The sequence below is a fragment of the Macaca thibetana genome, chromosome Y, assembly GCF_024542745.1.
Source record: "Macaca thibetana thibetana isolate TM-01 chromosome Y, ASM2454274v1, whole genome shotgun sequence".
NCBI classification, from domain to species: domain Eukaryota; kingdom Metazoa; phylum Chordata; class Mammalia; order Primates; family Cercopithecidae; genus Macaca; species Macaca thibetana.
The window spans coordinates 5,657,505-5,729,593 of record NC_065599.1 but is presented as its reverse complement, the minus strand read 5'-3'; the positions used below and the strand labels follow the sequence as shown (position 1 = coordinate 5,729,593).

At 38.3% G+C, this 72,089-nt stretch overlaps 1 protein-coding gene across 3 annotated transcripts; it reads right to left on the bottom strand.

Annotated features, from left to right (window-relative positions):
• Positions 1–22,968: 22,968 nt before the first annotated feature.
• On the bottom strand, positions 22,969–63,374 carry KDM5D (lysine demethylase 5D). Of its 3 annotated transcripts, none has more exons than XM_050777806.1 (27): positions 62,483–63,374; positions 62,197–62,365; positions 60,981–61,058; positions 59,574–59,696; positions 59,155–59,325; positions 57,391–57,525; positions 53,440–53,569; positions 53,171–53,316; positions 50,406–50,564; positions 49,873–49,992; positions 49,592–49,750; positions 38,935–39,116; positions 38,677–38,839; positions 34,665–34,784; positions 34,347–34,541; positions 33,890–34,071; positions 33,682–33,806; positions 33,417–33,564; positions 27,897–27,993; positions 26,974–27,332; positions 26,403–26,541; positions 25,788–25,967; positions 25,485–25,622; positions 24,701–25,300; positions 24,346–24,415; positions 23,993–24,192; positions 22,969–23,897 (listed from the first exon to the last, which is right to left on the bottom strand). In XM_050777806.1, the coding sequence occupies exons 2-27, from the start codon at positions 62,344–62,346 to the stop codon at positions 23,547–23,549; spliced, it is 4,620 nt and encodes a 1,539-aa protein (XP_050633763.1). In that variant the 5' UTR covers positions 62,347–62,365; positions 62,483–63,374; the 3' UTR covers positions 22,969–23,546. The 3 variants fall into 3 exon arrangements, with proteins under 3 accessions (XP_050633763.1, XP_050633764.1, XP_050633765.1); XM_050777807.1 differs by having other exon boundaries at positions 57,391–57,522; XM_050777808.1 differs by lacking the exon at positions 22,969–23,897 and having other exon boundaries at positions 24,008–24,160.
• Between the last annotated feature and the right edge of the window lie 8,715 nt (positions 63,375–72,089).

Genomic DNA, 72,089 nt, shown 5'->3' with positions numbered 1-72,089 from the left:
AGGCCAGAAGATACAAGAGAACCAATATATTCAGGGTGTGAAGGCCGTAGACATCCATAACCCCATTCCACATGCAAGAGTCTATGATTTGTGACCCTGCAATCCTCAGGACAGCGGACCTAGGCTAAGGAATTGTTATCTATAGGACTTCACTCCAGGCTGGCCTAAAAAAAAAACAGGTCAAAACACCATACCAAACAGCTGGCATGTCACATGCATCCTTCTGCCTCACTCTCAGTGTGTACCCATGGAGAAGCTGGCTGGAAGGTATCCTAGACAGACTCTTGTATATGAAACCAAAAGCATTTGACATCAGAGACTCCTGACTGTTTCCTACATGGGCAATTATAAAATGCATTTTTGCTTGACTTCCAAAATCCCACATTTTAGAAATGTTCAGAGTTTGGGGCCCACACTCCTTGAAGCCTTTTGGAACCCTGGAAATATCCCAGGTCAGCACTTCCCATCACTCTTCTAGTCATCATATTGATTTTCTCTCTATCAGCTGCCAGTGTCCTAGAGGGGCCTCTATGCTGTTCTCTTGCTCTTCCTCAGAAACCCCCAGGACTCCTACCTCACCAAACACTGCTCTACAGCACTTCTCATGGAAAGTTCTGATGGAAAAGAAAAGCTCAACATATGGTTATGTTTGGGCTGGGCCTTGTAAGGATGATAATTCTGCTTCTACTTGTGCTTAAGAGGGAAGACATCCACTTCCTGGGGGGCATTGGTAAGCAACAGTAAAGGGTGGAGGGGCAGAAGCCTGAAGCAAAACATGGTTCACTGGGGTAGCTTCTTTATGGACATGGCCAAAAAACTGCTCCTTCTGACTTGATCCAAATGCTCTCCCCTCTCACTACCCCTACCTTCTTCCTTGTTCTCCTCCCTCTTGGGCAAAGGCCAGACCCAGAAGCACCATGTGAATTCCAGGAAGAAGAGTGCTCTAGCTGACTGTGGTCACCATTATGTCTAATCCAGAGACTCACTAAGTCAACCATGGATTGTCTTCTGAGGTCCTGAGGCAGACGCCATGCTTATGTGTATGTGGCAGGGGGTTCCAAACACCAGCGGCCAACACCATAGCCCCGTTAAGCACCTGGATGTCGTTTCTGTCTGACCCCAACTTGACCCACCCACCCAGAAAGGAGAGTCCTCCTACAGTCTTTGTTCTGCTAACCCCTCCCTGTTTTACTTGCTCAATTTTCCCTATGATAACATCAAGGGATATGACTTTGCTGTGGGCATCTCTGCTGGAAGAAGACACAGCTTCTGAGGGAGAAACTAGTGAAGAGGGCAACTCTCATACCAAAGTGGTCAGCTTTGGTCTCACTACTCCTTTCATTTGTATCTTCTCTCTGCCTCCTCTCTCAGAAGAGGAACCATCATCCTGAAAGGGAAGAGGGCAAGGGAACACCCATGGAAAGGAGTATCCAAGAAGAGAAATATATCTAGGTGATGCCACTTAGCAACATATTATCAACAGCTAGCAGATGCTGGGTAAAGCTTGTGGGGTATCAAAAGCAGAAGTATAATGCTTAAGAGCTGCTGTTAACACATTTAAAGAATACCATGTGTAAATATCTGACTTTGGCAATGTATCTGTGTCAGGTAAAAAAGTGTGGTTTTGGGGGATTAAGGATCTGGAAGCTGGTCAGAGAAAAAGATATTTTGGGAGGCAGTAACAGTCTCTATTATGCAGTGTAGTATGAAAGGAGACATTCACAGTATGAAACTGTACACGAGATTAAGGTGCAGGGATTACTATTCATATGCTGAAAAGTAAAAGGTGATTTCTGGGGGATAGAAGGTTCTAACAGGAAGAATGTATACATGAATTGCTCAACAGGACTACCAGGAATTCAGTTTCAAAAACTCGTGTTCAGTGCTGGTTTGGGGTCTTAAAAACAACTAGATTTTGTTCATCCGTGATATCTTAAATATATAACTTGTATTAAAATTGGACTCTTGTGCTAGTGGGGTTTGACCAACCAGCTCACAATTTGTATTAAAAAATAAAAAACTTGGAGCCAGTACACAAAGACCATCTTTAATTCATTTACATATCAATTATTTATGAATAAAATTTTAGCAATAACAGAGGAACCACAGGATTCTTTTCAGGACTGGGAGAAAAAAACAAAGGCAACACTAGACAGGGCTGACACCCAGAAATAAACAAAACAAAACAGTAGTCATGGCTTGGATGGTGATAAGATGCAATTTTAGCACATGTATGTAATTCAGATGTAGAAAAAGCATATATTTACCAGATGTGGAAAGTTTTAGACAAGAGGTAAAATTATTTGGGGGAACCACTGAAAGGCAAGGAAAACTTGTATTTGCCTTGCAGGTAATCATCACCACCAAAGAAAACTACAAGAGAAACAATGCCCACAGTTTCTAAGGGGAAAGGGAAACAGAAATTTCCAAAGCAAATACAAACTTTGTTAGGTCTTCTTAAGAAATCTGCTCTCCTTCTGCACAGCAAAAGAAACTACCATCAGAGTGAACAGGCAACCTACAGAATGGGAGAAAATTTTTGCAATCTACTCATCTGACAAAGGGCTAATATCCAGAACCTACAAAGAACTCAAACAAATTTACAAGAAAAAAACAAACCACCCCATCAAAAAGTGGGCAAAGGATATGAATAGACATTTCTCAAAAGAAGACATTCATACAGCCAACAGACACATGAAAAAATGCTCATCATCACTGGCCATCAGAGAAATGCAAATCAAAACCACGATGAGATACCATCTCACACCAGTTAGAATGGCAATCATTAAAAAGTTAGGAAACAACAGGTGCTGGAGAGGATGTGGAGAAATAGGAACACTTTCACACTGTTGGTGGGATTTTAAACTAGTTCAACCATTATGGAAAACAGTATGGCGATTCCTCAAGGATCTAGAACTAGATGTACCATGTGACTCAGCCATCCCATTACTGGGTATATACCCAAAGGATTATAAATTATGCTGCTATAAAGACACATGCACACGTATGTTTATTGCAGCACTATTCACAATAGCAAAGACTTGGAATCAACCCAAATGTCCATCAGTGACAGATTGGATTAAGAAAATGTGGCACATATACACCATGGAATACTATGCAGCCATAAAAAAGGATGAGTTTGAGTCCTTTGTAAGGACTTGGATGCAGCTGGAATCCATCATTCTTAGCAAACTATCACAAGAACAAAAAACCAAACACCGCATGTTCTCACTCATAGGTGGGAACTGAACAATGAGATCACTCGGACTCAGGAAGGGGAACATCACACACCGGGGCCTATCATGGGGAGGGAGGAGGGGGGAGGGATTGCATTGGGAGTTATACCTGATGTAAATGACGAGTTGATGGGTGCAGCACAGCAACATGGCACAAGTATACATATGTAACAAACCTGCACGTTATGCACATGTACCCTACAACTGAAAGTATAATAATAATAAATAAATTAAAATAAATAAATAAATAAAGTCATTAGACAACAGAAAAAAAAAAAAGAAATCTGCTCTCATGACGAAGACGGTTTGCAATATTTAGTTATATTATTTGACTGATCTTAGACAAGGAACCACAAAATGTTGAACTGCAGTCACTTCTCCCACCAGCTATTTTTAATTCCCAAGAAATAAAGAATATTTTGGAGTTTAAAATGGTTTGGGGGCGAAAAAGAAAAGAAAAAATTCATTTCCAACACATAAACATTTTCATTAAATTCAAATTACATGGTCATAAATAAAGTTATATTGGCATTATATTGGATTATATATCTCCAATTACATATGGGGAGTTGAGTAGTCCCCACACTGTTATAACTCAATAATGTTTCAAAAGTCATATGTATTCAAAGGCATAGGTATCACATATGGCTGCATTTAATCTCTTCCTCCTAAATACTGTATACCAATCACACACGCACACACACACACACACACACACACACACACACACACGGTGAAAAATTTCAAATGTGCTGCAGAGGGAGTCATTTTGTTAGATGGCAAATCTGTATGTTTATTGTGTAATTCCATGATACAATACTATTTGTATTCCTTTTTATTCTCTCTCTTTTTTTGAGATGGATTCTCACTCTGTTGTCAGGCTGAAGGGCAATGGCAGCAATCTGGGCTTATTGCAACTTCTGCCTCCCTTATTGGTGTATAAGAATGCTTGTATTTTTGCACATTGATTTTGTATCCTGAGGCTTTGGAAGCTGCTTATCAGCTTAAGGAGATTTTGGGCTGAGATGATGGGGTCTTCTAAATATACACTCATGTCATTGCAATCAGAGACAATTTGCCTTTTTTTCTTTCTATTTGAATATGCTTTATTTCTTTCTCTTGTCTGATTGCCCTGATTTCAAGCAATTCTCCTCCCTCAGCCTCACAAGTAGCTGGGATGACTAGCACCCAAGGCAAATTTTTTTATTTTTATGTTTTATACTTTAATTTCCGGGGTACATGTGCAGAATGTGCAGTTTTGTTACATAGGTATACACGTGCCATGGTTGTTTTCTGCACCCATCATTTCGTCATCTACATTAGGTTTTTCTCCTAATGCTATCCTTCCCCCAGCCACCCATGTCCCGACAGGCCCCAGTGTGTGATGTTCCCCTCCTTGTGTCCACATGTTCTCATTGTTCAAATTCCAATTATGCCTGAGAACATGCAGTGTTTGGTTATCTGTTCTTGTGTAAGTTTGCTGAGAATGATGGTTTCCAGCTTCATCCATGTCCCTGCTAAGGTCATGAACTCATCCTTTCTTAAGACAGCATAGTATTCCATGGTGTATATGTACCACATTTTCTTTATGCAATCTATCATTGACTGGCATTTGGGTTGGTTCCAAGTCTTTGCTATTGTAAACAGTGCCACAATAAACATAAGTGTGCATGTGTCTTTTTATAGTAGAATGATTTATACTGCTTTGGGTATATACCCAGTAATAGGATTGCTGGGTCAAATGATATTTCTGGTTCTGTACCCTTGATGAATCACCACAGTCATCCACAATGGTTGAACTAATTTACACTCCCACCAACAGTGTAAAAGTGTTCCTATTTCTCCACATCCTCTCCAGCATCTGTTGTTTCCTGGCTTTTTAATGACTGTGATTCTAACTGGCATGAGATGATATCTCATTGTGGTATTGGTTTGCATTTCTCTACTCACCAGCGATAAGCTTTTTTGCATGTTTGTTGGCTGCATAAATGTCTTCTTTTGAGAAGTGTCTGTTTATATTCTTTACCAACTTGTTGATAGAGTTTTTTTGTTTTTGTCAATTTGGTTAAGTTCTTTGTAGATTGTGGATATTAGCTCATGTCAGATGGGTAGATTGCAAAAATTTTCTCCCATTGTGTAGGCTGCCTTTTCACTCTGATGATAGTTTATTTTTGCTATGCGGAAGATCATTAGTTTAATTAGGTCCTATCTGTCAATTTTGACTTTTGTTGCCATTGCTTTTAGTGTTTTAGTCATGAAGTCTTTGCCTATGCCAATGTCCTGAATGGTACTGCCTAGATTTTCCTCTAGAGTTTTTATAGTTTCAGGTCATATGTAAGTCTTTAATCCATCTTAAGTTAATTTTTGTATAAGGTGTAAGAAAGGGGTCCAGTTTCAGTTTTCTGCATATAGCTAACCAGTTTTCCCAACACCATTTATTAAATATGAAATTCTTTCCCCATTGCTTGTTTCTGTCAAGTTTTTGAAAGATCAGATGGTTATAGATGTGTGGCATTATTTCTGAGACCTCTGTTCTGTTACATGTTCTATATATCTGTTTTGGTACCAGTATCATGCTGTTTTTGATACTGTAGCCTTGTAGTATAGTTTGAGGTCAGGTAGCATCATGCCTCCAGCTTTGTTCTTTTTGCTTAGGATTGTCTTGGCCATGTGGACTCTTTTTTTTGGTTCCATATGAACTTTAAAGTAGCTTTTTCTAATTCTATGAAAAAAAGTCAATGGTAGCTTGATGGGAATAGTATTGAATCTATAAATTACTTTGGGAAGTATGGCCATTTTCACAATATTGGTTCTTCCAATCCATGAGCATGGAATGTTTTTCCATTTGTTTGTGTCCTCTCTTATTTCATTGAGCAGTGATGTGTAGTCCTCCTTGAATAGGTCATTCACATCACTCATAAGTTATATTCCTGGGTATTTTATTCTTTTTGTAGCAATTGTAAATGGGAATTCACTCATGATTTGACTGTTTATTATTGGTTTATAAGAATGCTTGTGATTTTTGCACATTGATTTCATATCCTGAGACTTCGATAAAGTTGCTTATCAGCTTAAAGAGATTTTGGGCTGAGATGATGAGGTTTTCTAAACATACAATCATGTCATCTGCAAAAAGAGACAATTTGACTTCCTCTCTTACTATTTTAATACCCTTTATTTCTTTCTCTTGCCTGACTGCTCTGGCCAGAACTTCCAATACTCTCTTTTCTTATGCTTTGTCTTATGCTGGTTTTCAAAGGGAATGCTTCCAGCTATTGTCCATTCTGTATAATATTGGCTGTAAGTCTGCCATAAATGGCCCTGATTATTTTGAGATGCATTCCATCAATATTCAGTTTATTGAGAATTTTTAGCATGAAGTGACATTGAATTTTTCAAAGGACTGTTCTGCATCTATTGAGATAAACACACGGCTTTTGTCATTGATTCTGTTTATGTGATGGATTATGTTTATTGATTTGAGTATGCTTGAACCAGCCTTGCATCCCAGGTATGAAGCTGACTCGATCATGGTGGTTAGCTTTTTGATGTTCTGTTGGATTAGGTTTGCCAGTATTTTATTGAGAATTTTTGAATTGATATTCATCAGGGATATTGGCCTAAACTTTTCTTGTTGTGTCTCTGCCAAGTTTTTGTATTATGATGATGCTGACCTCATAAAATAAGTTAGGGAGGAGTCCCTCTTTTTCTATTGTTTGGAACAATTTCAGAAGGAATGATACCAGCTCCTCTTTGTACCTCTGGGAGAATTCAACTGTGAATCTATCCGGTCCTAGAGTTTTTTTGGTTGGGAGGCTATTAATTACTGTTCAATTTCAGAACTCATTACTGGACTATTCAGGGATTTGACTTCTTCTTGGTTTAGACTTGGAGGCTGTATGTGTCGCAGAATTTGTCAATTTCTTCTAGATTTTTTAGTTTATTTGCATAGAGGTGTTTATGGTATTCTCTCATGGTAGTTTATATTTCTGTGGGATCAGTGATGATATCTCCTATATCATTTTTTATTGCATCTATTTGATTGTTCTCTCTTTTCTTCTTTATTAGTCTGGCCAGAGGTGTATCTATTTTGTTGATCTTTTCAAAAAACAAGCTCTTGGATTCCCAGACATCCTCGTACACTGTGTCCTTGCTGTCATTGGTTTCAAAGAACATCTTTATTTCTGCCTTCATTTCATTATTTACACAGTAATCCTTAGGATCAGGTTGTTCAGTTTCCATGTAGTTGTGCAGTTTTGAACGAGTTTCTTAATACTGCATTCTAATTTGATTGCACTAATTTGATTGCACTGCACTGAGAGACTGTTGTTACGAATTCAGTTCTTTTGCATTTGCTGAGGAGTGTTTTACTTCCAATTACGTGGTCAATTTTAGCATAAGTGTGATGTGGTGCTGAGAATAATGTATACTCTGTTGATTTGGGGTGGAGAGTTCTGTAGATGATCATTAGTCCAGAGCTGAGTTCAAGACCTTAATAATCTTGTTAATTTTCTGTCTCACTGATGTGTCTAATATTGACAGTGGGGTGTTAATATCTCCCACTATTATTGTGTGGGAGTCTAAATCTCTCTGTAGGTCTCTAAGAACTTGCTTTATGAATCTGGGTGCTCCTGTATTGGGTGCATATATATTTAGGATAGTTAGTTATTCCTCATGAATTGATCCCTTTCCCATTATGGAATGCCCTTCTTCATCTCTTTTGATCTTTGTTGGTTTAATGTCTGTTTTGTCAGACTAGGATTTTTTTTTTTTGTCTTTCTATTTCTCGATAAATATTCCTCCATCTCTTTATTTTCAGCCTATGTGTGTCTCTGCATGTGAGACCGGTCTACTGGATACAGCACAATGATGCATGTGTCTTGACTTCTTATCCAATTTGCCTGTCTGTGTCTATTAATTGGGAAATTCAGTCCATTTACATTTAAGGTTAATACTGTTATGTGTGAATTTGGTTCTGTCATTATGATGTTAGCTGGCTATTTTGCCCATTAGTTGATGCAGTTTCTTGATAGTGTCGACGGGCTTTACAATTTGGTCTGTGTTTGCAGTGGCTGGTACCAGTTGTTCCTTTCCATGTTTAGTGCTTCCTTCAGGAGACCTTGTAGCGCAGGCCTGGTGGTGACAAAATCTCTCAGCAATTACTTGTCTGTAAGGGATTTTATTTCTCCTTCACTTATGAAGCTTAGTTTGGCTAGATATGAAACTCTGGGTTGAAAATTCTTTTCTTTACAAATGTTGGATATTGGCCCCCATTCTCTTCTTGCTTGGAGGGTTTCTGCAGAAGATTCACTGTTAGTCTGTTGTGCTTTCCTTTGTTGAGTATCTTTGTTGTGTTCTCCATATTTTCTGAATTTGAATGTTGGCCTGTCTTGCTAGGTTGGGGAGGTTCTCCTGGATAATACATTGAAGATTGTTTTCCAATTTTGTTCCGTTTTCCTTGTCACTTTCAAGTACACTAACCAAACACAGTTTGGGTCTTTTCAGATAGTCCCATATTTCTTGGAGGCTTTGTTCATTCCTTGTTCTTCTTTTTCCTCTAATATTTTCTTCACACTTTATTTCACTAAGTTGATCTCCAATCTCTGATATCCTTTCTTCCGCTTGATCTATTCAGTTACTTATACTTGTATATGCTTCATGAAGTTCTCCTGCTGCTTTTCAGCTCCATCAGGTCATTTATGTTCTTCTCTAAACTGGGTATTCTAGTTAGCAATTCCTCTAATCTTTTTTCAAGGTTCTTAGCTTCTTAGCTTGCTTGCATTGGGTTAGAACATGCTCCTTTAGCTTGGAGGAGTTTGTTGTCACCCACATTCTGAAACCAACTTCTGTCAATTCATCAAACTCATTCTCTATCAAGTTTTGTCCCCTTGTTGGTGAAGAGTTGTGATTCTTTGGAGAAGAGGCATTCTGGTTTTTGGAATTTTCAGCCTTTTTGCACTGGTTTCTCCTCATCTTCATGGACTTATCTGCCTTTGGTCTTTGATGTTGGTGGCCTTCAAATGGGGCTTCTGAGTGAATGTCCTTTTTGTTGATATTGATTCTATTCCTTTCTGTTAGTTTTCCTTCTAACAGGCCACTCTGCTGCAGGTCTGCTGGAGTTTGCTAGAGGTCTACTGCAGATCCTGTGTGCAAGGGTATCACTAGTGAAGGCTGTAGAACAACATAGATTGCTTCCTGTTCCTTCCTCTGGAAGCTTCTTCCCAGAGGGACACCCACCAGATGTCAGCCAGAGGGGTCTGTCGACCTTTGCTGGGAGGTGTCTCCCAGTCAGGATACATGGGATTCATGGACTCTCTTGAGGAGGCAGTCTTACCCTTGGCAGAGCTTAAATGCTGTGCTGGGAGATCTGCTGCTCTCTTCAGAGATGGCAGGTAGGGATGTTTAAGTCTGCTGAAGCTGTGCCCACAGTTGCCCCTTCCCCCAGGTGCTCTGTCCTATGGAGATGGGGGCTTTATCTATAAGACTCTGACTGGGGCTGCCGCCTTTTTTTTTTTTCCCCCAGAGATGCTCTGCCTACAGAGGAGGAATGTGTAGAGGCAGTCTGGCTACAACAGCTTTGCTGAGCTGCAGAGGGCTCCACTTAGTGGAAACCTCCCCATGGTTTTGTTGACACCGTGAGGGGAAAACCACCTACTCAAGCCTCAGTAATGGCAAATACTCCTCCCCTTCTAAGCTTGAGCATCCCAGGTCCAATTCAGACTGCCATGCTGGCAACAAGATTTTGAAGCCAGTAGATCTTAGATTTTTAGGCTCAGTGGGGATGGGATCCACTGAGCTAGACAACTTGGCTCCCTGTCTTCAGACCCCTTTCTAGGGGAGAGAAAAGTTCTGATGTGCTGGCATTCCAGGAACCACTGGGGTATGACAAAAAACTCCTGCAGCTAGCTCAGTGTCCACCCAAATAGCTGCCCAATTTTGTGCTGAAATCCCAGTGGCCTCGTGGTGTAGGCACCAAAGGGAATCTCCTGGTCTGTGGGTAAGGAAGACCATGGGAAAAGCATAGTATCTGGGTTGGAGTGCACTGTTCCTCACTGCACAGTCCCTCACGTTTTCCCTTGGCTGGTGGAGGGAGTTCCCTGACCCCTTTTGCTTTCCAGGTGAGGCAATGCTCCACCCTGCTGGGGCTCACCCTCCATGGGCTGCACCCACTGTCTAACAAGTCCCAATGGCGAAGTCGCATCTCTACTAAAAAGAAACAAACAAAACCCCCCGCAAAATTAGACAGAAGTGGTGGCCCACATCTGTAGACCCACCTGCTCAGGAGGCTGAGGCAGGAGAATCACTTGAACCTAGGAGGTGGAGGTTGCAGTGATGTAGTGAGCTGAGGTTGCACCACTGCACTACAGCATGGATGACAGAGACTCATCTCAAAAGAGAAAAAAAAAATTATTAAGAATGTATAAGTACAATTTAAAAATTAAGAAAGAGGTTTTTTAAAAAAGAACTAATTAGGACCCCTACACCTATATAAATGCAATGAAATAAGTTTAATATTTACAATTTAATATTGGATTTAAAATTTCAGTAGTTATAATAGCATAGCTGATCATGCAGAAGAAAGAACTAACAAGCTCCAACAGCGGTCAGATGAAATTAGCCAATTAGAGGAACAACAACAACAGACAACAAAAGAAAGATTGGGGGAAAAAAAAAAAAGAAAAAAGTTAAAAGTTTTCTGTGGCACCACATCCATGCATAAATATAACAATTATGAGTGTACCCAAAAGAGGAGAGACAGAAGAGCAGGAAGCTTAAATATGTACTGTATAAACATTTCCCAAATTCTGGGAGGGATACGAACTCAAGAAATTCAAAATGTCACAATTAGGATTAATTTTAAAAGGAATACTCCAAGATGCATTAATTAAATTGTAAAAATCAAAGATGAAAAGAATCTTGAAAGGAGCAAGAGGATAAACTCAAAGGGGTCTTCTCAGTAAGACTATCAGGAAACTTCTTAACAAAGTACTTGCAAGTGAGGAGAAAGTGGGATGAAATTCTGAAAGGGCTAAAATGAAATTTAAAAAAGGCTATTAAAAATACTCTAAACTGCAAAGCTGCATTTCAGCAATAAAGAGGTAAGTATATTTTAACACAAACAAAATCTGAGAAAGTTTGTCACCATGAGACAAGACTTACAAGAAATGTCTAAAGGGTTCTTCCATGTGAAACCAAAGCATGATAAATAACAATAACAAAACATATGGCTCTCCAGTAAAGGTAAATGAACAGTCAATACAGTATACTCTCCTACTCTAAAAGTAATGTTTAAATTACTATTAAAATTAGTATTCAAATATAAAAAGCAAATGTATTAATAACAACTATATGATACACAACTCCTTAGTGGATACCCAGTACAAATAGTTGCATAGTATAACATTAGTAGCATAAAAGGTGGGAAATGAAAAGGTAGAGTCTTCATATAGTAATAAAACTAATGTACTATCAGCTTAAATTAGAACAATACAAGATGTTTTACACAAAAACCATGCTAGGTAATTGAAAACATATCTCTAGTAGTTACACAAGAGACAAAAATGTAACATTGATATAACACAACTAATCAAAAACAAAGACTGCAAGTGTAGAAGAGAACAAAACAGTCAGTCAAAAATTAACAAAATGCTCGTAGTAAGTTCTCAACTATATGGATTCTTCAATCAAAAGACACAGAAAGGCAAGTTAGATTTAAAAAAAAATAAAAAAAATTAAACAATATGGTGCCACTAACCACACTTAGACTTAACTTAGACTTAATAACACACAGAGACTGAAAGTAAAGAGATTTAAAAAGCTATTCCAAGTAAAAGTTGATCATGAAAGAGTAGATGCTGCTATACTCACATCAGAAAAAAAAGACTTTCAGTCAAAAGCTGTAAAGAGAGTGGGGGAATATTATTATGATAAAGGGGTCATTTAATTAAAATGCTGTACCAACTGTAAAAATCCCCACTCCTTTCATCAGTGTTCCTACACATATAAAGGATGTAATAGATTGGAAAGATTCTACAAACTGCAATTTAGTAACAATGAGAGATTTCAATAGAACCAACAGTTCTATTGAATTAGTGGATTTGAACAATACTTTAGACTATATATACCTACCAGATAATAATAGAATTTTCCCTTCAACAGCAGAATATAGAAAATATGAAACAAAGAGTCTTCATGAGGTATAAAATTAAGGTACTATCAGCTTAAATTAGAGCATTTTAACTGTAAAAGGTAAGTCTTATGAGATGAATAAAAATAAATCCACAATACATCAGAATTTAAACAATGAAGAAAAAGCAGTTCCAAAACGGAAGTTTATAGCAATAAATGCCCACATCCAAAATGATATCAAATAGATAACTTATGGTTATATCTCAAGAATATAAAAAAGAACAATCAAAACAAGTGAAAATCAGCAGAAGGAAGAAAATAAGAAAGTGCAGAAATACACAAATAGGGAGCAGAAATACAATGGAAAAGATCAATGCAACTAAGCAACTAAGCATTGGTTCACTAAGGTGATAAAACAGCATACGTTAGCCAGACTAACTTAAAAAGATGAAAAGGATGAGTCAAATGAATACAATTCAAAAGAGAAGACATTACAACTGATACCACAAAAATACAAAGACTCCTAAGAGACTACTATGAACAATTATTGTTCCCAAATTGGAAAACCCTCAAGAAATGGGTAAATGCATAGACAAGCAGAATCTACCAAGTGAATCAGAAAAAAATAGAAAATCTGAACAGATCGTATACATAAGGAGATGGAATTAGCAGTACAAGTCTTCCACTGAAGCAAAGCCTGGTGAGTTCACGAGTAAATTTTACCAAACATTTAATGAGGACCTAATTTCATGGGTGGGTCTCTGTTCTTAGAGCTCCCAAGATGGCGGCAAGCCTTTTGTTCTCTGACCTGGGGTTCTTGGCCTCTCAGATTCCAAAGAATGGAACCTTGGGCCATGCGGTGGGTGTTATAGCTCTGTTAGATGGCATGGGTCACGGAAGAGAACTGTGGAACCCTGCGACCAGTGTTCAGTTTGATTAGGACGAACCTGGCACTTAGCCATGCAGGAACAATGGCGAGCCTTTAGCCTAATCAGGAGCGGCAACGGGCACCTCGCAGCAGACTCCCTGCCAGATCTGTAGGGGTGGGAGTCAACAGCAGGTCTGCGATAGTGGCATTCAGCAGTGCTGGACAGTAAGTGAAAGCTAAGTTTGAGCCTGAACAAACATGGACCAGAAGAGTGTGCAGTTGTAAGCTTTAACAGAGTGAAAATAGAGTTCTCACACAATGGGAGGGGACCCAAAGGGGGTTGCCCACTCCCTGCTCAAATGCCTGGGTTTATATCCCGATCATTGTCCCTCCACCCGTGCTCTCAGGCGATATATGATTTGACTATTTCTTAAACTCCTGCTTGTAGCCTCATTTGTATTTTAATGAGCCCTCTTTACTAACTGATTGGTTGGGTATGAGCTGTGTTACAAGCCCCATGTTTAAAGGCAGGTGCAGTCAACTTCCCCAGCTAGGCTTAGGAATTCTTAGTTGGCCTAGGAAATCCAGCTAGTCTTGTCTCTCACTTAAACCAATTTTTTTCAAGGTTTTCCAAAAAAACTGAAGGAAGACTTTTTCATTGACTTTTATGAGGCTAGATACCAGTCTGATACAAAAGGCAAGAAGGACACTACAAGAAAAATAAATTGTAGGCCAGTATCTCTGAAAAAGTTTGATGTAAACATACTCAAGAATATACTAGAAAACTGAATTGAACAGTACACTGATATGGTTATTCACCATGATCAAGTGGGATTCATCCCTGGGATGCAAATACTGGTTCAACATATGCAAAGAAAAAAACCTGATATGCCATTTTAACATAATGAAGAACAAAAAAACCATACAATCATCTCATTAGATGCAAAGAAAGCATTCCAACAAATTCCTCATATTTTCAAAATATAAATTCTCAATAAACTAGGAACAAACAAATACAAAACCCACAGCTTACTCATCATAATACTCAACAGTGAAACAGGGTGTTTTTCTGGAAGATCAACAACAAAACAAAGATACCCATTCTCATCACTTGCATTCTGATGTGTTGAATAGACGTGGTGGTACTGTGTTGAACACCTTACTGGAAGATCTAATCACAGCAATTAGACACTCACTACAACCACCACCAACAAAAGTAAGGAATAGAAGACATTCAGATAGAAAAGGAAAAATTAGAATGGTCTCTGACAATGACATAATCTTGTGTATAGAAATCCCTAAGGCCTCCACTAAACAACTGTTGAAACTGATAAATGAGTGCAGTAAAGTTGCAGGGTTCAAAATCTATACATAAAAATCAGCAGCATTTCTGCACAGTAATAAATATTTTTTTAAAAAATTAAGAAACAACTTGAATAATAGTATCATCTTAAAAAATACCTAGCAGTAAATTTAACCAAGAAGGTACATACTGAAAACTATAAAACATTGAAAAGAGAAGTGGTAGACGATACAAATATACAACATACCCCTTTTACAGTCAGGAAAAAGTACTGTTAAAATGTCCATACTATCACCTGGGTGCAGTGGCTCACACTTGTAATCCCAGCACTTTGGGAGGCCGAGGTGGGCGATCACGAGGTCAGGAGTTCAAGACCAGCCTGGCCAACATGATGAAACCCCATCTCTACTAAAAGTACAAAAATCAGTCAGGCACGGTGGTGGGTGCCTTTAAACCCAGCTACTTGAGAGGCTGAGGCAGGAGAATCGCTTGAAATTGGAAGGCAGAAGTTGTAGTGAGCCGTGATTGCACCACTGCATTCCAGACCGGGCAACAAGAGCGAAACTCCATCTCAAAAAAAAAAGAAAAAAAGAAGAAGAAACATGTCCATAGTATCCTGAGAGGTCTTCAGACACAATGCAACCCCTATCAAAATTCCAATGTCTTTATTTGCAGCGAGAGAATAAGCCCCAAATTTGCATGGAACAACAAAAGACCTCAGTAAAAACGATCAAGAGCAAAAACAGCAAAGCCGGAGGAATCACACCACCTGATTTCAAAAATGATTACAAAGGAATGGTTAACTAAACCTCAAGATATTGGTATAATACAGACATATGTAGAGCCCAGAAATAAACCCAAGCATTTATGATGGAGTGATTTTTGACATGTCAAGACCACAAAATGAGAAAAGCACTGTCTCTTAAAGAAACTGTGTTGGGAGAACCTGATTCCCATGAGCAGAAGACTGGCACTGGATGTAAGCTTACCTCATACCCTACAGAAAAATCAATGGAACATGGATTAAAGGCTTTTAAACGTAAGACATGAAACCGTGAAAGCACTGAAGGGAAACAGAAGAAATGCTCCACAACAATTGCTCTGGGAAAGCATTTCTTGGAGATGACCTCAAAGCACAGAGAACAAAAGCAAAAATAAACAAACAAAATGGCTTCTGCACAGTAAAGAAAACAACAGGCTAAAGAGATCACCCATCAACTGAAAGAAAATATTTCCAAGCCATACATCTGATATGAGGCTGCTATCCAAAATGTATGAAAAACTGAAACATCTTTAATGCCAAGAAAATAAATAAGCCAGTCAAAATATGGGCAAAGGACAAAAACGGACACTTCTCCACAAAGCCATAGAAATGGCCAACAGGTAAATGACAAAATGCTCATCATAACTGTTACAAAAATGCAAGTCAAAACCACAGGGGGTTATTACCATACATCCCTGATAGAATGGTTATAAAAAACACAAAGGATAAGAAGTGTTGGTGAAGGTGTGGAGCAAAGGGAACTCTTGTGTGCTATTTGTGGGAATGGAAGTTAATACAGCCACTATGAAAAACAGCATTAAAGTTCCTAAAAATTACAAATAGGATTACCAAATAATTCAGCAATGCCATTTCTGGGTATATGTGGAAACAATGAAATTGGTTATGTTGGAGATACAGCTGTGCTCCCATGTTCATTGCTGCACTATTTACAATAGCTAAGATATGGAGGTTACTATAAGTGTCCACTGTTAGAAAACCATTCGTCTTATGGTGGACACTTACGTATTCCTAATAGTAATGAAATAATATTATGTAATAGTATTTGCAATGAAATTATTAGTTACCCTTAAAATAGAGGGCAGAGGCAGATTCTCTCATTTGGGACGAGAATAAACCTAGAGGATATTATGTTAAGTGAAATAAGCCAGACACAGAAAAACCAATGTCACAATATCTCACTTATACATGAAATCTAAGAAAGTTCAACTCATATAAGTAAAGAGCTGATTGATGGTTACCAGAGGGCAAAGGTGAGTGGAGGGGGAGTAGGAATAAAGAAATATTTTGATCAACGTGGGACAAAGTTTTAAACAGATGCATTTAGTTTTAGTAAACTTTGTGCAAAATGGGAATTGTAATAAATAAGATATTGTAAATACAGGAATGCAAGTATAGTAGGTAGGGCAAAAAAAAAAAAAAAGCAAAGAAATAAAAGAGAAGCACTCAAAAGAAGAGGGCACTAACTAAACATTCATATTTCCAATTCATAGGAAAGCTGTGGTTAGAAAAAGCAGAAAATTTGTGTCTTATCACAGCAGAATTTATTCACAAAAATAAAAAATGAGTATTAGGATGGAACTAAAAGTATGTTTCCAAATAGTTGACATGGTGGCCAAGGAGGCATGGAAATTTACCAATATTGAATCTATTACACTGTGTTTGATTGCAGCAGCTTAGGAACTGTGTCCCGAGAAAATAAAGACAATTAGTGTTTTGGAAAAAAACAGTGGATTGAAGAGTTGAAAACACTGAGAAATGCAATGAACACAAAATAAATAATGGCAAATGAATTTCCTTCACTCTTAAGTTGACAGAGAGTAGTAGTAGTGCTCATTTTTGCATTTTAGGAAACCACTGTAAAGCTGGAAGTAACTATAGAATTAGTCTTATATGCTTTGTATGAAACATTAATAGGCAACATCCTAGACCACTTGGGCTGTTATAAAAGCTTACCTTCGACTATGTAGGCTATAAGCAAAAGACATTTATTTTTCTCAGTTGTAGATGCTGCATTTACTTCTCATAGCTCCAAATGCTGGCAACTGCAAGGAGGTGATAAACTTGGTTATCTGTGGAGTATGAACTTCCTGGTTCACAGTGGATCTTGCTGTGTTCTCACACAGTGGAAGGGACAGGGAACTCTCTGGGGTGTCATATTATAAGGGTACAAATTCCATTCACAAGGGTTCTGCCCTTATGACCTCACCACCTCCCAATGGTCCCACTACCAGAATGCCATCAAATTAAGGATTAGGCTTCAGCATATGAATTTTAGGGGTACATAAATATTTAATCTATAGCAGGAGATAATATTTTTAAAGAAGCTGAGAAAACAAATTTAGTACAATCTGGAGTATGCTAAGATGAGCTAGAAATTGTAGCAAAAATAGGTGTATAACACAGACATTTTACAAGCCATGTGAAAATATGTGATGTTTTAAATCAATAGTTGTTCACTGTATTTCAGTTATCTGCAGGTACTATGCAGAAAATATTTGAGCATAACATATTTCTGTAACAATAGCATAAATTGTGAACTTTACTCACTTTTATCAACCTAAACATTATCCATTCCATAAAATTTCATCAAAATAGCAGTTGAAATATCCCACTTACCCTACCATACAGTTTGATAGCATTCATTTTGAGACTCGAAACTCAATATGACAATATTAAGTGGTAGATGACCAGGTCATCAGGGTGGAGCCTTCATAAAAGTATTAACCACCTTATACAAGTGGTGAAGGGAACAAACTTGCTAGTCCTCTTGTCCATCCACCAGCCAGGTGAGGACACAGCATTCAATGCACTGTTGTGAAAGGAGAGAGCACCCTTCACCAGACCAACCAGCTGTTGTGCGTTGATCTTGGATTTTCCAGTCTCAGCTGTCACTATTAAACTTATGCTGTTTATAGATGACTCTATGTAAGACAATTTGTTATAGCAGCAGGAAGAGACGTAGGCAGATACTGGTAAGCAGAGTGAAGTGCTGCTATATGAAACACCTGAAAATATGGAAATATCTTCAAAAGGAGTTATGGAGAAGAGACTGGAAAAATATAAAGGAACATGTTGCAGAAAGCCTATTCTGTCATGAACAGACCATGAGGATGACTCTCATGAGGACTCAGAAAAAGAGAGCTGTAGACACAGCCTCAGTCTTCTTACACGTTATGTAAATGGTTGTGACTGGAAGTCTGGTAGAAATACAGCCAGTGCCAGCATCATGCTGATACCAAATCCTGTCAGAGGTACAATAAAAAAACTCAGGCCAACATCCCTGATGAACATAGACACAAAAATCCTCAATAAAATATTGGTAAACCAAATACAGCAGCATACCAAAAGGCTTAACCACCACAACCAAGTCAGCTTCATTCCCAGGATCCCAGGTTGATTCAACATATGCAAATCAAAAATGTAATTCATCACATAAATAGAATCAAAGGCAAAAAACACAGGATTACCTCGACACAGAAAAGGCCTTCAATAAAATTCAACATCCTTTCATATTAAAAACTCAATAAAGTAGGTATTGAAGAAACATACCTCAAAACAGTAATAACTAAGACAATTCCACAGCCAGTATCAAAGTTTGAAAACCTGCACAAGGCGAGGATGCCCTCTCTCACCACTCCTGTTTAACAATTTGGGAAGTTCTGGCCAGGGCAATCAGGCAAGAGAAAGAAATGAAGTGTTCAATTAGGAAGAGTCAGGAAGTCAAATTGTCTCAAGTCTCAGGCCAAAAGTCACTTAAACTGATAAGTAACTTCAGCAAAGTCTCAGGATACAAAATCAATGTGAAAATCACAAGCGTTCCTATACACCAACAGGCAAACCTAGAGCCAAATCATTAATGAACTCCCATTCACAAATGCTAAAAAGAGAGTAAAATGTCTAGGAAAATGGCTAACAAGGGAAGTGAAGGACCTCTTCAAGGAGAACACAAGCCACTGCTCAAGGAAATCAAAGGGCACACAAATGGAAAAACATTCCATGTTCATGGATCGGAAGAGTCAGTACCATGATTCCTACTGGGCATATACCCCAAGGAATATAAATTATTCTTTTATACAGATACATGCACATGTATGTTCATTGCAGCACTACTCACAATAGCAAAGACGTGGTAACCCAAAAGCCCATCAAGGATAGAATAAATAAAATATGGTACATATACACCACGGAATACTATGCAGCCATAAAAAGTACAAGATCACATCCTTTACAGGAACACGGATAGACTTGGAAGCTGTTTTCCTCAGCAAAACGAATGCAGGAACAGAAAACCAAACACTGCATGTTCTCACAAGTGGGAGATGAATGGTAAGAACACATGGGCAGGGAGGGGGGAATAACACGCATGGGGACCTGTCAGTGGCAAGGGGTTCTGGTATCAGGGAGGGAGAGCATTAGGAAGAATGGCTAATGCATGCAGGCTTTAATACCTAGGTGATGGAATGATGTGTGCTGCAAACCACCATGGCATAGGTTTACCTATGTAACAAACATGCACAACCTGCGCGTGTACCCTAGAACTTAAAAGTTGAAGGAAAAAAGGAAGGTTATATGCAGATAATTTTTTTTTAAAAAGAAAACCGGTTAATAGGGTGCACAATACTTGAAATTACAAGGCAGTACAATCACAATATATTCCTCTGATAAGAAAAAAAAAATAATTTTAAGACATAGTCACTATGCCTTCAAACATCTTTAAAAAACTGTCATTGTTTTCCAAATGCTACTACAGTCCCTTTGGTGTTTTTTCACGCTTTCCCGTTTTCCTAAATCCCATTTTCTTTGAGAAAAGGAATTAACAAAGAGGGAAAAATAGTATCTTTCATGTGTATCATGGCACTAAAAGTTGATAAAATTTAAGTACTTGCATATGTATTATTGCATGTGATTTGCCAACATTTGCTACAGCACTGTAAACTTTTGGAGGGCAGCAATACTTCCTATTCTTTGAGAAGCTTAAGGAGAGCATACTTCTGGCAATGCATCTTGTGAAGTAGGTAGAGTAGAATTTATCAGTTCCATTGAGCGAATCCTGTGTTACAGGAAAAACAGGCACCATTTTTCTTACTGGCTTATGAGAATCATAGCAACTGCGAGACGAGTATCATTATCTTAAGGATGAATAAAAACAGGTAGGAGAATGTCCTTCTTAGGAAATAATTAAGAAGTTAGGAATGAATTACATTGGTTTTGGAACTTCCTTACAAAGGGTTTATCAAAAAATACATGTGTATATGTGTGTGTGTGTGCATGCGAGCGATATAGAGAGAGGAGACAGTCAATGTGGCACAGAATATTAACTGGTATAGCTATGTGAAGGAGAGAGAGATGTTCACTGTCCTGTTCAAATTATGAAATCTTGAAACTTTTCAAAATAAAAAACTGGTGAAGAAAAAAATCTGATGGCCAGTTAGATGAATAAAGATTATCTTACTGGGAACTAGAAAAAGGCCATCCTTGTTATAAAGTGGCAATGAACTTGGCTGAGTTTTGTGTTCCAGTGCTTCTGAAAGGCAGAAATGAACAGAGATGAAACTAAGACATGTGGAAGAAGTAACTAAGCAAACGGTTAAGGGTGTGGCATGGTTCTCTTGATTGCTTACAGTAAAATATGAGGAGAAACAAATTAAAGATGAAATTTGTAATTTAGATTTGGAAAATTCTCAGCTGGGCCATGTTAAGAACAAAAAAGTGTGTTCAGGAGAAAACAGGAACATTTCGTAAGATTAGCAGACATAAGGGAGTCGGATGCTATTCATCATAACAAGAATCATCATAAGACATTTTGGAGTTCTTTGGTAATGTCATACCCATCACAGGCCCAGGGTGTTAGTATCTTGAAAGCAGTGAATTTTAAAGGGGAGGCCCAGGGTGCCTTTGGACCTGGGGCTCACTGTGAATACTACCCCAAACCTTGATTTCCTGAATTTTGGAGCAGCGCTCCTTGGCTCTGTCAGCTGTGGCTGAAATGGGCCCAGGTATGGCACACGTTTGTGCTGTATACGTTTACGATGTGAACTGTGAGCAATACATTAAATTTATAAATTGCCCAGTCTATTTTTTCTCGCAGAAGAGCCTAACACAGTTGGCTTACCAGTGGTAAAGTTTTATTACAATTTTTTTAGACGAAGATTAAATTCTTTTCTTCTGAATTAGAATTATCTCAGAGAACACTGAATGCCCTGTGAAAATCAGTTTTTGTTGCAGATTTGATCATGTTTCTTAATGAACATGTAACCTCTAATCACAAGGTAAATTCTCGTCTATGTGCAAAAACTTTGTGCTACATCCTTGTGTATGGCTTTAAAAGTGTCAGAACTGGCCCCTCAAGTCAAATACAGCCCCAGTTGGTGGAGGCAACCTAAGAAAGGTGTACAACTGTCCTGACTTTGGATTTCCTGTTCACTGTGAAGTATGTGAACAATTTGTGACTCAGAACTTTAGTGAGATTTTTGTAGGGAGAAGTTCTTAACAATGCCTCATCAGAATTTTCCTTTAATACGTGTCAGAGATTCTGTAATGGCTTGAGAATCATGACTGTTTCTATTTATGGATGAGAAGAAAAAATAAGTTTAGAAGACAATTCTCCTAATTAGATAAATTATCTTAGGATTTTCTATTTATTTTATCTGGTCCCTACGGTGTGGTAAGGTATAGTACATTCTGTTTAGACAAGTGAAGAAATTTCTACTCTACTAGGTCATCATCAAGCACAGCTTTGTTACTGGGAAAGCTAATTATAGTTACCTATGACAGTATCAAAGAAAGAGGTGAAAAGAGTAGACAATAAGGAAGGTAGGTATGATTATAGGCATGAGAAATTGCTATGGGAAATCATGTGATCTACACTGACTGAGGTCAGAAGGAACAGGTGGAAAAGCAGGAGATTCAATCCAGGATGACAGAATGTGTTCACTAAAAGGGATTAAGAGAAGTATAATACAGTCTATATTATTAGATTACCAAGAGACACACAAAACAAGAACCATGAAGATTTAGTGGTATAGTGATATAGTGGTTTCACCTGAAATATTTACACATCAATCCCACTGAATTCTTACAACAAATGATTTAGATTAGCTATTATATTCACCATTTGAAAGAACAGAAAATACTGAGGGAGATAACTTTTGTCAATGCAAGTCAATCAGATTTAGGACACAAAAGCAACTACATACTGAAAAAAAGAGAGCTGGGGGCTTAATTTGCTAAAACAATCTGAAAAAGAATAAAGTGAGACAAATCTGTCTACTCTATTGCAAGACTTACTGTAAAGCGACTGCAACCAAGACATTGTGATCTGGCCACAGGGAACAGACACGTAGTTCAACAATGCAACACAACAAATAACTCGGATATTGGCACACCCAAGTCAAGCAAACAGACTTTCAATAAAAAGCACAAAGCAATTAAGTGTAGAACAGGTAAGTTTTCTATTGCTGGTGTTGGGTCAACTGGACATCCTTTGAGAAAATATTAACTTTGGACTAAGTCTCATGTATGTTTTCTAAGTAAAATCTACCCTTCCCCACTCCCCCCAAAAAAACTATTAAAAATTACGTTAACCCATGCTACTGTTGTTTCCTAACCTCAGTCCTTCAGTCTTACACTTTAAGAAGTTCAAATCATATTCACAGTCTCCAAACACACTTAATGTTTTATTTTTAAGAAAAGAAATTAAAAATAGACCACAGGTAGAGTCATGAAATTCTTTTTTCTCTATTCTTGTTTGTCTTTACAAGTAATTACACCATACACTGTTTTCTTTTACAGTAAGACCCAAGGAGAGAAAAGAAAAGGAGGTACGATGAAAGTACAAGTTTTGAAGCACCAAAATATTTTATGACAGGGACAAAAAAACAAAAAACAAACAAAAATTGAAGTACAGAAAGAGGGTGGTGGGGAAAAAAAAGGGGTGCACTTGGGCTTCCTCAAGATTTGTTTGTCTCTATTCAGACTAGAATGGAACTGGCTTACAAAATCACTCCTGTATGCTAGCAGGAATGTGGCTGGCAAGACATTTCTGGGCATCGGGGTCTGGACTTGAATAACCAACCTTTAAACAATAACTCTCTAGGAGTGAGGATATCAAATATTGGCAGTGAAAAATTATCAACAGGCAAGAAACTCCTTCTGAGGTCCAGGCCAGGAGACAGTACGATTTATGAAACAAACAAAAACTACCACAAATGACCTTTGGTGCCACTGTCACAACTCTTGCTCATCATGGCAGGAGAGTTGTAGCAAAGGCATTAAAGAAGGACAAGCAGCTGAGGAGCCTGAATCCTTGTGTTGTAAGTTATTTTGGTTTCTTTTTAAGAAAGGGCTGTTGTCTGTGGAAGGTGTCAGGAATATATTTTCATGGTCTGCTTTCTCCTGAAAATGTTCTTTTTTTTGGCCCTCCTGAGATGTAATCCCTGAGCTCCGAGCCCTTTTTGACTGCAGCTCCTGCTGAACAAGATCCTCAACCTTTCCACCCTGATCCACCTTCTGCCGCCGCCGTCGCCTCTCCAGAGCCCGGCTCCTTGTCCGACTCCCTTGATGTTCAAGCTTTTCCAGCTGCAATCATACCCACATAAGCAGAAAAAGGTCAGTACTGGGATCTCTGCCTGCTGAAACCTGATCTCCTGCCCTGCCTGTGACCCCCTTCCTACCTCCAGAAGTGTGCGAATTCTGTCAAGGTCTGGAGGCTGTCCAGCCTGCAGCAGCTGCCAGATGCTGTGGTTTTCATCCAGAGTCACCTCAAGCAGGTCCCCTTCCATCATGAGCTCCTCCAGGGGAGCCCGGATTGCCTGAGGCAGCTTCAACACAGGGCCAGTCAACTGCGGCAACAGTGAGGACAGTAGCTCCAGGTCTGGGCGGAAGGCGGTGGGGTTAGGGGTGCAGGGACAGACTGGGTTAGAGGTCACTCTTGGTCTTATCCTCCATGGCCACAACAGAGCTGACAAATACATGGGTCACTCGGTTATGTGTGCCCAAGAGCCTACCCAAACCACACCAGTCTTACCAGAGCCCTTTGCTGGAGCTATGTTCTCAGGAGTGGTCACAGTGTCTCCGTTCTCCAGCAGCCCTTGGACCTATCAGGGAAAAAAAGAATGGGTAACGATAAATGAGCTGAGGGACCAGGTCCTATCTTTCCTCCCACAACCCCAAAACTTGGGAGCCTCTACCTCCTGAATGATAGTAGACACAGGCTTCCAACAAGGAGCAGAGTCTAGGGATCTGGATAGGTTTAGAATGGGGCAAAGAGGCTAGGCCAAAGGAGACTGAAAATCAGGGAACAGGGACAAAACTGGAGCCAAGAGGAGGACAGGGGCTAGAAGACCTAAATGTGAGAACAATGGCCAGCCTGGAAAGCTCACCTTAGAAACAGTGTTCCCACTGCCTCCTCTGATAGGGTCACAGGCAGTGGCTAAAGTGTAGACCGAGGCCTCCTCTGATCTAGGTTTGGCCTGTAGCTGTTGGCGAAGCTCAGCCAGCTGTTGCAACAGAGCAGTCACATCCTCAGAAGCCAGAGCCTTTCTGGCACGGTCTTGCCAGCCAATGGCCCTCTCTGTGAGACACTGAAGAGCCTCACCTTCAGGCAGCCGCACAGGCAGTCTCTGCAGGGCAACTAGCAAGGCTAGGATTGTCTCTAGGCGTGGCCGTCGTGAGCGCATACACAGTGGACACAGGAATTTTGTGTCCCATTCCCACCAGGCCAGCAGTGGAGATGACGTGAGACTGGGCCTTGGAGAGGTGAGGAGACGGGGCACTGACACACATTGCCCATGGAACCAGTCCTGACAGAGGTCACACTGCAGAGCTCCCACCCCAGCTGGCACCTGGCCACACACACACATAGAAGTCGCAGAGGAGGCCATGAGGGATGGTGTCAGTGGACTGGGCTTGGCTGAGTTGGTGCGACGCAGCTGCAGGATACCTTCCTTTTCCTTCTGTTCTCCTTCCTTGAAGGCCACAATCTATCATGTCCAGAAGAGGGGGAAAGTAGGTCAGCAGTCCACCCTCGCCCTTGTCTGGCATCCTAATACCCAGCTCCCAAACCAGAACTTTAACAGGGCTCAGACACCCTATCATCACCGGCTCTCCTCTTTTCAGGGAGATACCCAGAATCCATCTTCTCCCCATCTGGGCCATGCTGCTTACCACAGAGCCTGGGTCTCTGAGGTCCTGAGCAGACAGCCCCAGCAGCTCTGTGTCACACTGGTACAACCCCAGCGCCTTCTCCATCCATCGGCTACGCTTGGTGCTGTCTGAGCCAGCGTCTGCACATGGGCAGAGCACCTAAGGCAGGTAGGCAGAGAGAGAGGAAATGCCCAGGCTTCCCTCACCTCCCACACCCTTTCCTTCCTACCCAGGTGCCCCCTAAAAAACCTATGTTCTCATCATACGTGCCATCTCACAGCAGCCAGGCCAGATGCAGAAGTGGGTCAGGGTCCCAGACCTCACCTCCAACAGTGTGTAGCAAGAATTCTTCTTGAGAAAGGTCTTGGTGGCCTTCTCTCTCCAGGAATGTGCTGTCAATACCTGCAGCTCTAGCTGTCTCAGTTCTTCCAGCCCTACGGGCAGGTCCCGGCCGATGGCCACCAGGCCCTCCAAGTCATCCAGACAGGGGTAGTGGTCACCATTCTGGGATAGGAGAAAAAGAAAGTTCATTTAAATTATGTCAACAATATTGTGTCTAAATTTGTCCTGAGTAATACTGGGTATTGTACTGCATAATCACAGGGCCAAAAATCTGTGTTTTCTGCAAGGGAAAAATGGGATAGAAACTCTTTTCTCTCAGAACTCCTACTTTCATTGGCTCTGACCAAAAATTACACATGGGCAAGTAACTCTGTTGTATCCTGCTTCTTCTGTCCACTTCTACATATCAATAGTCTCTGCTTAGCTCTACACCCATATTCATACTTCTTTTCCCTCCATTCCTATTCTGATATGCTCAGATCTCTCAAAGAATACTCCAAACTTCCCACCTTCACTTTCTAGCACAATCCAACTGAGCAAAAACTATCTCTTCTAGTTGCTGGCCTGACATAGCAAAGCAAAAATACTGATCCTCACTTGGATCTCATCCACATCAGCAATCCAAGCTTGTGCCTTAGTCAGAGCTTCTTTGAGAGTCTGGATGTTAGGCAGGTGAACAGGGATGTTTTCTGTCTCACGAATTATGGCTTCCAGTGTGGCTGGTGGATGCTTTTGCCTAAAATTTTTTTGAAAAACAGAAATCTATCACTACATGTTACAGGCATACATGCCCCTTTTTCAAGTCCTACGTTTCCTTGCTAAAAACACAAGGAACAAAAAGTGTGACAGAGTAAGGGAGCCACACTGAGGAACTCTGTAACACTGCAGGGGCCATGTAGGTCTCTCGTAAGTCACAGGCTGCATCCATTCACCTGAGAACTAAGTCACCCAAGGAATATTTCCCCAACTGTTGCCTTTACAACAGTGAAAGATCAACATGACATGTCATATAGATGGGACTAGATGGTATGTCATGCCAGTCCTTCAGAGTTTAGTAGATGCCCAACTGGGAGTCTGCTGCCCAAGGGCACCCATAGAAATACTTAGGGTCACCCCAAAACTCAGAAGATTACAGTCAAAATACAGACAGGGAGAGACTACACCCCACCTGGCCTCCAGGCAGAAATGGGCCTTTTCTTCCCAGCGCTCTGCAATGGTCAGCAGTTCTTGCAGTTCAGCCCGGGCCTTGTCCACAGAAGGGCTGGAGGCTATCTTGGCACCCATAACCAAAAGCCCCTGCATGATGACCAGAGAGCCCCTGTGGGCTGAAGGGGCCAGAGCCTGCTTCACTTCATCTAGCCATTGCGCCTGCTCCACCTGCTGCTGAAGCTGATGGGCTTCAGGTACCTCTACACCCAGCTGCTGCCCCCTCTCCAACAGGGACTGCAATAGCCCTGGACTAGACGGCAATGTGGCCAGGGCCTCACGAGCCTCAGCTTGGTAGGCCTCCACCTGTTCCAAGACATCCTGCAAAGACATAGGATAAAATGCAGATTCTTTAGCCACATAAATACTCAACAACCTAGATTTGCTCCACTTCTCATCTTCTCTTATAGGCATTTCCTGTTGCTTAACACTTACTCTCAATCACATCCTAAAACATGATCTACTTGATAGTAACAAAGGCCCTCTGTTTACCTAGAATGACACTTTTCTCCTTTAATTACCTAAAATTTCTTTTTCCAAGCCCACTTTAATATAATCTTATCCCTCTAATAAGCTTTCTAAGACTCTACTGTGTGGAGGGAAATCAAGCAATCAATCAGTCCTCTCCATCCCATTCCCAAGAGCCAGTGTCTTATGTAGGCTCCTGTTTAGAGTTTTTAATTATTTCAGTCTGGAAGGGTATTTCCTTATATGCTGTAAAGACAGAGATGGTATGGGAACACTCATCTCCATCACTTTCAGGAAAGAACCTGTTATTATGAGAAGGTTGTTTAGAATACCTAGGTTCTCAAGCTTTCCTGACATGTCAGACTTCCTGAGTATTTGCTGTTAACAAAAATTCCATCTTGCCAGGCCCCTCCTCACCTTGACATCTCCAATCTGATGCATGGCACAGGGCAGGCTGCCCATCTGCTCAAGAAGGACCCGGAGTTCAGTCAAGGTCAGCTGTGGAGTGTCCATCCTGTAGGAACCAGAAGGAACACCTTGTAAGGCCACATTTCAAAAACTTACAGAATTTTAACATACTTCCTTCCCTTTTGTATTTCAGTAATATCCACAAAGGTTTTTTTCTAAGTTCAGTGATACTGACCAGTAAGTTAAGATTTGAAAAAACACCCGTAAGCTTTTGACAGCAGTTAATACAGACTAACTACAGATATCAAAGTGAGAGAGTCCAGCTTCCTGAGAAAATGTAACAGTATTAATCTGCTAACACTATGGCTACTTAATACCATGCCACCATGTTACTAGATGGCTAGCACTATTCGATAGAAGAATAGAAATAAATACAAATACGTGGCAAGAGAAAACAGACATTTGAATGGCCCCCACATAGTTTAAGTTACATTTTCATTAGTCATCCAGTTAAGAGTTAAAGAATGAGGAAGAGATGTAAAAACAAATAGCCAATAGGATTCAGAAGTAGTAGCTTTCACAGTGAAACAAAACATCTATTAAGCCAGAAACTGAAGTACAAATGCAATGGAAGGATTAAGAAGGAAGGAGGGCTAAGTGATGATAAGAATGGTCAGAGTAATAAATCTACTCTAGACAAGAAATGAGAGTTCATTACATTAGAAGCAAAACAGTACCACATGATAAGAACTTTTAAGACTTACTCTTTGGTTCCAACTGTCTACAAGACAAAGAAAACTGATGAGGCCAGGAAGTTTAAATGCATGAGGAAAACCTGAGACAGATTAAAGTGGAAACCCAAGGCATGTTATATAGGTATCATGGATTCAACCTGGAAAAGCCTTATTTCTCTTGAACCTGAGTAGCGAAAGGAGTTATCCATAAAAGTGAAATTTCCTCTAAAATATTAAGTTTCCATGGTTTAAAGAAAGGCAGCAATGAGAAAAGAGATTAAGAACAAGTAGGACTATTTAAGAATATTTGAAATAATGGTCAGGCAGCCCCAAAGATACTTCAGGAAGTATTCCAGGAGGAGGCACGGTTATCATAACAGATACCTTCTACATGTGTCAGTACCCTGAAGACCTTCCACTAGAATAAGATATAGATGGGGGAAGATGGTGATATTTAGAATCTGACTCTGTGTAGGCATAGGCCAATGTGTGTCTTTACATCTTAGATTTTAACAAAAATGTTTAAAATGGAAAACAAACCTAAATATTGTTTATACAAAAAGTTTATAGAATGACAATATAAGGAAAGAAAATATTTTTGTACAACTCTATGATGCATTTGTGTTTTAAGCTAACTGTTATTAGAAAAGAGTAAAACATTCAAATAGAAATTAAATGTTTATGAAATAAGCAATTTACAAAAACAGACTCATAGACCTGTAATTCCAGCACTTTGGGAGGCCAAGGCAGGCGCATCACGAGGTCAGGAGATCAAGACCATCCTGGCTAACATGGTGAAACCCCATCTCTACTTAAAATATAAAAAAATTAGCCAGGTGTGGTGGCATGCACCTGTAGTCCCAGCTACATGGGAGGCTGAGGCAGGAGAATGGCTTGAACCCAGCTGGGAGGCAGAGCTTGCAATGAGCTGAGATTGCACCACTGTACTCCAGCCTGGGTGACAGAGTGAGACTCCATCTCAAAAAAAAAAAAGAAAAAAAAAGAAAAAAAAAAAGAATAAATATTTGAAATAATATGTCTCTAAAATATGATGGACATAAGAATGAAGACAAAACGCAAGAAATTAAGCTGAGTAAGTATGGGCCATTGAGTATCTAGGTGGCACAGAAAAGCCTAAAAGGCAATCTAGCATCTCAATTATAGCTCAGGACAATAATTATGTGACGGACTATTTAAAAAGCTTCCTCATCAGTTATTTAATTTCAATCAGACCATGCCACATCCTGTGGGACTGATCCTTCAAATAGCCCCAAAATAATACATTTAAAATATCTATTTTGCTATGTACTTCACCACTTTCAAATCTTTCTATATTTTCTTAAAGTTTATTGAAAAAATTACATATATTCTCAAGTAGAAACTGGTTCAAATGTATACCTTTGCTTTATGGTCTTGATCCCTTTATTCTGACCCTTAAACCTAAAAAAAAACCCCTACTTTATCTAAAATTCCTTCCTACTAATGCAGCTTTATTTTTTTTAATAGAGTTTTTAAAAATACATGATTTAACATTGTCATGCACCACATAACCTTTCAGTGACAAACCACATATATGATAGTGGGCCTGTAAGATTATAATAGTACTGAAACATTCCTATCACCTGCTGACATTGTAGCAGTTGTAAAGTAGCAACACATTCCTCATGTGTCTGTGGTGATACTGGTGTAAACAACCCACTGTACTGCTGGTCATGTAAGAGTCTATCTAGCACATGCATCACATAATATAATACCTGATAATGATAACAAACAGCCATATATTGCTTAATGCTTGACACCACATTTATTTTAGCTATTATTTTAGAATATACTCCTACTAGAAACCTTTCTACATGTGTCAGTACCCTGAAGACCTTCCACTAGAATAAGATACAGATGGGAGAAGATGGTGATATTTAGAATCTGACTCTGTGTAGGCATAGGCCAATGTGTGTCTTTACATCTTAGATTTTAGCAAAAATGTTTAAAATGGAAAACAAACTTAAAAATTGTTTATATAGAAAAGTTTACAGAACTACGTGAGGAAAGAAAATATTTTTGTACAACTCTACGATGCATTTGTGTTTTAAGCTGTTATTAGAAAAGAGTAAAACATTCAAATAGAAATTAAATGTTTATGAAATAAACAATTTACAAAACAGACTCAAAGACCAATGAAACAGATAGAAAGCCCAGAAATGAGGCTGCACACCTACAACCATCTGATCTTTGACAAAGCTGACAAAAACAAGCAATGGGGAAAGGACTCCCTATTCAGTACATCCTGTTGAGGTAACTGGCTGAGTCATATGCAGAAAACTGAAACAGGACCCCTGCCTTATACAAATATCAGTTCAAGATGGATTAAAGACATAAATTAAAAACCTGAAACCATAAACGCCCTGGAAGACAATCTGGGCAATGCCATTCCAGACACAGGCATGAGTAAAGATTTCATTATGAAGATGTCAAAAGCAACTGAGAAAATAGCAAAAACTGATGAGTCCGAATTAAAGAGCTCTTGCAAGGCCGGGCGCGGTGGCTCAAGCCTGTTATCCCAGCACTTTGGGAGGCCGAGACGGGCGGATCACAAGGTCAGAAGATCGAGACCATCCTGGCTAACACGGCGAAACCCCGTCTCTACTAAAAACACAAAAAATTAGCCGGGCGAGGTGGCGGCGCCTGTGGTCCCAGCTACTCGGGAGGCTGAGGCAGGAGAATGGCGGGAACCCGGGAGGCGGAGCTTGCAGTGAGCTGAGATCTGGCCACTGCACTCCTGCCTGGGCGACAGAGCGAGACTCCGTCTCAAAAAAAAAAAAATAAAAAAATAAAGAGCTCTTGCAGAAAGAACTGTCTACACACAGGGTAAACGGACAACCTACAGAATGGGAGACAGTTTTTGCAAACTACGCATCTGACGAGGGTCTAATATCCAGCATCTATAAAGGAATCTAACCAAATTTACAAGAAGAAAACAACCCCATTACAAAGTGGGCAAAAGACATAAACAGACCCTTTTCAAATGGAGACATACATGCAGCCAGATATATGAAAAAAAGCTCAGCATCAGTGATCATTAGAGAAATGCAAAACAAAACCACAGTGAGGTACCACCTGACAAGACCATTCAGAACGGCAATCACGAAAAAGTCAGGAAACAGCAGGTGTTGGCGAGGTTGTGGAGAAACAGTAACTCCTACACAGGGTTGCTGGGAGTGTAAAATTAGTTCAACCACTGTGGAAGACAGTGTGGCAATTCCTCAAAGATCTAGAGGCAGAAATACCATTTGACCCAGCTATCCCATTACTGGGTATATACCCAAAGGTATATAAATTGTTCTATCATGAAGACATATGCAGGTGTTATGTTCACTGCAGCACCACTCACAAGAGCAAAGACATGAAACCAATCTAAATGGCCATTAATGATAGACTGGATAAAGAAAAAGTGGTACATATTCACCATGGAATTACCATGCAGATATTATAAAAACAGGATCATGACCTCTGAAAAAACATGGATGAAGCTGGAGGCCATTATCCTTAGCAAACTAGCACAGGGAGAGAAAATCAAATACCACATGTTCTCACTGGTATGTGGAACCTAAATGATGAGAACACATGGATATATGCACAGAGGGAACAGCACATACTGGGGACTATCAGAAGGTGGAGGGTGGGAAGAGGGAGAGGACCAGGAGAAGTAACTAAGGGGTACTGGACTTAATACCTGGGTGATAAACTGTGTTAACAAACTCCCATGACACAAGTGTACGTATGTAACAAACCCACACATGTACCCTGAAATTAAGTTTAAAAAAAATTTACAGTAGCGGTGGCTAATTTACCATTAAAGAAACATACCTTCACATTCTCTTATCAGTCAGTTCCTCACCCTGAAAAACTTCCTGTCCTGCAAGTTTCATTCATGGTAAGTGCCCCATATTTTATGTCTTCCACAGTTCGTTTATTGTATTAATTATATGTTTGGATATTTTGATACACAAATACTCACCATTGTGTTACAACTGCCAACAATATTCAGTACAGTATCACGTTGTGCCGGTTTGCTGCCTAGGAACAACAGGCTCTACACAGCCTAGGTGTGTAGGAGGTCACAGCATCCAGGTTTATGTAAGTAGACGGTGCATATGCAACAATGACAAAATTGCCTAATGACATTTTTCTCCAAACACATCTCCATCATTAAGTGACGCCTGACTGTATATAATCATTTACTTGATTTTTCAATGTAAAAAGTATATGTATCTATTGTCGTATACATTTGGAAACTAACAGTTAAATAAATACCTAGGATTACTTTAACCTCTAAAGTTTTGCCTAATTACACAGCCAAAAGTAAATTTTGTGGAAATTCTGATGTCTGCATAATGTTATGAGATTTCCTAAGAAGTAGGAAAAGATTGCAATTTTGCTAGTATATATTTATTTATTGCCACATTATTTTGTTAGAAACTGTTTACTTCAGTAACTTCTAGTTCATATCATACTGGTTTTTGTCCATGTGTTATCTACCCTTTCTTGGTAAAACTTGACAAGTGCTGAGTCTGTGCTTCTTTTCTTTTTTTGCTATTGTTGTTTTGAGATGGGGTTATGCTCTTGCTGCCCAGGCTGGAGTGCAATGACACCATCTCGGCTCACTGCAACCTCCGCCTCTTGGGTTCAAACAATCTCCTGCCTCAGTCTCAAATGGGATTGTGTGTTTATAGTCTATCCACTTTTGTTATTCATTTTCCCATACTCACAACCTTCTTTGCCTTCTCCTCTCACATACCTGGCCACCTGACCACTGACCAGCCCCAGGACTTGAGATATACACGCCTCCACCTCACTCAGGCAGTTCTTCAGTCGCTGAAGCAGCTCACTATTAGGGAACCTCCTCTCACGAGCCTCAGACTCCAGTGCCCTTAGCTCTTCAAAGCCTAGAGACAGCATAAGTTGCAACAGGTAGGCAGTGTTAGCAGAAAAGGAAGGTTGTGAATAACCAAAAGAAAGAAATAAGGTTTATACAAGGGTTCCTTCCGTTTCCCGTCACTCACTGCGCTTACGGCCATCCTCCACCTCCAAGGCTACTCGCACTTTGTTGGCCCAGGTGTCAAAAGACTCAGCTCGAATCTTCAGCTTATGCAGCATGGTGGGGAGCTCATCCAAGGTGTACCGATACCTAGAGGAAGAAAACCAGGAAGGGTACACATCTGGCCCAGCTCTGTAACCTCCTCCACATCCCCACAGTGTTCCCATGCTCACCGTAGGTACTGTCGGCTACTAGAGCACTTGCAGAGGTCATTGATGTGGGAAAGGCATACAAGGCCATCTGGGCAGTCGTAGCAGGCCAGGGCTGACAAGAAGCATGTGGTCTTACACTTGATGCACTGGCGTTCATCATCTGGGAGCAGCTCAAAAGCCTCTCGCTCAGCCTCCGTGACGCCCTGGGGGTGTTCAACCCACATATACTGTAAAGACTAGGAGTAGGGCTGTGGACACCCCACCTCAGCCAACACTGAGCCCTGATGTGGACTCAACCTTGTAAGGACAGCTGCAGAGAAATTGGAAGAAAAAATATAAACATATACAGGCTCTGTCTTTCCATTTCAAAATGCATGACTTAAAAGTTTAGGCACACAGTGGTTACTCAATGTTGGTCTGTGTCTCTGTAACGTGGTATATGTGACTAAATCCCTAAGCCCTGCTCTTGACCACCCACCTTCTCCAAAAGGGCCTTTCGTAGACGTCGCTCCTCCTGAACCATAATGAACATCTCCTTGTGCACAGCCACTGCTAGATTGAGATCCAACGTCTCTGGGAAGGCAGCCATCTTGCAGATGAGCTCCTCATGGGAGAAGACACAATAGCGCCGGAGCCGGCGGTAGTGTTCAATGCACTGGCGTCCAGCAGGTAGCTGCAAGTGCGTTCAAGACTGTGTGTGGCTATCTGGAGACCACAATGCTTATGCTTATCCACAATAATCCTTACCCATATTCTTTATACTTTCTACCTGCAGGCCCACTGCATGCCCACTCACCCAGTCAGCAGTGCAAAAGTTGACAGCTTCAGCAAAATTGTATCCTTGGTTAAAACCACTGTGGTAAGCACGAGGAAAAGTGATGACAAATTCCCCTGCACATTGGTTTGTGCGGACAACCTAAAAAGGAGAAGAAAAACGGAAAGAGGTGTGGGTCAGAACTAATGGGTAAGATGTGAACTCAAAAATGCCCCTAGATGCTGTAATGGATGTAGGAAGAGTGGAAAGGCTCTATCGTCAAGTATGTGCCCTAAAAGAAAAATAACATTGTGACATTTAAAAGTGGTATTCAGAGAAAAGTACTCAAAAAATGTGTAATTCAGGAAACAAATATAGAGGGTTCCACAAACAAGTAAAAAAATTCTTTGCTTCTATAATCAAAGAAATGTAAATTTTTAAAGTCATGGAGTTCAGTCACCAAAAATGATGGAATTAGAAACTCCACAACTTTTTCCCTCTACCCAAACAATGATCTAGTGCTGAAATTTTCAGAGCAGTGTAATAAAATAAAATAAAATAAAATAAAATAAAATAAAATAAAATAAAACAAAATAAAACAAAAACAAACAAACAAACAAAAAACCCAAATCAGGAGAACACTTAATTTTTACAAGCTTCTAAAATTCGGTACAAGAGCGCTGTAATGTAGTAACTTGCCTTCATACACACTTGCCCCAACTCCTATCTCAGCAACTACCTTGGGAAAGCAACCTGAGATTCTGGTGCAGCTGGCTGGTGCCAGGAACCATGATGTGAACCTTTTTCCCAAAAAACTAAAGTGGTGTGTTTTGACCTGTCTGGTGGAGGACTACCTCGAGGGCCTGAATTTCTTTCACCTGCCTGACAGTTCGCTAAGAAGAGAGAAGACTTCTCAGGCTGTGTTTTTTGCAAGTATAAAAAAGCAAAGATATTAGCCATATCCACCTCTGGCTTTAAAATGGGGGTGATGATGGTAGGGAGGAGATACAGAGACAGAGAGAGAGAGACTAGAAAAACAACAGATAATTTTAACTGCCTGGGAGGAAAATCCTAGAGAATGAGATATTTGGGGAAAAAGGGACTCGAGAAAAGCTTCCACATAGTATTTGAGAACTGACAAAGCCATATTAACGTCCAGGGCAAGATGCATGCTCAGAAAAGATCTAAGACTCTAAGCTCACCTCTGTCTGACTTTCATGCTCTTCCTAAGCAGAAGGTGGAGTCTAAAACAGTTTTTAAAACAGCCTTGAAGAAGTTTCCCCAATCAGACACAATCTGCAAAGACTGGGTGGTTAATATTATTATTAGTTATTATCATTATTATTTTGGCTTAAGAAAGGGTTTGTTAGGTTGGTAGATGACCACCAGGCTAATAGAAAGCAGAAAAAGAATATAAAATTAAAAGATTACTCAAGTATACAAAGAGTTGCTCACCATGTTTAGTTGTTAGGAAAATGCAAATCAAAACCACAAGATACTATTTCTTGCCACAAAAGATACTATTTCTTGCCATACAAAAAGAGGCGGAAAATAACACAGTTGGCAGGAATGCAGACATATTGGAACCCTTGTGCATGGCTGGTAAGAATGCAAAATGGCTATGAAACTGCTATGGAAAACAGTAACTAAGTTCCTCAAAAAATTAAAACAGAGAACTACCATATGACTGTCCAATACCACTTATCAGTATACACCCAAAACTCTGAAAGAAATAACCTGAACAAATATTTGCACACAAATGTTCACAGCAGAAATATGCACAATAGCTAAGTGGTGGAAACAACACAAACGTACTTTAACAGATGCATGGATAAGTACAATGTGGTCTGTTCATACAATGCAGTATTACTCAGCCATGGAAAAGGAATGAAACTCTGACACATGCCATAGCACAGATGAACTTTGAGAAATCTGATACAAAAGATCACATGTTGTATGATTCCATTTATAGGAAATATGCAGAATAAATTCATAGAAACAGAAAGTAAAATTGTGGTCCAAGGAGAGAAACATGGGTGAATGAGAAATAACATAATTGTTTTGAGACTTTTCTGGAATAATAAAAATATTTTAGAATTTAATAGACATGGTGGATGCAGAACACTGTGAATGTGCTAAATGAGACCAGATTGTTCAATTTAAGATGGTTTGCTTTGTATTATGAGAATTTCACCTTTAAAACATATGCCCCAAAAATACTAGTTCAGAAAATTCAGTAATAAAACAACTACTATTGTACATAAAAGCAACAACAACAAAAAATTTTTTGAGAAGACAAGGGGATAGCATGATTTTCAGAGTTGAAGCAATACCAGAAGTGTTCAGTTTAAAACACAGGAGGCATACAAAGAAAGCAGAAAGTATAGCCCTTCTGTTAAAAGAAAAAAGCTCTGAGATAGCCCAGGCTTACGTACTTACTAAAGTCTATCAACTCTCTTAAACAGGCTTAAATGGCTTAAGAAGCAATGCACAAAGGACTAACGGGTATCAGAAGAATAATATCCCTCCAAATAAGAGTTCCAAGAAAGGCATTAAAATTACAAAAATGAAACAAGTCAAAATTCTGAAGCTCCCAGTCCCATAGAAAAAGTGAAAAACTCACAAGATGTTTTCAACAGGAGCTTGAGCAGGCAAAAGAAAGAATCAGAAAACTGTAAGACATGTCAACTGAAATAATCAAATCAGCAGGGGGCAAAAAGAGAAGAATATTAATCAGATCCTACCAAGTGCACCCATATATGCAGAATGGGAGTTTCATAAGAAGAGAAAAAGAAAAAGGTCTAACAGTTGAAACAAAAATGGTTAAACAATTTCCAAATTTGTGGAAAGCCCTGAAAGTCTACCACCAAGAAGCTCAGGGCACTCCAACTAGATAAACTCTAGAAGACACAATATAGTCGAACCATCAAAAGGTAAGACACCAAGATGGAGTTTGAAAGCAGCATGACAGACATGATTCTTCACATATAATGGATGCTTAACAGAATTATCAACAGATTTCTCATAAGAAGTAATGGAGGCCAGAGGCCAGTTGGATGACATGTTTAAAGTCACATAATGGGAAAAATAAATAAATAAATTAAGAGAATTAAAAATTGTGGAAATATGTCTCCAAAAGACACGCCTACAGGGAATACAGAAGGACTCCTTCAGGCTGACATGAAAGGATATTACCGAGTAATTCAGAGCTTTATAAAGAAAGCAATACGCCTAGGAAAGGCACCCATAAAAAAAATATATAAAAGTCAGTATTACATATATAGCACATGAGAGACAAAAAATATAGTTCGGAACTAGAATCAGAAAGCAAGACAAATCGTGTAATTAGATTGCTTGATGAGCTCATTATCATCAATATCTTTTTCTTGTCAGACAAGAGGAATACTAGAAAAAAAAAGGTACAAGTTATAATTCATAAAATGTATAAAATGTCAGGAAAGGAAGAGGGCTTCTGGAGACACAAAGTGTATTTTGTTCAGATGAGAAAACGGAGGAAGATGGCCATAAAAGTTATAAAAGCTTATAAAGTGGTTAACTCAAAGCTTACAGAATTTCAAAGGAGAAAAGGCACAGCATGTTACAAGACAGTGACCCAGTCCGTGTACCACATACACATTGCTTACTTATTTTTTAGCAAAAGGAGGTGATATAATTCAATCCTAGAAACACCCAAAACTCTGAAACCAGTCCCTCATCCTCATGCGGGTTTTGCAAAATAAGAATTATATTCAGAAAAATTAAGAGAATACCAATCCTAGATTAGAAGGCAGATAAAAAGGCCAAGATCCAAGTTTTAATTTCCATTCTGCTAAGTAATTATCTAATCTCTCTTTTAATTGTTCTCTTAGGTGTCCCAGCTAATGGTAGCGATCTGCAACTTGATGTCAGCAAGGGGAGGCAAAGAGGTGTGATGCTAAGCCTAATCTCCACAGCAAAATAGATACGGTTTTATTTCTTCCAAAACTAAGTTCTTTCTCATTCCCTTCTCACCCCAGGGAATAAAATTAAAATTGTTTTGATCCTTGTTACTCACTGGCACACCATGGGACATCAAAGTGTTGGGATTCATAAGAGTGACAAGCTGGTGTAGGAGGTCAGGCTGGCTATCAAACAGCTCAGGTGTCAGCCTCTTCATCACCTCTTCCAAATGCTCTGCTGCCAGGGAGGGTACACCATACCAGGTCTTTGGTTCACCCCTGCTCAGGCAGAGAGAAAACACATCAAGTCTATACACATCCTTGCATATGAAGGCAGTCTTGATATCCATGCCAGCCTTTGGGGTCATGCTCACCAGTGCAGATAGTTAATAGAGTAACTCCAGTGATCCTCAATATGCCAACAAAATGCTGAGAAAACCATGCCCACGTACAGCCAGGGCACCTTCATGCCTGAGATGTCTGCATTGATGTGACAGAGAACAGACTGATCTAGCACCGGCATCACATTCAGGTTCCAACCACTGGTCGCATATTCCTGTTGGGTCAGAGATTTGCCAGAGTGAGTAGGGAGTAGGATAGGGTGAGGAAAGGCAAACTGAGCAAAACATACATAAGAAGACAACTGCGTCTTAGAGCATGCTGCCTACTGGTACGCTTGGTCATTTAAGAGGTCCATGTTGTAAACTCAGATACAATGCCCTGTTTTGCCACTATCAACTAACAAAGTGCCGGAGATCCTAGCCAGAGCAATGAGGCAGGAAAAGAAATTTAAAAAGCATTCAAATTGGAAAAGAAAAAGTAATGTTATCCCTGTTTGAAGATTTATAAGAAAGTCTTAAAGAAAACACTTCTTTTTTAAGAGGATGCTAAGGCCTCCATAAAAACGCTGTTAGAACTAACAAATTCAGTAAATTTGCAGGATACAAAATCAATATAAAAATCAGTTGTGTTTCTATACATTAGTAGAAAATTATCTGAAAGAAAAATAAAATAAAAACTCCATTTCTAACAGCTGGAAAAAAAATCCCTAGCAATAAATTTGCTAGGAGGTAAAAAAATCACTACAGTGAAAACTATACAAATAATGATGAAGGAAACTGAAGAAGACACAAATAAATTTTAAGCTACCTTGTCCTCACAGACTAGAAGAATTAATATTGCTAAAATGTCCATAATATCCAAACTGATCTAGAAATTCAATTTAATCCCCGTCAAAAAACAACAGCAGCATCCTTAACAGAAATTTTAGAAAAAGCAAGTGATATGGAATCCCAAAGACTCAAAATATCCAAAGCAATATGTGAAACAAAACAATAAACAAAAAAGCTGAGAGTATTCACACTAATTTTATATCACAAAGCTACAGTAACTAAAAGGGCTTAGTACTATCAATAAAAACAAAACACACAGATACAAGGAAAATTAGCTCAGAAATAAATCTCTGCATTTTTAGTCGAAAGAAGTTCCACAAAGACACCAAGAACACAGAGGAAAGGGCAGTCTCTTCAGCATCTATTGTTGGAAAACCTGGATATCCACATGCAGAGAAGGATGAAACGTTACCCGTCTTTCAGCATGTACAAAAATCAACCCCCAAAGGAAGTAAAAACTTAAATGTAAAATCCAACAGTATGAAACTACTAAAAGAAGACATAAGAGGAAAGCTCCATGACATTGATCTTGGCAAGAATTTTCTGGATTAAGACCTCAAAAGCATAAGCAACTAAAGTAAAAAACAGACAAATGGTATTACATTAAGCTAAAAAGCTTCTGCACAATGAAGGAAACATCAACAGAATAAAGAGACAACCTACAGAATGGAAGAATATATTTGCAAACTGTGGGTCCAATAAAAGGTCAAGATCCAAAAAGTAAGAAACTGCACAAATACAACAGGAAGAAAAAAAAAACTAATTAAAAATGAGCAGAAGATAAAGAAAAGGAAATATCTTGAAATACAGCTAACCAAGTAGGTGAAAAACTTCTACAAGGAAATCCAGAAAACATTGCTAAAAAAGATCAGAGATAACACAAGTAAATGGAAAACCATTCCACACCCATATATTGAAAGAACCAGTATCATTAAAATGGCCATACCACTCAAAGCAATTTACAGATTCAATGCTATTTCTATCAAACTACCAACATCATTCTTCACAGAACTTGAAAGAAATTCTAAAATTTATTTGGAACTAAAAAAAGAGCCCCAACTAGCCAAAGCAAACCGAAGCCAAAAGACAAAGATATAGACATCACACTATCCAAATTTTGAACTATAATCTGAAGCGATAGTAACTAAAACAGCATGGTACTGTAACAAAGACCAACAAAAAACAAATGGAACAGAATAGAAAACTCAGAAATAAAGCCAGACACGTACTACCATCTGTTATTTGACAAGGCCAACAAAAACAAACAATGGGAAATAGCTTCCTATTCAATAAATGGTGATGGAGTAACTGACTAGCTATATGCTGAAGACTGAAGCTGGACACCTACACTTCACCATGTGCAAAAATTAACTCAAGGCCAGGCTTACACCTGTAATCCCAACACTGTGGGAGGCCAAGGTAGGAGAACAGCTAGAGCCCAGAAGTTTGAGATCAGCCTGGTCAACACAGTGAGACTCTTGTCTCTACAAAAAATTTTTAAAAATATTAGGCAAGTGTAATAGCTATTAATATAAAAAATAGTAACTTTGTAAAAATTTCTATTCTTATAATTTTTTTTTTTTTGTGTGTGGTAGCTCCCAGCTACTAGGAAGGCTTAAGTGTGAGGGTTGTTTAAGCCCAGAAGATCTAGGCTACAGTGAGGTGAGTCATGACTCTGCTACTGCACACCAGCATGTGTGACAGAGAAATTGTGTCTCAAAAGAAATGAATGTGGAATGAACCAAAGATTTATTTAAATGTAAAACCTCAAACTAGAGTAATCCTAGGGAAATAGTCTTCTCGACAGTGTCCTTGGCAAAGAATTTCTGGCTAAGCCCCCAAAAGTAAATGCAACAAAAATAGGTAAGTGGGACCTAATTAAGTGAAACAGCTTCCCACAGCAAAAGAAACTGTCAACAGAATAAACAACCTACAGAATGAAGAAGATATTTGCTATACATCTGACAAAAGCCAAATATTCACAATCTATAGCAAATTTATACAAATCAACTAACAAAAACCAAATCACCCCATTAAAAATGGGCAAAGGACATCAGCAGACACTCCTCTTAAGAATATATACAAGTGGCCAACGTGCATATAAAAAGATCATGTCCTTTGCTAAGACATGGATAGAGCTGGAGGCCATCGTCCTTAGCAAGCTAACACAGGAACAGAAAACCAAATACTTTATGTTCTCTCTTACGAGTAAGAGCTAGATGATGAGAGAATACGTAGACATAGAGGGGAACAACAGACGCTGGGATTTTTGGAGGTTGGGAGGTAGGGAGAGGGACAGATCAGGAAAAATAACTAATGGGTTCCAGACTTAATACCTGAGTGATAATCTGTACAACAAATCCCCATGATACAAGTTTACCTGTGTAATAAAACTACACTTGTACCCCTGAACTTAAAAGCTTATCCACCATGGTCAAGTCAGCTTCATCCCTGGGATACACAGCTGGTTCAACATAACCAAACCAATAAACACAATCCATCACATAAGCAGAACCAATGACAAAAACCACATGATTATCGCAATAGATTCAGAAAAGGCCTGCAACAAAATTCAACACCCCGTCATGCTAAAACTCTCAATTAACTACGTACTGATGGAACATATCTCAAAACAATAACAGCTAATATAACAAACACAGTCAATGTCATACTGAATGGGCAAAAACTGGAAGCATTCCCTTTGAAAACCAGCACAAGACAAGGATGCCCTCTGTCACTACTCTTATTCAACATAGTATTGAAAGTTCTGGCCAGGGGAGTCAGGCAAGAGAAAGAAATAAAGGGTATTCAATTAGGAAAACAGGAAGTCAAACTGTCTCTGTTTGCAGATGCCATGGTTGTAGATTTAGAAAACTCCATCGTCTCAGCCCAAAATTTCCTTAAGCTGATAAGCAACTTTATCAGGATACAAAATCAAAGTGAAAAAAATCACAAGCATCCCTATACACCAATAACAGACAAACAGAGAGCCAAATCATGAGTGAACTCCCATTCACAATTGCTACAAAGAGAATAAAATACCTAGGATTCCAACTTACAAGGGATGTGAAGTACCGACTCAAGGAGGACTACAAACCACTGCTCAAGGAAATCAGAGAGGACACAAATGGAAAAACATTCCATGCTGATGAACGGGAAGAATCAATATCGTGAAAATGGCTATACCACCCGAAGTAACTTACAGATTCAATGCTATACCCATCAAGCTACCACTGACTTTCTTCACCAAACTGGAAAAAACTACTTTCAGTTTCATATGGAACCAAAAAAGAGCCCACGTAGCAAAGAGACAATCCTAAGCAAAAGGAATGAAGTTTGAGGCATCACGCTACCTGACTTCAAACTATACTACCAGGCTACAGTAAGATAAATAGCATGGTACTGGTACCAAAACAGATATACAGACCAACTGAACAGAACAGAGGCCTCAGAAATAACACCACCCATCTACAACCATCTCATCTTTAATACACCTGACACAAACAAGCAATGGAGAAAGGATTCCCTATTTAATAAATGGTGCTGGGAAAACTGGCTAGCCATACGCAAAACGCTAAAACTGGATCCCTTCCTTACACCTTATACAAAAATTAACTCAAGATGGACTAAAGACTTAAACATGAGACTTAAAACCATAAAAATCCTAGAAGAAAACCTAGACAATACCATTTAGGAGACAGGCAAGGACAAAGACTTCAGGACTAAAACACCAAAGCAATGGCAACAAAAGCCAAAATTGATACATGGGATCTAATTAAACTAAAGAGCTTCTGCACAGCAAAAGAAACTATCATTAGAGTGAAAAGGCAACCTACAGAATGGGAGAAAATGTTTGCAATCTGTCCATGTGACTAAGGGCTAATATACAGAATCTACAAAGAACTTAAACAAATTTACAAGACAAAATAACCCCATCAAAAAGTGACCAAAAGTTATGAACAGACACTTCTGAAAAGAAGACATTTCTGCAGCCAACAAATATATTTTTAGAAAGTTCATCATCACTGGTCATTAGAGAAATGCAAATCAAAACCATAATGAGATACCATCTCATGCCAGTTAGAATGGCAATCATTACAGTCAAAGACAACAGACGCAGGACAGGATGTAGAGAAACCAGATCGCTTTTACACTGTTGGTGAGAGTATAAATTAGTTCGACTATTGTGGAAGACAGTATGGCGATTCCTCAAGGATCTAGAACTAGAAATACCATTTAATCCAGCAATCCCATTACTGGGTATATACCCAAAGGATTATAAATCATTCTATTATAAAGACACATGCAAACGCATGTTTAATGCAGCACTGTTCACAACAGCAAAGACTTGGAATGAACCCAAATGCCCATCAATGATAGACCGGATTAAAACAATGTGGCACATACACACCATAGAATACTATGCAGTCATAAAAAAGGATGAGTCCATGAACTTTGCAGGGACATGGATGAAGCCGGAAACAGCATTCTCCACAAACTAACACAAGAACAGAAGGCCAAATACCACATGTTCTCACTCCTAAGTGGGAGTTAAACAATGAGAACACATGAACACAGGGCAAGGAACATCACACACTGGGGCCTGTCAGGGCTAGGGGACTAGGGGAAGGAGAGCAACAGGGAAAACACTTAAGGTAGGTAGATCATGGATTTACAGGTGTAGGAAACCACCATGGCACGTGTATACCTATGTAACAAGCCTGCACGTTCTGCACATGTACCCAGAACGTAAAAGTATAATTAAAACGTAAATAAACTACAGAATAATAGGAGAGTTTCTGGTCAAATAAAAGGCCACATTATATTTCTCTTAATAAAAGCATCATAAGTTCAATATGTTTATTATTTGAAATAATTAACATGACCCAGGAATATATTTGAAAAAAAATCCAAAAAAAAAGCTAAATATATAAGCTAAGAAAATTATATGATTATACTTATCTGCAGTATTATAAAACAATACAGTTTCAAAAACTTCTGAATTACAAGTTTAATACATACAACTTCACTTTTCAACTACATTGTGGTTAGATATTGAGGAATCACAAAGTACCTCAACATGCTAGATAAGAAAACGTATTTTTTAAATGTTTTGGTTCAGCTGCTTAGAAAATAAGGAAAATCCTCAGAGGATAAAACTAAGAAATAACATGTACAAATAAAAGTTCTGAAACTGATGACAATCTGGGTCAACCATAAAAGACAAAATTTGGAGCTTCCAAAAAAGGTCATATTAGGGTCTTTAACATAAAACTGTGACAGTTCTATTATCCTTTGAGCTGTAAAACTGAAGGAGGTGGAAAACATCCTGAAGAAATAGATATTAAATACTTTCCCTATCTTGGTACTGCTTCCACAAGAAGAAAAGGAAAGATATTCCTAAGAGTTCTTACCTGTCAGCCATCCACACAAGAATTCATATTTACTTGAAAACACAAGTATTCATTTTTACTTGAAAATGCAAAGCTAAAAATTTTTTATACAGTCTTAGGAGAATCCTTGACATTTAACAGAAAGTCTATTCTGTAGCTGGACATTAAAATCTAGGTTTCTGAAAAAAATCCCATATATATGGTTCAAAGAAACACAAGCTCATCAAAAAATAAAAACAACAACAAAAAACACTAATTAAATCAAAGCCATTAAATATGGAAGGGGAGTTGTAAAATGAGTAAAAATTTGTTGAGAAAACAAGCTGTCATTAGTTCTCAGAATATGCTATAATAACTAGGTGCTGAAGGTAAAATCAGTTTAATTTAATAAGAGGATAAAAGAAATATGAAAAAAAAGGTTTTCAGTATTAACTAGGAAAGTCTGAAAAATAATCAGAAATTCTAAAGATAAAAATGTAACATTAAAAATTATAAACTAAGTGGTTTAATAGATTAGGTATTTTAAAAACTGGTGCATTTTTAAGTTCTTTTAAGTAAGTTACTTAAAAAACAATAGCAGCAAAAGAATAAAAAAAAATTGAAAGACAGGTGGAAAAACATACAGAAGAGACTGGACTAATAAAGTTCCAGCTAATGGGATAAAGAAATTATAGACTGCAAAAGTTGATGACCAAGAATTTTTCAGAACTGGTAAAAGCTGAATTCTCAAGTTTGAGAATTCCTATGTATTCCCAGAAATATTAAGTAAAAAGGTCACATTTCATACATCAAGAAAACCTGCAATACACTAAAACAAAGAGATATTATAGCAGTCAAACAGAAAAAAACAGAATACACTACTACAAACTAATGTAAGATTCAGAATTGACTTCTCAAAAGCCAAAACAGATTTTTAATGTACTGCTAAAAGACAATTCTCAAACCACATTCGTATATATACAGAGAAATACCTTTATCAGAATAAAGGTAAAACACATATTTAACAACTCAAAGAAAAATTTACAAATGCCTCTGTTTAAGAATTTTTTTTTTTTTTTTTTTTTGGGCAGAGATTCCCTGTGTCACCCAGGCTGGAATGCAGCGGTGCAATCTCAGCTCACTGTAAGCTCCACCTCCCAGGTTCATGCCATTCTTCCACCTCAGCCTACCGAGTAGCTGGGACTAGAGGCGCCCGCCATGATGCCCGGCTAATTTTGTGTATTTTTAATAGAGACGGGGTTTCACCGTGTTAGCCAGGATGGTCTCAATCTCCTGACCTCATGATCCACCTGCCTTGGCCTCCCAAAGTGCTGAGATTACAGGCGTGAGCCACTGCGCCCAGCCTGTTTAAGAAATTTCTAAAGAATTTACTTCAGAAACGAAGAAAAATGGTTGCAAGAATGGCAAATAATCAAAAGAAAAAACCAAGTGTGGATAAATCTGTAGTCAGTATGAAAACAAAAATAATAAGCATTTTGTTGATGAAAAAGCTTTAAAAACACGCACAAAAATTTCATGGGTCAGAATAGAATTGAACAGAAGAGTAACAGTTATATAGTCTAATAATACTTGAGAGAAGTAAAAAAATTAAATGTTAGCTTATCTTTAAAATAAAGTATTAAAACTAGCATATACAAGTTGCTAAACTTAGAAGTGGCTAAAATAGAATAAGAGGCAAAAAAAAAAAAAAGAAAACAGAAAAGGCAGCAGAAACTAAGTTCAAAACAAGATAGCAAAAAATGGATGTAATCATCAGTCATAATAAATGAAAATTAATTACAAAATAAAAACTCACTGGATTAAAAAAATTAATTGTGCATTATTTACAAGTTAAACATTTAAAGTCTATGTATACAGAAAGATAAACTAAATCTTAGAGCCAAAGGAAACTAGCAGGAATGGGAACAACCGGCAGGATAGAGATACCAAGGTATTTGTTTGTTTTATAAAAGTTAGAAAATTAATAGCAGTACAAGCTCATCATGATAGGGGTTAATACATTCTGCATCTACTCAAATGTCTATATACACATATATGTTTTAGATAAGTATAAATGGCACCTCCAATAATTTAGCAGACGGTATAAACTGATGCTCTTAAAGGCTTGCAATTGGAATAAGCTATTGGAAAGCGTTTGGCCTTAGTATCAATGAAATACAATGTAGTGCTACGTGGGAACATATCATACCCACAAAATTAGGTAACAGTATGAAGTGCTTTGTTAAATATATGGATGACTAGTTCCCCCATTAGTTTCAGTGTAACCTATCAGAATTCTTTTGTAAAACAATTCAGAGTATCTTTCCATTCCACTTCTAAACATAGAACCTAGAAATTGTTGCTTTAGGAGACCTGTAAAATAATGCTCATACACTATAATAGCTAAACACCAGAAGCAATCCAACAGAAAGAAAGATAAATGAGATGCAATCCCAGCATGCAATATTACATAATAGTGAGAAAACAGATAACTTAAAGCTATGAGCAACAATATAAATGAATTTTCATAACACAACACTGACAGAAAAAAATCAGAGAACACACAACATTAACAAAGCTTGAAAATTAATACCCTTTGTAAAAATACATACATATGTAATCAAACACTACACTCTTTTTTTTATTATGACAAACCCATGACAGTGGAACATTTGGGTGTTAGTGGAGAGAAAGAGGGAGGTATGACTTGCAGAAAAGCCTGTAGAGAGATATTATATCATAAAACTTCAGTTCTTCTGTCAAAAGTTAGTTCATGGATTTTTTTTTTTTTTTTTTTTTTTTTTTGAGACGGAGTCTCACGCTGTTGCCCAGGCTGGAGTGCAGTGGCGCCATCTCGGCTCACTGCAAGCTCCGCCTCCCGGGTTCACGCCATTCTCCGGCCTCAGCCTCCCGAGTAGCTGGGACTACAGGCGCCTGCCACCGCGCCCGGCTAATTTTTTGTATTTTTAGTAGAGACGGGGTTTCACTGTGGTCTCGATCTCCTGACCTTGTGATCCGCCCGCCTCGGCCTCCCAAAGTGCTGGGATTACAGGCTTGAGCCACTGCGCCCGGCCTAGTTCATGGATATTACTCAATACCATGCTTTATACTGACAAAAGGACTTGTCTGTGGCTTCAAAATACCACAGTTTTTTTGGGTTGTTTCAAAAAGGGAATTAGAAAAAGACCAATGTCACCAATGGATGCTATAGGTGATTCTCTTCTAATTACTTATAGTTTCAATCTTCAGTAATTTTAACTTACTTCTATTTTAAAAACTATAAACAAAGTATCTGTAAGAAAGACTTTTAAGTACTATCATGCTCAGCTACACATCTCTTAACAAAAGGACATCTGAAAAATATGTCCCTAGGCAATTTTGTCCTTATGTGAACATCATAGAGTATACTCATACAAACCAAGAAGAAACAATCCACTACACACCTACGCTATATAGTATATAACTATTGCTCCTCGGTTACAAATTAGTGCGACATTATTGTACTGAATATTGTAGGCCATATAACACAATGGTTTAAGTATCTGTACCTTTAAACAGAAAAGATATAGTGAAAGTACAGTATTGCTCCTTTGTTAAACTGAAACTGTTATGCAGCATATGACTATGTAACAGCACTTATATGGACACAGACGTCTCCATAAATAAACAGTATATATACATAAAAATCAAAGTAAGGCTTCCTAAAAATGTTAGTCACAGCTATTAGCTAAGTTTACCCTCAAACTACTATTTTTTCTGTCTAGATCAACCCCCTTGTTAGATTAATCTATATACAATGCCAAATACTAATTCTTTTGGTTCCGGCCAACATGGTAAAACAGCAGTTATAATAGGATTAATTTCTCAAATGTTCAAATAATGCATAAGGATGGTGACATTTTAGCTTTTAGATGGTTACATCTCCCCAAATTATATTACTTCAGGCATTATTTTGTTTGGGTCTCCACTATGGGAGAAATGCAAATGTGATGAGCCAGAATTTAGGATGGCTGTATGGGTTTCTTTGATTAATACAAGAAACTACCGTGTAATAAAGAATGAAATCAGTGGTTTCTACATTGCTCCATGTGTTTGATATGAACACAAACTGATACACTTAACAGAGGCACCTCTTTCTGCCCTTCCAAATATTTCAAAATAAGCTGGTCATAGTACTTGTTTTTCGTATAAAGGTGGTAAGCTTCCAATAATTAGACTTAAGGAAAGGCAGAGGAACACTATACCTCTTCATTGATAATATCAAGATTTACACTGTTCCTTTTATCTATCCCCATCAGAGTTTTAAGAAAAAAAAAATGATGACTGTCCATATTCTGGTTCACTGACAGATCATTCAATATCATCAAACCTCATCATTATCCCAAACATGTGAACACAATACTGTGTGGGAGAACCTATGAAAGCACTTTTATATGCCAAAATGAATTTCCCTAGTTAATGTTAACATGAACTACCAACAGTATTACCTTCTCCTCAGGAGATAAATTTCGTTTGCTATTGCTGACCGGAAAGCCACTGCCAAATTCCTTGGAATGAATATCAGCTCCATATTCAACTGTCACATCCTCATCAATGCTGCTCACCAGCCTCCAGAATTCCTTCTCTACAAGTTCTGTAGGCACCATCTGTGAAAACAAGTGCAAAAGATTATCATAGCCCCCCTATACTTTGGACCCATGTCTCCACGAGCCAGAGAACTAAGACCATCACAACAGAATCGCTACAGGCCAGCCCTCAGATCACATACATGTACAGGCATGTTGAAGTAGTCAGACTTGAAGGAATCAGCCATTTCACCAAAACTCTGCAAAGTGTACTCCTGGGTAGCCTGTTCAAATCCGAAAGCTTCAGGAGGCTGTTTACACTCCTGAAATAAAATATATTTCAGCAAGTCAATAAAGACCCCAAAAAATAGGAAAGCTAAGGAGAGATAAATTTTTCATGTTACATTCAATATCTCAAGTGATAATTCTTCATTTTCCTATTTCCAAATAGGTTTGTTTCATCAGTAGGTATTAAACATTATTTCCTAATCTTTCCTAATATATTTCATGCCATTTGGATTATGTCCCCTTGCCTCTGGTTCACTCAAGTCTCTATCATTCTATAGTTAGTGTGTCCAATCATTCTTGCATAGTAGGTCACTGATAGCTTAATCAAAACCTAACAAAAGTATTAACTTCTAAAAGGGTAGAAACTACCTCCCTAAGATCCAGAAGGTTACACTGCAGAAAATCACCAAGAACCAAAAATGAATCATCAGTGACAGACAGATCTTACCGCCAAGATACATTTTGGGCACCTCCAGATGCCTCTGGGGATTTCAGGAAGGGGTGGCAACAAGCAGTAGATGTGGTAATTGTCATCACAGCCATCACAGAAAAGCAGCTTATCATCTTCATCCCCACGAGAGCATATCTGGCAAATATACGAGTCAATCTACCAAAAAAATAGGAAAGTAAAAAGATTAGTTGCTTGTTCTATGATACCTTATCCCAGGTTTCCAGACCATTGATGAACACATATCATTAGCCAGTAACTATACAATGTTGTATTTATGAGTTTACTACCTAGTGCAAACTATGACAAGAAACAATTACAGTGTAACACAGTAAGTTAACAAAGAAACCACGGGTGCAAAGTAGACTTTTTATACAGGTTCAATGGCATAAACAAAAATCATAAAGGTATAAAGCAGCATTGATTGTATGTATTGTGTGTAACTGAATTGTATGTAATTCAAAGAATTACATACAGTTAAAAATTTGACTGGCACAGAGGGCAAGTGGAACATAAAAAGGCCAACTGACCGAGTATCCAGTTACACTTGTTCCTCTCGTGAAAAGTTTGGGAGATGTCTACTTTCATTCTAAATGGTATCTTAGATTAGGTGATGAATTAAATAGTCACCCAAGTAGTATGTCACAGAAGAGAAACATGAAGCAAAGGCTAAATAACTTGATTCTTAGACACAATTGAAAAAAAAAAAAGTTATAATTAACAGCTTAAAAAGAAAATGCAGTGACAAAGTTTTTAGCAGGGTACAGTCATATTTTGCAAAAATTACCTTCAACAAGTAGGATGGGCTTTTCTACAAGAATCTAGAGGTAAACTGATCAATAAAGAGAAAATAAAGATAACTCAAGAGCAGAAGAAACTATGAAATTATATATTTTTAAATACATACACATAAAATTATATATGTGTATATACACATGCATATATACACATATATATGCATGCATCTACACACACGCATATTACAAATCAGAATACTTATAAGAGACCAGGTGGGGTGGCTCAGGCTTGTAATCCCAGCACTTTGGGAGGCCAAGGCAGGAGGATTGCTAGAGCTCAGGAGTTCATGACCAGCCTGGGCAACAAGGTCAAACCTCATCTCTACTAAAATAAAAAAAAAATTTAGCAGTGTGTGCCGGTGTGCACCTATAGTCCCAGTTACTTGGGAGGCTGAGGCAGGAGAATTGCTTGAACCCTGGAGGCGGAGGTTGCAGTGAGCTGAGAGCATGCCAGTGCACTTCAGCCTGGGTGACGGTGAGACTCCGTCTCAAAAAAAAAAAAAAAAAAAAAAAAAAGAAAATTCAACAGAATTATCAGGAAAAGATTTCATAAAATAAAAAACTTTTAAACTTATGAAAGATGCTCAATATAAAAAATTGTAAACCAGGGAAATGCAAATAAAAATTACAATGAAATACTAGACATCTTCCAGAATGGCTGAAATGAAACACAAAACTGTCAATTTTAAGTGTTAGTGAGGACATGTAACCAGAACTGGTATCCAATACTAGCTGATAACTAGTCAACTATTTTTAAAAATAGTCTGTGACAATAATCCCAAACTGAAAATATACATAGTCTCAATCACAGCAATTCAATCCTGTGTATCTAGTTAACAGAAATGTCTACATATGCTACCTAGAAACATATACTTTAATATTCATAGAATTATTTGAAATAGCCAAAAATTGGTAACTACCAAAAGTTGAATGGTAAAACAGATGGAAAAAAAGCTATGCCTAACAAAATTACACTTAATAGAATACAAGAGTGAGTATTAATAGAACCACACAAACGAATTTTTTGAACCACTGAACGAAGAAGTCAATATAAAAGCGGTAATTAAAAGTACACAAACAAGGAAAACTAATCTAGATATTTTTGTGTATGCGTGATATACCAAAATAAAAACAAAAGCAACAGAACTAAGTGAACAACTAGCTGTAAGGGTTAGAAAGTAGTGATCAATAACTCCCAGACTTCAATCTTGATGATAGGTCTACCTTGTGTCCATAAAATGAAAAATAGAGAGACAAGTAGGAATCGGACAGGGGTGGTAATGATGATCTCCCAATCATTAGGTGGAAACGACTAAAAGAAACACAAGAATTTGCAGCTCAAAACAGAAGTCTGAGAACAAAATTTCTGAAAACAGCATTTACATAAATGAAAGGCAAACAAAAATTATCAAAACAGGGTGAAATTAGTTAAAGAGTAAGGAGGAAGATAGGAATTTTAGTCTTTTTTTTTTTCTTGTAGTGCAGATCTAAATATGTAAGACATTATAAAAATCTTCCAAGTGAGATGTAGAAAGAGTAAAAGAAGATGTAAACATACAAGGGACAAAAGTAAAACAAGATAATAGAAAACTGTCACTGCTGTATGAAATGTGACGCTTTGAGAGTCTGGAGGAATTCGCCATAAACAAATAGCTCTTTGACATAATTTATATCTGATCACGTTATCTCCTATATTAAGCTGTAGAAGTTCAGAAAATGCTGATAGAGTTGAAAAACAGAATATAGTTTTGTGAAAAGTTTTATCTAAAAAGACATAAAAAATTTGCTTTTGACTTTAGTATCTTGAATAAGTTTCCTCCCCTTTCTAGTCACCTGTCTCTTCAGATAAAAGGGCTCATGAACAAGTAGAAAGAAAGAAAGAAAAAAGAAAAGCATGATGAAATAATTTTAGGTTCAATCTAATCTTGACAGTTCAAAGTAGAGTATTACAAAATCATGAGTCCTTACAAACTGGGCACTGCTGTGATTCTTTCGTAGCTGCATAGTCGTCTTAGTGCAGGGCTCTAGGCTATAGTGCTGCTTGAGTAATGCTGATGACATGTTCCCATCTCCACTTCGCTGGTCCTTCACCGTAACAGCCGGGGTGCATGTGACTAGGGACGTGAAAAACAACTCTGAAAACAATTCTCTCCTGCATCAAGATTACCAAACTACTTCTCACATGAAACTTTGCTATTTTACCCCTCTCACTTACCCAGCCTATTAAAGTTCCTCACCTTTCTTACGCACAGTCTTATCCTTATCCTTAGCCATAAGGCCCAAGCCCATCATTTTGGGACCTGGCCCATAGATCTGTAACTTCTTTAGCTCTGGATTCTTCTCAATGTCCTCCTCTGTAGGCTCTGGCTGTTCAAAGAAGATTCAAACAATGAAGTTAGTTTTACCTATACAGGCATAAATACTTTACAGGCAAGGTCTAGACAAGTCACATGGACTAAAATCAACTAACAGCCTTTACCCAATTTTGAATGGTTATTAATCACATTTTTACTGTGAGTACGGTATGGTCAGGTAGGAGCAAATGGATAAATTTGGAAAGTAATGAAGTTTCTCAACTTTTTTCATGTCAGGAAAAAAATGACTACTCCTGGGCTTGCAAGGCTAGTGAAGCTTAAATGTCAGAAATTTATACCTTAAAGAATTTTGTAATTACAAATAAGCCCCCCTCTCCAACTGAGTTGAAGATGCAAACAGTACAAGAGGAAAAATTCTATTCCATTTAGGCTGGTATCATTAGAACCATAACGGCTTTCGGACCACAATGTAATCACAAACCTAGGAAAATGGAAACCAAGTAAGTATCAAAATACAAATCATATGCTATATATATATTATATACCATTTTCAGCATTTTTCTTAGATGACACTGTAAAATATGTTTTATGAATGTTTAAAATTGTTACATTTTGAAATTGGGCTCAATTACATTTTCCATTTATTTTAAAGCTTTACTCTTACAAATTTTCTTCTATATAGAGATTAGTTTTCTTCTATTTTATATAAACACACACACGTATACACACAGAGAGACACAGTAACGTATTTTATGCTTTTCTTTTATTCCCACAGCAATTTCTGCAAGTAGAAACGTATATTGTGTTATGTCTATGAGTATACATAGCTTATTAAAATACTGTTCCAGAAATCATTTAATTATACATTGAGGCCATTTCCAACTTTTTGACCTTCTGAAAAGCTAAGTAACTAACTGTATTAATCTAACTTTTATTTTATACACCTTACATTGTTTTGACATTTCTGGGGGACACTGTTGGCTAGGGAGCCCAGCTCTTTCAGAGCTGGCCAAACTAAACCGTAACTTTACCATACACACCAAACTATCCCGAGTCCAAACCTCTAACTATTTGCTTTAAGTATCATATACAGCCAGTTTTGCCCCTGCTGTAAACCAACTCAGAGCCGAGTACCAGAAACCTACTGGCATCCACTGTGCCCCACAGAGCACTGGAATTATTCCAATAAGCTAGCCAATTCTGACATTTACACTGCCCTGCCTTGCCTGTCTCACAGAAATACAAACAAAGGGTGTGATCTGTGCCTTTCACCTTACCTTTCACCTCCTGACTGACTACTGTGGCTCTGTGTGGTATGCCATACATCTCATTTGGAAAGAAACAGTCAGCAGTGTTAAATTTTTAGCATTGACCTCTCCATCTCATCGTTACTGAATCACGTCTATAAATTAAGACTCAGGTACAAATCATTAGTACTCATGTACTTGCTGCATTATTCTTCTCAAAAGATAATTAACAGAAGTTAAGCAGGAGGACATAAACATTTAAAATTTTAGTAACTTCAAATTTTAATTTTAATACAATCCTTCACTACTACAAAGAGTGCACATAATGCCTAGTTCCTCATATCCTTGACACATTTTGACCTTTTCCTAACCAGTTATGTGAAAGGGATATGTGGTTACTTCGTATATTTTCAATTTGTAAGAAACACTTTGGATTTATTATTCATCACGGCTGCTAGAAAAGGAAACTTGAAAATAAGCTATGATAAAAAATAAAGAGTCCATCAGTTTTGTGCTTATACAACTTACAGACGCAATATGTAAGTTTACACACAAAATATTATATTATGTACATTATATATTTTACATTAATGTTACATAATTTCTAATCATCAAACACTCTTTAAAAGAGCTAATATACATTATATATTTTACATTAATGTTACATAAATTATTTCTAGCCAGTAAATACTTTTTAAAAGAATTAATATCTGCTTGTTTTAGAATAAAGTAATACCACACTACTGTACATTTCGGACAGTCTACTACCGGTTCTTGAATTACAAACACACATTAAATGGAAAAGATGTGTTAGTTCTCATGTCTCCTTCCTTGCTTTATGCAGAATTTGTAACTTTTTTTCTTTATATTTTGGAAATACTACCAATTTTTGTAAACCATACAGTTTTCAATTTTTTGTTTGTTTTGTTTTTGTTTTTGAGAGAGTCTTGCTCAGTCACCCAGGCTGGAGTGCAGTGGCATGATTTTGGCTCACTCCAACCTCTGTCTTCCAGGCTCAAGTGATTCTCATGTCTCAGTCTCCCAAGAAGCTAGGATTACAATTGCCTGCCACCACACCCACCTAATTTTCCTATTTTTAGTAGAGATGGGGTTTCACCACATTGGCCAGGCTGGTCTCGAACTACAGACCTCAGGTAATCCACCCACCCCAGCCTCCCAAAATTCTGCGATTATAGGCATGAGCCGCTGTGCCTGGCCCAACAATTTTTAAAACCTTTCCTGCAAAGTGGACAATGAACTCCCTCTGCCAAAAAAGTGTCTAAGGATCCATTTTATTTGGAAAAATTTTTAGATCCTTTGCTGGTACTTACAACTTGAAACAAATTTTACCGGTTTCCTAGTTATTACATGTTCATTTTTCTTATTCAGTTTTTTTCCAGACATAGTTCTTACTATAAAGAACTAAAGTACTAATACAGAATCCATCTGCATTTCAATAATCTTAACTAGATAAAATTTCTCACTTCGGTCTAGTATCTAATATTACAGCATCTCAAAATTTAAATATTGTTGGAATTATCCAGAAAGCACCCAGGGGTACACAACATTGTCTTAATTTATTTTAAGGTACTTCAGAAATAAAAATATCCAAATGTTATGAAAATCTTGTATATGAAGCAGTAAAAACAGACTTACTTAGAAGTTATTAAAAATATAGTTTATATTTTTCATTTTCTGAATATTATAATGTTTTAACATCTTAAATATTTCTGGCTAGGAGAGACTGCCCTCCCAGGGTTAGCTGCTACTGCAAATACCAAACGGCTCACCCAGGAGTATGCCTTAATGTGTCTTTAATATGTTCACTGACAAATCCAAAGCTAATCTTCATCAATTCAGCCCATACAATTAAGAAGGCAAAGTTCCTCCGCCTTAATTCTAGGGTCAGGCAACTAGGGAATACTGCTGTAGCCTAGAGACTGCCAAAAGTATTCAAACTAGCCAATTCTATACTGCTTATCCTGCTCTGTCTTGCCTTTCCCTTGGTAAACTCAATATAGGCTATGGCCTAGGTTCTTTCCTTGTTCCTGCTACTTCTGCATGTCCAAGATGGGTTTTCCCCTCTACCACGGTGTAGCATATAGTGACTACCTCACTAAGGCCTGTGATGATAATAAACTTTGCTTTCCTGAGTCTCTGTGGTCATAGCTACTAACCACCACATGGAAGACCATAGAATAAAACAAACGGTTAACAATGACTAACTTGTATGGTATGCTTTGCAAAAATCATTCCAAGGTTCATAAAAATTAACAATACCTTATAAGCTGGCATAGTGGCTAACCTCTATAACCCCAGTTACTCCAAAGGCTGTGGAGGCAGAATCATTTAAGCCTGGAAGTTCAAGACCAGCTTGGCAACATAGCAAGACCCCATCGCTTAAAACAATAGCAATACATTTTTTTTCAAAGCATATAAAAGCAAAACTACAAAAATAATACATTATAAATCGTATTTTTGAACAAAATAACCCATAATTCATTTCAATTAATCTTGAACCAGGCACATACAAAACAATGCTTTTAGTAATGAATTTTCCCCAACATCAAGGTCTAGATGAAACTTCCCAGCTACAGAAAGAATAAGAGGAATAACAGTCACTCACATCAGTCTGTAGTCTTTTTGCCCGTCGACTATAGCTGCTGAACTTTGAAGGTTGCACAGACTGTCTAAGGGGGATGCTGTGGGGCTTGTATTCCTTATCTTTTACTTCATTGTCAAACGGGTGTGTGTTACACTGCTAGAGAGAAAAAAATGTAGAATCAGAAATTGACAGTAATTAGTGATGCCTTCAATTACAACTCCAGCAAATAAAGCTGTAGTTCTTTCTAAATTACACAGGTCCACTCTTGTTCTTTGGATAGAACACATACCCTAAAAATTCCCATGCCTTTGCTTAGGAATGAGCAGCACAGAACATGAAAGAACATCGTCTTTGGTCTGTCTTGATATCAATCTGGGTTTTAACACTTTCAGCAAACATACTGAACTTCTCTCTTTGTGCTTCAATCTCCCGGATGAAAAATGAGTAACAAATATACTCAATCTGGCTGGGCGTGGTGGCTCAAACCTGTAATCCCAGAACTTTGGGAGGTCGAGGCAGGTGGATCATGGGGTCAAGAGACCAAGACCATTCTGGCCAAATGGTGAATCCCTATCTCAGTAAAACACAAAAATTAGTAGAGCCTGGGTGACAGAGTGAGACACCGTCTCAAAAACAAAGCAAAACAAAAATACTGAATCTTTAGCAGAATTATGTACACTAAGTGAAACGTGTTTATAAACATAAATACACAGTTTTTATAAATATTTTAAAGTTTTATGGATAATAAAACCTAAAAACTGGCCAGTCGTGGTGGCACACGCCTGTAATCCCAACATTTTGGGAGGCTGAGGCAGGTGGATCACGAGGTCAAAGGATCGAGACCAGCCTGGCTAACATGGACAAACACCATCTCTACAAAAAAAACAAAAATTAGCTGGGCATGGTCACTCGCCTGTACTCCCAGCTACTTGGGAGGCTGAGGCAGGAGAATCACTTGAACCTAGGAGGCGGAGGCTGCAATGAGCCGAGATTGCACTCCCGCCTGGAGACTGAGACACTGCCTCAAAAAAAAAAAAAAAATTAAAAACTTATTACATAAAAACACCCTGCTAAATCAGTTCCCCCACCCTGAGTTAAATCCAAGTCATACCAAGCTTTTAATCTAAACTGTCTTTAAGTTACCCAGCCTCATGAAAGCTTAGGAACTTCATTAAGATTATCTTTTTCAGCCAGGCATGGTGGCTCATGCCTGTAATCCCAGCACTTTTGGAGGCCAAGGCAGGCAGATCATGAGGTCAGGAGCTCAAGACCATCCTGGCTAACACAGTGAAACCCTGTCTTTACTAAAAATACAAAAAAATTAGCCAGGCGTGGTGGTGGGCACCTGTAGTTCCAGCTACTGGGGAAGTTGAGGAAGGAGAATGGCGTGAACCCGGGAGGAGCTTGCAGTGAGCCGAGATTGTGCGTGGGCAACAGAGCAAGACTCCGTTTCAAAAAAAAAAAAAGATTATCTTTTTCATGTGAGATACTTAAAGGTAGGAAATGGTTACCTCTAACTTCTAGTTTAAGATCTTCTCCATAAAAAGATCTTGGGAACCCATTAGAAAGGTCACTCTAGTTCTTACTGATGTATAGCAGAAACAAAAACTATGCCACATAAAGAGGCTGCAAAATATGTTCCAGGGTCAATTCTTGGAACATCTTCACTCCAGAGTTTTATAATCTATAGACCCTGACTACTCAGGAGAAAAGTCCAATCCAAAGAGTAAATAACAAAAGAAAACAAAATGACATCAGGCCACGAACTAATTTAAGGGCCCTCACCACATGGTTGGCTCCAGACTGAAACATTTCATAGGGGTAAATAATGCGTTCATAATGTGATCGTAGCAGGGAACCAATGTTTCTGCCTGGTGGATAGTGGAGACGCTGGGCAACTCGAGCCCACCGACGATCCTTGCAAATGGCTTCATACCCACCTTCCTCCATCACAATCTGAAAGTATAAGAAACAATATGGGTGAACTGTAAACAGGCTGGAAAGGGCTAAACACGGCAATGAAACTTGACTATAGGTGGCTGTGCCCTTCCCCCAACACCAATCATTCTAAGACTCAAAGATTATGTCAAGAAATGCTGCCAGGCTCTGTGTTCTTTCCTTTCCTGCCTAGTGTTTCTACCACAGAAGATCTTTGATGTAAGGCTTTTTATTTGTTTCTCCTTTAGAAAGTAGACTACTCTTACCTTACTAAGGCTGTAAAGGTCCAAGATCCTCCGCTCCACATTGGGAATCTTTAATGAGGAGCCTTGAATTTCCCAGAATTTTGCAATCTGATCCAAATAGTTCAATTTCACTCTAGTCTGGGCCTGGGAAAGAGAAGGCCTTGTAAGATTGGCACACTCCTTAATAGGACTTCACTGAGTATGAAGTAAATGAGCAAGTATTATTCTATGCTATCTACACTTCTCTATTAATGTGCCGGAGCCCCAGCTTCCCTGTCTTATCTCACCAATGGTGTCCACACAAAGTTCGCTGATTCTTTAACCTACAAGGAGCTATGAATTTGCTGTCTTAGAATCGAAATCATATCTAAATTTAAGGAATTATTCTTGGACTTAAAGGTGGCTTGACCAAAAATATGTAGGCTCCAAGAGTATTTAGACTCAGTATCACCATTAGTTTTAATGTAAACTTAGAATGTACTGATATATAATTGAAAGAACTAAAATATTTTTCTAGTTCATGTCAAAAATTTGGACATGAAACCAGTTTCTGAATTATTGCTTTCTTACCCTAACTCACATGCAGCTTCTAGCTACTGATCATAGTCAAAATTCTAATAGTAAATGACAAATCATTCATATACTTTCTATATTGAATACTAAACTATGAAGACTGAGTTGACTGCTTTAAAAAGCAAGCTCTGCCTCTGACATTTTATTAAAGCAGAACCTATGTAATACCATCAGCCTGTTGCTGGATATTTAAAAGATCCTATTTCTTCTCTGAACTCTGCTTCTGTTAAAGAACTAAAAAAAGTTTAGTCACACTGGATGCAGTGGCTCATGCCCGTAATCCCAGCACTTTGGGAGGCCAAGGCAGGCAGATCACCTAATGTCAGGAGTTGGAAACCAGGATGGCCAAAACGGTGAAACTCCATCTCTACCAAAAATACAAAAATTAGCCAGGCGTGCTGGTGTGCACCTGCAATCCCAGGCACTTGGGAGGCTGAGCCCAGAAGGCGGAGGTTGCAGTGAGTCGAGATCGTGCCACTGCACTGCAGCCTGGGAGAAGGTGAAATTTAGCATCAAAAAAAAAAAAAAAAAAAAAAATTCAGTCATTAAGTATGTGAATATGAGAAGACAAAATGGGAAAGGTACTGCCATTTTGATAGTTCTAACCTGAAACTATTGTACAACAAAAGAATGCATCATTCATCCTCAGAAATTTAAAGCCTTCTTTGTGTTCCAGCATTTTAGTGGACACAAATTATGTACTTTATAGAAAACTTTCTCCAAGATCAATATTCTGGATCAATATTCAAATTTAACACATTAGATTTCAAAACCTAAGTTCTACATCGTTATGAAACTACAACAGCAAGATTAGAGATCAGACTCCTTTAACAAAAGTGTGCCTCCCAATCTTACCTCCAGTTCATTTAGCCTTTGGATGCGAGGAGTAAATCTGAAATTGTCAACTTCTACTGCAAAGGGAGGCTGCCAGTCCTAGAAGAAAGTGTAAGAACCTCATAACTATGGCACAGTTAAGGATGAAGATAGTGAAAACCACAATCATTTGTTCCCACTCTTTTAAAGTCTTCTGGTAACCATTTTTTGTACACAAAAGACTCAAATGATTCCTTCTTCATCGTTAAGATTAACTGAAAAAAAAAAAAAGGAAAAACTGCAAATCCACAACTCTCCTTGATATCTGTCCTTCGCAACAGACAAAAAAAAAAAAAAACCTCTATAATCTCAAGCCTAGAAAGCGACTTCCAAGAATGACGCACATCTGAACAAACACTATGCTATTTGGGTTTGATTCCTTACTAAAATGAAGATAAATGTAGCGCAGATAAAAAATTGTTTCGTCTTTTCAAACCTAAGCCATTATCTCCTCCCACTCAGAGCAGTATGAAAAAGTTTCATTGCGAATGCTGTTAAGTGCAAACATCTAAATACAAATAACGTTGCAACCTGGCTCAATATATGAGAAAAAAGCTGTACGCTCTAAGAAAACTTTTTGACTTTTCTGAATATTTTGTTAGTTGTTTACGACGACAGCACAGGCTCATTTCAGTATATGTTCTTAATTCGGTCAAACTTCTACAAGGTTCATTTAGTAGTTTTCAGTATAGCAAACCAAGATGGTCTACGTTTACAAACACAAATTTAATTGATGGCAAAGAATACCACATCACTCCCATTCTTTGCTGTATTTGTTACATACATCCAAGGTCACATCAAAGAATGAAAACACCAGTCCAAGTGGTTAACACCACAAGTTTATATAATTTGCTCCTGTCATAGATCAAACACTTCTGATTAAGCTAATTTTTTTTTTTTGCGGTTAAGTATAAAAAAAGCTTGTGTGTGCCTAAGCTATATTCAGTAACAGCACAACGTAAAAATACATGACTCGTACATTTTTGTCCCTACAGCAGTCAGATCTTTAGAATCCCGTGGAATGTGGCGATCTGGTACCAATTTTCTGATGCCAACTTGTTCTGGTCAGAAAAGTTAAATGAGAAATTTGGTGCTAAGGGTTTCTGGTCATAAACGTAAATAAAGCCTAGCCAAAAGGTAAACTGCCCCAACGTTCAAACCGAAGCTGCCTACTCCTAGTTTTGTTTCAAAGACTTACCGCGGGTGGGCGGATTTTGCAGATACCAGCCTTTTCAGCTATAGGCCTTATTTTCGCAATGTAGCCTAGCGGGTCTTGGAATTCAGCCCAGCTAGGCTCAAAAACCGGGCACTCAGGCGGCGGCAGGAACTCGTCACACCCCGGTTCCATGTCGGGCCTTAATGCTAAACTGTAAAATAAGAATCACATTGTCTTTAATGACGAACTGGTTCCTCCTCCTAAAAGCCCTAGGGAAATTTCATTTTCTTGAGAATTTCAGGGTTACTTTAATCCCGTAGCCGCTTACCAATCGCCACGACCCCTAGTTTTACAACCACCATCTTGACCTCCGAGCCTTGCTGTGTGGTACGAACCGTCTCACTCCGCGGATCGATTTTTCCGGCGCTATTTCCAAACCTGTGATACCTTCTGCACCTTAGATAAAAGCTGAGGACGCAAGAGCGATTTTACCAGAAGAAAACAGCCACAGACCAGTAGCTGGACTGATATTAAACATTACTCCGACAGAACAAAAGAGCAAGATAAAAATAGTATGACCGGATCTTTTTTTAAAATGGGACCACTGCGCAAGTTACGCCTGCGTATTACAGGGAAGGACCGTAAAAGGGTCTGGTGAAGTTCAACGAAGGATTTCTCAGAGAAAATTCCTCCTTTGCGGAAATGTTGGTAGAAACGCATCTTTTTTCTCTGCCTATACAAACCGCCGGCGATCTCCGTTAATGTGAAAGGATTTACTAACATTTTATGAAGACTCACTAGGTTCTCTGTTGGAGAACTTTCCTATCGTAAGACGTTTAGAAGGCACGACACCGGTACGATATATTTATGTTCTTGTAAACTTGCATTAACAGTGCACTTCAAGTGGGCACATTTGTCGTTGGATTTTTTTTTACCAACTCGAGCTTGGACTTTAGGACGGGGAAAAGAAGTGCTAAATGTTTTTAAATAAAACCTTTACCGCCCATGATAAACATCCCTTAAAAATTACCTAGAATCTCCCTAAATTTTAAAATGATCACAAAGACCTGGACAGATGACAGTAAATCTTCAACATCGCTAACCACACGTACCATAAATTAAAAGAAGCACACTGCTAACGATCTGTTTTTTGATGTGGAATTATCTATACTGCTTTTAGGGAAGTTGCAATTTATTGCGAGGTTTTATTTCAAAACAAAATGTTATACTTCGTTGCTTCTAATTTTATTTACAATATTTTACACCCCTGTTGAGCAAAAATCACCCTACATTGCCATTCTATTTTTTTAAGAATCAATTCACTATTGTAGTATCTTGTTCTCTATGTATTTTTGAAAAATATGCAAAAGGTAAGTTTTAAAAATTATCTGGTAGATCTCATTTTGAAGGGCACTGCCGGAAATGCCTTAAAGTTTGACAGTTTGGTAATTGTTTCGTATTGTACAATTCTTGGCATTTCCTTTTTTTAAAAAAAACAATTTATCCATTTCATGTAGATTATCAGCTTCGTTACTTTATTATGCTGCATTACATATATATTCCTGTTTCGAAAGTTACGTTACTTAATTTTCTGCTCTAATTTTACCAGTTTTATCTACATACTTTTTTCTATTTAATAAAATTAGAATTATAATTTATCCTGTATTATTTCAAATGATTAGATCTATTTTTTCACAATTCAAAATAATTCACTATAAAACAGATTTATATTTTATTCATCAGTAAGTAGATATTTCAATTTCTACATTTAGCTGTTATAAATAATGTTGGTATTAACATTTGTGTACCGGTTTTTATGTGCATGCTTAGTTTCATTTCTTGTGTGTATACACACCTACTAGTAGAATTGGGTTATATGGGAACTTCGGGTTTAAACTTTTTCCTCCGAAATTTAATTTAATAAATTTAATTTTCTCCGTATCATTTAATTTCCATCAAAAGTGGAAGACCGTTCTAATTTCTCCATATCCTAACCAATACTGTAATTACGTGACTTACTGATTTGACCATCACAATGTGTATGAGGTCTCATTGAGTTTTGAGTTGTACTTCCTGAATTACTAATGACAATAGTGTTGAGCATGTTTTTGTAAGCTTGTTGGCTTGTTCATGTGCTTTATATACCTTCTTTGGAGAAATGTCTATTCAAGATTTTTGACTCTTTTCACATTGGTTTGCCTTTTTTTGTTTATTTGTAATTATTCTTATCTGATTCTCTTATCAGATGTTTGATTTGAAAATAATTAATTCTGTGAGCTGGCTTCTCTGTTTCCTAGTAGTAAACTTTAAACAGAAAGGTTTTTAGTTTGATGTTTATCCAGTTTACTTTTTTGTATTGTCACTTGTACTTTCAGTGTTGCCTCTGAGGGGATTTTTGTCTAACCCAAAATCACAAAGATGTAGTCTTATACTCTATTCTGGGACCTTTATAGTATTAGCTTTTACATTAACTTTTTTGATACATTTTGGGTTAACTTTTGTAAACACTGTGAAGTAATGATCCAACTCAATATTTTTGCCTGTTGCCATCTAGTTGTCCCAGAATTTGTTGGAAACATTATTATTGCTTCATTAATTATTCTTGGCACTTCTGATAACTTTCCATTGGCCATAAATGTATGGGTTCATTCTTGGACTTTCAATTCCATTCTGTATTTTTGTGTATGTATAAATTCTAATGCCATGTTGTTTTTATTGCTGTAGTTTGTAGAAGGTTTGAATTGGGGGAAGTGAGTAATCCAACTTTGTTCTTGTTTTGTTTTTTTTTTTTGTTTTTTTTTTTGAGACTGGTTGGCTATTATTTGTTTCTTGTATTTTTATTAGCTTGCCTATTTCCACAGAGAAGCAAACTGGGGTTTCTACAGACTAGCAAGCTGGGATTGAGACAGAAATGTTGAATCCATGACAAATTTAGGAAATATTTCCATCTAGTTTCGTATACATGGTCAAAGCATGTATTTCAATTTATTTAGGTCTTTGGTTTCCTGCAACAAAGTTTTATAGTTTTTAGTATATTATATATGTTAGTATTTAGTATGTATATATTATTTATATATTTGAAATTAATTTACTTCATCTTATTTTATTCTATTTCTGCTACTATGAATCAAATTTTTTAAATATTTCCCCTGTAAAGTGTTTGTTAGTGATGTATAAAAATATGATTGATTTTTGTATGTTTATCTTGTGTTCTGCCGCCTTTCTAACTTCATTTATTGTAATATATATATTTTTAACTTTTAAGTTCAGAGGTACATGTACAGGATATGATGGTTTATTTTATAAGTTAGCCTGTGTCATAAGGTTGGTTGTACAGATTATTTCATCACCCAAGTATTAAGCCTAATATCCATTAGTTATGTGTCTTGCTTCCTCCTATGCTGCACGTATCAGGCCTCTGAGCCAAAGCTAAGCCATCATATCCCCTGTGTCCTGCACATACACATCCAACACCCCACTGCTTTCTCTCCGTGTCTCTACCCTTTCTCTTTTCTGGGGAGCAAGAACCACCCTGACCCCTTCTCTCTGTGTCTCTACCCTTCCTATTTTTTTTTTTTTTTTTTTTTTTTTTTTTTTTTTTTTTTTTTTTTTTTTTTTTTTTTTTTTTTTTTTTTTTTTTTTTTTTTTTTTTTTTTTTTTTTTTTTTTTTTTTTTTTTTTTTTTTTTTTTTTTTTTTTTTTTTTTTTTTTTTTTTTTTTTTTTTTTTTTTTTTTTTTTTTTTTTTTTTTTTTTTTTTTTTTTTTTTTTTTTTTTTTTTTTTTATTTTTTTTTTTTTTTTTTTTTTTTTTTTTTTTTTTTTTTTTTTTTTTTTTTTTTTTTTTTTTTTTTTTTTTTTTTTTATTTTTATTATTTTTTTTCAGGCTGCTCCTTGCCAGGCCGAGCTAGGTCCCAATTTTTCTTAGCCTCTGCTCCCTCACCCTATAATCCTTTTATCACCTCCCCTCCTCACACCTGGTCTGGCTTGCAGTTTTGTTCTCTGATGAGCCCTCCCCCACCTGCCCAGCAATTTCCTCTTAAAAAGGTGACTGGAACTAAAGACATAGTCAAGGTTTATGCTCCTTTTTCTTTATCTGACCTCTCCCAAATTAGTTAGCATTTAGTTTAGGCTCTTTTTCATCAAATATAAAAAACCAAGCCAAGTTCCTAGCTCATTTGGCATCAACACTGAAACGCTTTACAGCTCTCGGCCGGAAAAGGTCAAAAGGTTGTCTTATTCTCAATTTACATTTTATTACCCAATCCACTCTCAACATTAAATAAAACTCCAAAAATTAGATTCTGGCCCTCAAACTGCACAACAGAACCTAATTAACCTCGTCTTCAAGGTGTGTAATAATAGAGTAAAGGCAGCCAAGTAGCAACATATTTCTGAGACAAACCCCAGTCATATCTCCAGCGCACAAGAACTTCCAAATGCCTGAACCCCAGCAGCGAGGTGTTCCAGGAACTTGCTTCAAGTGCTGGAAATCTGGCCACTAGGCTAAGGAATGCCTGCAGCCCTGGATTCCTCCTAAGCCTTGTCGCATCTCTGCGGGACCTGACGAAAAATCGGACTGTTCAACTCGCCCTGGAGCCACTCTCAGAGCCTCTGGAACTATGGCCTAAGTCTGACTGACTCCTTCCCAGATCTTCTCAGCTTAGCTGCTGAAGACTGACACTGCCTGATCATCTTGGAAGCCTACAGGACCATCACAGACGATTTAGCTAACTCTCACAGTGGAAGGTAAGTCCATCCCCTTCTTAATCAATACAGAGGCTACCCACTCCACATTACCTTCTTTTCAAGGGCCTGTTTCCCTTGCCTCCATAACTATTGTAAGTATTGATAGCCAGGCTTCTAAACCTCTTAAAACTCCCCAACTCTGGTGCCAACTTAGACAATACTCTTTTAAGCACTCCTTTTTAGTTATGCCCAGCTGCCCTGTTCCCTTATTAGGCTGAGACATTTTAACTAAATTATATGCTTCCCTGACTATTCCTGGGCTACAGCCACACCTCATTGCTGTCTTTTCCCCCAGTTCAAAGCCTCCTTCACATCCTTCCCTTGTATCTCCACACCTTAACTCACAAGTATAGGATACCTCTACTCCCACCTTAGTGACAAATCATGCACCCCTTACCATCCCCTTAAAACCTAATCACCCTTACCCCACTTAATGCCAATATGCCATCCCACAGCACACTTTAAAACGATTAAAGCCTGTTATCACTAGCCTGCTACAGGATGGCCTTTTAAAGCCTCTAAGTTCCCCTTATAGTTCCCCCATTTTACTTGTCCTAAAACCAGACAAGGCTTACATGTTCAGGATGTGTGCCTTATCAACCAAATTGTTTTGCCAATCCACCCTGTGGTGCCTGCCAAACCCATATACTCTCCTATCCTCTGTACCTCCCTCCACAACCCATTATCCTGTTCTGGATCTCAAACATACTTTCTTTACTATTCCTTTGCACCCTTCATCCCAACCTCTTTTCACTCTCACTTGGACTGACTCTGACACCCATCAGGCTCAGCAAATTACCAGGGCTGTACTGCTGCAAGGCTTCACAGCCCCCATTACTTCAGTCAAGTCCAAATTTCTTCCTCATCTGTTACCTATCTCGGTATAATTCTATAAAAACACGTGCTCTGCCTGCTGATTGTGTCTGGCGAATCTCCCAAACCGCAATCCCTTCTACAAAACAACTACTCCTTTCCTTCCTAGGCATGGTTAGTAAGGTCAGAAATCTTACACAAGAGCCAGGACCACATCCCGTAGCCTTTCTGTCCAGACAGCTTGACTTTACCGTTTTAGCCTAGCCCTCATGTCTGTGTGCAGCAGCTGCTGCTGCCTTAATACTTTTAGAGGCCCTAAAAATCACAAACAGTGCTAAACTCACTCTCTACATGTCTCATAACTTCCAAAATCTATTTTCTTCCCACCTGACACATACGCTTTCTGCTCACCAGCTCCTTCACTGGTTAAGTCTCTCACAATTACCATTGTTCCTGGCCCGGACTTCAATCCAGCCTCCCACATTATTCCTGATACCACACCTGACCCCCATGACTGTATCTCTATGATCCACCTAACATTCACTCCATGTTCTTTCATGTTCCTCACCCTGAACACAGTTCATTGATGGCAATTCCACCAGGCCTAATCCCCACTCACCAGCAAAGGCAGGCTATGCTATAGTATCTTCCACACCTATCATTGAGGCTGCCCTTCTGCCACCCTCCACTACCTCTCAGCAAGCCGAACTAATCGCCTTAACTCAGGCCCTCACTCTTGCAAAAGGACTACCTGTCAATGTTTATATTGATTCTAAATATGCCTTCCATGTTCTGCACCACCATGCTGTTATATAGGCCGAAAGAGATTTCCCCACTATGCAACAGTCCTCCATCATTAATGCCTCTTTAATAAAAACTCTTTAATAAAAACTTTACTTCCAAAGGAAACTGGAGTTATTCACTGCAAGGGTCATCAAAAGGCATCAAAACCCATTGCTCTAGGCAATGCTTATGCTGATAAGGTGGCTAGACAAGGAGCTAGCATTCCAACTTCTTTGCCTTCATGGCCAGTTTTTCTCCTTCACATTGGTCACTCCCACCTACTACCCCCACTGAAACTTCCACCTATCAATCTCTTCCCACACAAAGCAAATGGTTCTTAGATCAAGGAAAATATCTCCTTCCAGCCTCACAGGCCCATTCTATTCTGTCGTCATTTCATAACCTCTTCCATGTAGGTTACAAGCCACTAGCCTGTCTCTTAGAACCTCTCATTTCCTTTCCATCCTGGAAATCTATCCTCAAGGAAATCACTTTTCAGTGTTCTATCTCCTATTCTACTACCCCTCAGGGACTGTTCAGGCCGCCTCCCTTTCCTAGATTTCAAGCTCGAAGATTTGCGCCTGCCCAGGACTGAGAAATTGAGTCAGAAAACTAAAATACCTCTTAGTCTAGGTAGACACTTTTACTGGATGGGTAGAGGACTTTCCCACAGGGTCTGAGAAGACCACTGCGGTCATTTCTTCCTTTCTATTGGACATAATTCCTTGGTTAGGCCTTCCCACCTCTCTATAGTCTGGTAACAGACCAGCCTTTACTAGTTAAATCATGCAAGCGGTTTCTCAGGCTCTTAGTATTCAGTAAAACTTTCATACCCCTTGCAGTTCTTAATCTTCCAGAAAAGTAGAATAGACTAATAGTCTTTTAAAAACACACCTCACCAAGCTCAGCTACCAAGTTAAAAAGGACTGGACAAGACTTTTACCACTTGCCTTCTCAGAATTCAGGCCTGTCCTCAGAATGCTACAGGGTATAGCCCATTTAAGTTCCTGTGTAGATGCTCCTTTTTATTAGGCCCCAGTCTCATTCTGACACTGGACCAACTTGCACTGTGCCTCAAAAAACTTAGCCCTACTATCTTCTGTTCTAGTCATACTCCTATTTACTGTTCTCAACTACTCATAAATGCCCTATTCTTATTTACATTGCCAGTTTACACTGTTTCTCCAAGACATCACAGCTAATAACTCCTGGTGCTATCCCAAACTGCCACTCTTAACTCCCTCTTAAAGTAAATAAATAATCCTTGCTGGCAGGGATATGGTGAACCTCCTTAGACACTAATTAGATGTCCTGGATCCTCCCAATTCATAGTCCTTTAATACCTGTTTTTCTTCTTCTCTTATTCCATTTAGTTTTTCAGTTCATACAAAACTGTATCCAGGTCATCACCAATAATTCTGTATGATAAATGTTTCATCTAACAACCAGACAGTATCACTCCTTACCACAAAATCTTTCTTCAGCTTACTCTTTCCAACTCTAGGTTCCCATACGACCCCTAAGCCTGCTCGAAGCAGTCTTGAGAAACATCGCCCATTATTTCTCCATACTACACCACCCCCCCCCAAATTTTTGCCGCCCAACACTTCAACACTATTTTGTTTTATTTTTCTTATTAATATAAGAAAACAGGAATGTCAGGCCTCTGAGCCAAAGCTAAGCCATCATATCCCATGTGACCTTCACATACACATCCAGATGGCTGGTTCCTGCCTTAACTGATGACATTACCTTGTGAAATTCCTTTCCTGGCTCATCCTGATTCAAAAGCTTCCCCACTGAGCACCTCATGACCCCAACCCCTGTCCTCCAGAGAACAGTGGCCTTTGACTGTAATTTTCCTTTATCTACCCAAATGCTTTAAAATGGCCCCACCCCACCTCCCTTCACTGACTCTCTTTTTGGACTCAGCCTGCCTGCACCCAAGTAAAATAAACAGCCTTGTTGCTCACACAAAGCCTGTTTGGTGGTCTCTTCACATGGATGCACATGACACCACCCACCCACTTATAAATGAAAGCATGCAGTATTTGGTTTTCGGTTCTGGCATTTGTTTGCTAAGGATAATGGTCCCCAGCTGTGTTCCTGCGGAGACATGATCCGTCATTTTTTTATGGCTGCATAGTGTTCTATGGTGTATATTTACCACATTTTCTTTATCCAGTCTATCACTGATGAGCATTTGGGCTGATTCCATGTCTTTACTTTTGTGCATAGCTGCAGTGAACATACATACGCTATTATGAATAACTGCAGTGAACATACATATACATGTTTCTTTATAATAGAATGAATTATATACCCAGTAAGGGGATTGGTGGGGTTGAATGATAATTCTATCTTTAGGTCTTTGAGGAATTGCCACACTGTCTTCCATAATAGTGAACTAATTTACACTTCCACCAACAGTGTAAAAGAATTTCTGTTTATCCAAAACCTCACCTGACTCTGTTATTTTTTGACTTTTTAATAATAGGTATTCTGACAGGTTTGGGATAGTATCTCATTTTTGGTTTTGATGCACATTTCTGTAAGGATCAGTGATGTTGAGGTTTTTAAAATGTTTGTTGCCTACATGTGTATGTCTTCTTTTGAGAATTGTCTGTTTGTGTCCTTTGCCCACTTGTTAATGAGGTTCTTTGTTTTTTCTTTGTAAATTTGTTTAAGTTCCTGGTGGATGCTAGATGTTAGACCTTTGTCAGATGCATAGTTTACAATTTTTTCCCATTCTGTATGTTGTCTGTTTAATTTGTTGATGGTTTATTTGCTAGTGCAGAAGCTCTTTAGTTTAATTAGATGTCATTTGTCAATTTTTTCTTTTGTCACAATTATTTTTGATATCTTCAAGAAATCTTTACTTGTGCCTATGTTCTGAATGGTTTTGCCTAGATTTCTTTCTAGGATTCTTATAGTTTTGGATTTTATATTTAAATCTTTAATCTATCTTGAGTTAATTTTTGTATATAGTATAATAAAAAGTTCCAGTTTCAATTTCTCTATATAGCTAGCTAGTTATCAGCACCATTTATTAAGTAGGGCGTCTTTTCACCATTGCTTGCTTTTGCAAATTTTCTTGAAAATCAGATAGTTATAAGTGTGTAGTGTTATGTTTGGGTTTTCTATTCTATGCCTTTGGTCTATATGTCTGTACTTTTATCAGTACCATGCTGCTTGGGTTATTGTAGTTCTGCAGTATAGTTTGAAGTTGGGTAGCATGATGCATTTAGTATTGATTATGTTGCTCAAAATTGCCCTGGATATACTGGCTCATTTTTGGTTTCACATGAATTTTAAAATAGATTTTTCTGTTCTGTGAAGAATGTTAATGGTAATTTAATGGGTATAGCATTGGATCTATAAAGTTGCTTTGGGCAGAGAGGCCATTTAGTGATATTGATTCCACCTATCTGTGAGTATGGAATGTTTTCCATTTGTTTGTGTCATCTCTTAATTATTTGAGCAGTGATTTGTATTAATACTTCTTCCTATACAGGTCTTTCACTTCCCTAGTTAACTGTACTTGTAGGTATTTTATTCTTTTTGTGGCTACTGTAAATGAGAGTTTGTTCATGAC

Coding starts and splice junctions, on each gene's coding strand:
- KDM5D (XM_050777806.1), bottom strand. CDS start 62,346: ATGGAACCGGGGTGTGACGAGTTCCTGCCGCCGCCTGAGTGCCCGGTT. Junction 34,072..34,346: donor GAAAGGCCCTTTTGGAGAAG/GTGGGTGGTCAA, acceptor GAACACCCCCAG/GGCGTCACGGAGGCTGAGCG. Junction 33,565..33,681: donor GGAGGATGGCCGTAAGCGCA/GTGAGTGACGGG, acceptor TGCTGTCTCTAG/GCTTTGAAGAGCTAAGGGCA.